Here is a 72,089-nt window from a genome sequence, read left to right on the forward strand (position 1 = left end):
TAGAAGCTCTTTAGTTGGTCTGTTTTGTTTTATTTGGATGCTAGAATTGGTCTGCATGCTGTTGTTACTTTCAGTCACCTTTTCAATGTTGTATTTTGCTCCTGTTGTTGCAGATAAGCAGAGATTGTCAAGAATTAGAACCCTCTGTTGGTGAGCAGTTGGCTTCTTTGCTTTATCTTGAACCAGATAGCGAACTTATGGTACTTCTTTTACTTCTTTTGAATGTTGTCTTCAATAGAGTTTTCTTTTTCTAGATGGTAATGCTTCCGTTCCTGGAGCTTTCGGGGCACTTCAGCATGTCACTTGTCTCGGTATAATATGTATAAGACCAAATTGATAATATGTTCTTGGAAAGACTGCATTAGCTATGAATATTGACAATATGCATAAAACCACTGCTGATATATACAATGAAACACTTTGTTACTGCTTTCATGGCTATCTCCGTGAAAGCATGGTATAGTTTCTGCTTTTGGTTTCAAAAAGAATTTCTGGTTTTGGTTGCAAGAATTTCTTGGGCAGTCGCTAGCTTAAACGTTTTGAAGTTTTTAGCATTATTAATTTGGATGATAAGCGAGAATACTTTGTGCCGTTTGTGAATATGGTTTGCTGCCTGATCTTAATCAGATGTTCCTGACAATTATAATGCAGTTTATTGTAGCAAGTCTGATTTACTTTTTGTTTGGTTGCAAAAATGACAGAAAATGTTGTTGGCTTCAAATGGACTAATTATTCCTGAAACTCAGTCAATTCCTTTTGTAAGACAATTAAGAATCTATGCCATTTTCCGTCTCTAGGTTTAACCTATAATATCATACTTTAGGAAAAGTAGTTGAAGTATGAATGCCCAAGTACCAAAAAGAATTTCCACACACTTGGGCCAAGAAAAAAAGGTCAGTCTCACGCGTATTGCAGTCCTAATATGAATAAATAACGTGCTCCCTCTCTAATAGCTTAAACTCTCAATGTGGTTGTCACACAATTCAAAACTTACCTATTTTCTGCAAGTCATCCTTGGTAAGTGTTCTTCCCATGTTGCTCTCTGAACAAACTTTGCTATCTTTGGTGGAGTTTTTATTTTCACATTGCTTTTAGTGGAAAAGGATCTGCTTTGGCCCGTTAATAATCAAAATGTCACATCAAGAGCACAACATGTGATGCGTGGATTAGGTGCACGACATAAGTTCGAACCTTGCCGTAGACAAAAGCCTGGTATCTAAGTGGGGAAGCATAGATGTAGAAGAGCGGAGCCATTATCTATCGACTAGTATTTAAGTGGAAAAGGTTAGGACCGAACTAGTACTGGAAATCTCTTTGTTCTATTGTCTGACTACCAAGGCTCTCCACTGTCCTCACATGGGGCTGTCCAAGATTTTGTTGTGATCTGATTCTCTAGTTTCTTCAGTTCTCCCCTAATTTTCCACAAAGCACCAATCTCTATTGGGACTGGGTTAATTTCATTTAGATTATGACATAGCTTGGTTTGGACATGTTACACACAGTTGTCTATTTTTATTTTGCTCGATTTGATAATGACTCGATTTTATCCAATCATGCTTCAAGTTCAACCCAGTGTTTCAGAGTCCTCAAACTCAAATTTGGCTTCAATCATTCCCTTTGGTTGTAATGTGCTGATTGTCATTAAGCATCTAATGCTTGAAGTATCCACGATGAAAAAGCACATGGTGGCTATAGGAACATTAGAAACTATGTCGTATTGCAGTTGGAATTCGGGTAGACTCTATTCTAATGGGATATTAACTGTATTTCAGGCAATCTCACTTGCAGCAGAATCCAAGAGACAGGAAGAAAAGGCGAAGGGAGTGAACCCTGACAATGGGAATGATAATCCAGATATTGTACCATTTGAAGACAATGAAGAAGAGGAAGATGAAGAAAGTGAGGACGAGGATGAAAGCTTTGATCAAGGTTTCGGACCAGCTGCTCTTGGCAGAGGAAGGGGGAGGGGAATTGTGTGGCCTCCAATAATGCCTTTAGGACATGGGCCCAGGCCTCTTCCTGGGATGCGGGGCTTCCCTCCGGGCATGATGGGTGATGGATTTTCTTATGGAGCTATGACACCTGATGGTTTTCCAATGCCTGATCATTTTGGAATGGGTCCCAGACCTTTTGGTCCATATGGCCCACGATTTTCAAATGATATGATGTTTCATGGCCGCCCTCCAGCTGGTGGATTTGGGATGATGATGGGTCCCGGAAGGCCCCCTTTCATGGGCGGGATGGGTCCCGGAGCGACAGGCCCACCCAGAGCTGGTCGAGCAGTTGGTATGCATCCATCATTTGTTCCACCCTCATCTCAGCCTTCTCAAAATCCTTATAGGCCTAAAAGAGAACAGAGAGCTCCAGTTCATGACAGGAATGATAGATTCAGCTCCGGTTCAGATCAAGGTAAGGGTCAGGAGATGGCGGGCTCAGTTGGTGGACCAGATGGAGTAAATTATCCCCAAAGAGGGAAAACCGAACAAGATGCCCAGTTTGGTGCTGGAAACGGCTTCAAAAATGATGAAAGCGAAAGTGAGGATGAAGCACCAAGAAGATCAAGACATGGGGATGGAAAGAAGAAGAGGCGGGATACTGATGATGATGCTGCAACTGCTTCAGAAAAATAGGTGTCATTCTAAACTAAATATAGAAGTCATCTTGTCTTTGCAGCTGTTTGTAACACATGCTTCCACAGGGGCAAATGTGACTAGTTTTAAATTATAAACCCATCTGCCAACTGTTTTTGCAGATTAAGAAAGAGAAGTCATCTTACATTCCGGCTGGGAGACATACTAAATGTCGCCTCCTGCCAGAATATTCGGCCTGACTGAGAAATTAACAGAACTTTTAGTTAGCAAAGAACTGTACAAGTAATTTCGTCGAGATTCTTTGAGTTATATTATATGTCCTTTGGTGTGTAAAACAATTACATATACACGCATAGATTAGATACAATTTGTGGAACATTCCTGTTAGCTCTATTTTTCTCGTCATGCTGGCATAGTTGTGACATACTGAAGCATGAAATTTGGTTGAAGGTCGTGTCATGAAACATTAGAAGTTGATGGACTTGATTTGTGTCTATGAATTAGTTTTGTTGCTGATCTTTGGAAAACAAGTTTAGCAGGTTTGTACTCAGCCCCTTTCCTTTTAGATTACAATCTATTTTGAAGGTGAAAATGGTTGCTCAGGTTTGCCATTTGACTATATTGCAGTGCATAACCTTCATGTAGTTGACAAATCTAAAATAATTCCCCTCCTTATTTGATGGCTTAAAAGTTATCTTAAGTAATTAGATATGTAATGTGCTTGATAAAGAAAATAAAAGGCCAATTAATCCAGTAAACACCTTATAAAATCTAAGTAAAAAAGACTTGCATTAGAAAAGGAAGAAGCTCAAAATACGTTGGAGTTTAAGCTCTTAAACTAGTGACATGACTTTGTTTTATGCTGTGAATATACACATTCTTTGTTTTATGCTGTGAATAAACAATACTAGTATGTGTGTCGATGGATATTTAAAAACTGACCAAATCGTACTATATCAAGTCGATTTTTAGGTTTCTTTTAATAAAATCATAGTTTTTTTTATAAATTTATAACTGTACCGATAATTAGGTAGCTTTTTGAATTTATGAAAATAAACCAAAAGATACCGAACCATACCGAATAAATTTATATTGAAAAATATATTTATATATTAAATTTTAAAAATAATAAAGTATTACATTTTTCTTGGAATAATGACAATGTTTACGAGCCAACAAGTATTTAAAACTCAGAATCCTCCAAACCTATTACGCTACTCATATTGAAACTAAATTACTTCCAGCATATTCACTAGCAAGACACAACGTATTCTAGAGATTATGAGTAGCAAACTACAATGTATCGAATATGTTTCCTTTCATATGATTTAGATTTATCTTTTTGATATTTAATAATCTTCTATAGATTTTATTCTTGAGTCTCAGCTTGGTTAATATCTATGTTTTCGTGATATATATATATATATATATATATATATATATTGTCTTTGCTTGATTTCTTTTACATTGTTGTAGAATAATTGATTGATATATATACGCTGGTCATCTTTCATGTTTTCTTAATTCACCACTCTTTAAACAATAAAATTTTCTAGAGAGTTTTGCTAAGTCAAGTACGTATATTATTGCATTCTACTTCTACTAGTGACTTTTACATGACATTTAAAAACAATACCGAAAATTAACTGAACCGTATTGATACCGAAGAGAAATCGATATGATTGGGATGGTTTTGAAAAGTGTAATTTTGGTTATACATAATAGAATAACCGAAAAATTGGTATGGTATAAAATTTATAAAATAATCGGTCAAACCGAACCATTGACACCCCTATATAAAATAACCGGCTGAACCAAACCATTCACGCCCCTAAATACTAGGATTATGTATATTCGTTTGAGACAAAAGTGCTTTGAAGGACCAGATCTATTGTCATTAGTATTGCACGAATTTGGGGTTCATTTTCTTATTTTGTAGTAGCTTTACAAATTGTAGAAAGTCTTCGAGATATAGTTGAACATAAAATTGGGATACTTATATTTTACATGTAGAAGATTAAGGTTGAACAATAGAATGTCTTCCAGCATATTTGAATTCCCTGTACACGTGAAGAGGTTTAAATTTGGGGGAGAAAGAAGAAGGAGAGAAAATGGAAAAGATTGGAATTTAATACATTACATTTTTATATGAATGGTAAACATGTATATGAAATTTAATTAAGTGATAATCTCTCTAAGAGAGGTAAATAAGTTTATAATATAGCGCTGATCGGTAAAAGTTTCTCAATGAAATTATTATATATAAAAAATGTTTGATATTTAATTAGTCGTCATCCGGTATATAGAAGCATTTATAATATGTAGTTTAGCAGAAATTTTCTAACATTAATATATATATAGTCAAATCTCTCTATAACAACCTCGTTTGTTTCAGATATTTTTGGATGTTATAACGAATTGCTGTTATAGAAAATATATACTCCCTCCATTTCAAATTAGATGAGATACTTTCCTTTTTAGTTTGTTCCAAAATAAATGACACATTTCTAAATTTGGAAATAATTCAACTTTAAACTATTTATTTTATCCATTTTACCTAGGGGTATCAATGGATATTTAAAAACCAACTAAATCTTCCGAATCGTACCGTACTGAACCGTTTTTTAGGTTTCTCTTAATAAAACTATAGGTTTTTCTATATATCTATAATTGTACCGATAATTAGGGTAAGTTTTTTTATTTTATGAAAATAAACTGAAAAAATACCAAACTGTACCGAATAAATTTACAATGTGAAAGATATATTTATATATTAAGTTTAAAAATAACAAAGTATTAAATCTTTTCTTTGGGCCTTGGATTATGAAACAGTTACAAACCAACAAGTAATTAAACTCAAAATCCTAATTCCCAAACCTATTATGCTACTTCTATTAAAATTAAATTATTTCTAGCATATTCAATTGCAAGACGCAAGGTATTGTAGCGACTATGTGTAGCAAACTACAATGTATTGAATATGTTTCCTTTCGTATGATTTAGATTGATCTTTTTGAATGTTTAATCTTCTATAGACATTATTATTGAATCCAACTTTGTTAATATCTTTTCACTTGTATGATTTATATTTTCTTTCTTTTACGCTGTTGTAGAATAATTGATGGATCTATACTCTAGCCATCTTTCATATTTTTTTAGTTTATCACCTTTTAAACAATAAAAATATCTAGAAAGTTTTGCTAAGTCCGATAAAAATACGTATGCCATTGCATTCTACTTCTACTAGTGACTTTTGCATAACATTTTAAAAAAAAATATCGAAAATTAACCGAACCGTACCGATACCGAAGAAAAACCGACATGATGGGGACGGTTTTGAAAAGTCTAATTTTGGTTATACATAATAGAATAACTGAACGAATTGGTAAGGTACAAATTTTATAAAATAACCGGCCGAACCGAACCATTGACACCCCTAACACCCCCTAGTTTTATCCTTAATGAGAAGCTTTTATAACCACAAAAATGTCATGGCCCCACAAAGCTTTTACCCCTTAAGCTTTTGAGATCACAAATTTCAAATGTCTTCTTTTTTTCTTCTTCTTAAATTCCGTACCGAGTCAAACTACTTCATCTAAATTGAAACGGAGGGAGTATTATAATAGAACATGAGATTTGGTTTCGGAAAAAATTTGGCTTTTATAGATAAGTGTTGTTATATAAGGATGTTGCTATAGAGAGGTGTATACCTTGAAAATGGTAATTACAATTAAATTTGATTTTGTGGTTCTAAAAATATGTGATATGTTTTTATGCTAGTGGTAAGGCAGTAGATGCTAAGCGTGAGACTAGAAAATAAGATAAGAACTTGAAAATAGTGTATTTAGGCAAACCGAGCGGCCGAGAATCGGGGCCTCGAGGTCGAGCCCGACACTAAGCTATGGACAGCCGATGAAGAGCTAACAATATTGAGAGCTTTAATGAAGGATCTTTATGATCAATGATGAGCAATAAATGAAGAACAACAAATAGAACACAACAAATATAAGCAATAAATGTAAGTAGTGAAGCCAAGAGAATATGTTTAAGTCAGAGAGCAGAGAATGTTTCTTGTATTGAATGTTGTGAATAATGTATTCCTCCTACAAAATGACAAGGGTTCCTTTTATATACCAGGGGAAATTCCAATATAGTATAAGTGCATTTATTACAAAGATATGTGGTTGGTACAACCCTTTAATATCACGGTACGAGCTTGAACTAGCCTAGTAGACTTGATCAGCTTTAGTCATGTGCCTTGGGAACTTCCCGTTAGTCCATCATAGCTGCTGATTTGCATTGCCTCGAGATCGATCATTGGGAACCCTCGGGGTCGATCCCCGAGCTGAACTTCGAGCCTTCTGGGGGCGGTATTTACGAGGTGCCTTAGCGGTCACAAAATCGGACCCTCTGATTTTTGCCGTATACAGATAGTCCCCGCATTTCTTAGATTAAAATGATAAGAAACGGTCTTGAATTCTCGCCTACTCGATACTTACTACCATGACATCAGTCCATCAGAGCATTAAATGCCATGACTTAAAAGTCGCGCAGGAGTCGCTGTTAACACGACTATCGAGAAGCCCACAAACCGCAGCTGGTTCGGCCCTTCCGCTTCCCAAACCCTGCCCATACACCCTCTATAAATACCTCAATTGCTTTTTTATTCACACTTCTACAACATCTTCAATCCCATAGAGCTAAGTTCACCATCTCCTACATTTTTCTCATTTCTGCGTTTGCCTCCTTGTTTCTCAGAAACCTTTCTATTGCCATGGCTAGGACCTCTAAAACAGTGCTTCAGAGAGAGGGAACTGCTTCTTCGTCTCGACCATCCAGGGGTAAACCAAAAGTACCCCAACTGTCGAACAATGTACCCCTACTAAATTCAATTTTGTATCCGATTTTTCCATCGAGAATCCTTCTAATACACCAGGCTGATGCGAGCATGTATCTCGGTACATCAGTGTGGTGACCAATATAGATAGAGTGAAGGAAGACTGCCAATGGGGGCCCAGCAGTGTCAGTTGAGATTCCCAGACCTGCTGAAAGCATAGTAGACCATAAGGCTGGCTTTCTCAGTGTATATACATACCCCTTTACTTTAGGTCCCGTAGATTCTTCGGACCCTTCTTCTCCTTCGATAGACCTGGTGATCCTCGACTTCTATTGTGGGTATCGGGTGAAGCTTGGCCAAATTTATCCTTCATTCTGGAGGATAGTCTATATGCTCCAATATTTTTCTAACCAAGTCGAGGGTATGTCCTTCACTCTCAATCACTTGATCAGACTATATAGCCCCCATATCTTTCGCGGTTTGATCAAGCTTTATCCTCGATCTACGTGGACGTTCTTCTCGAGCATTAATGAGGACAAGAATTGGGGGTAGATGAGCCGGTTCCTCCGAGTGAAGACCTCGGACATAATCCCGGCTAATATGATGCCATTCCCGGAGGAATGGAATACGCAGCGTAAGTGCTCCCACCTCGAGCATGTTTTATTGCCTTTTCATCCCCTTTTGAAAAATGATCTTCTTTTGATTGTGCAGCCACTGTTTGGTACCCTAGCATGGTTTAGAACCTATCGGGGTGGATTAGACAGTTGGACTCCAAATTTCCTTATGTTGAGCGCTCTTGGCGCGATTTGGCCAGAACGCGGTGGCAGGCCAAGAGCCACAGTATGCTTTTTACCGTTATTATTACTATGTTCCATTGTGAGTATCCTATTGTTTGATGCATCATACTTCGACTGCTAGTAAAGAGGACACCTCAAAACCCGGCAAGGGTAAGAAGAGGAAGAAGGACGCCACGGTCTCGACTTCGACTGATGTAGCAAGTCATCGTTCCGAGGATGAAGGTGATAATGATGGTGCATGCCCTTTGGTACAAAGGGAAAGACAAGGCGAAGATGCTCTGTAAGCTACCGGGCGAGAGGACGCCAAATCGGGGGTGGCCGATTTGGACCAAACCAGAGCTTAAGAGACCCTCGAGGAGGGCTCGGGGACAGTCCTCGAGTCTCAAGTCAGACATGGCACAGTCCGCGCTGATGAACCCACTGATGGTGACTCCGAAGGGCCCGAACCCGAAGCTTCTCGCGGGCAAAATAAGTCCCTTAAGGAAATTAATGCCCAGAGTGACCTTAATTTGGGCCCTCCATAATCGCCGGGGGAGATTAGGGATGCTCAGGATCAGGATATCGCTGGTTCGGGGGCCTTTCATGGAGGGGGAGATGTGCTCGAAGACCTCCTCGCCGGTATCGACGATGATATTAATCTCGACTCTCCCGGTGCTCTCGAGGATGCGGAGAGGCTTCAGCAGCAGGTGATACTCTCGACATATCACTTATGCTTTAAATCTTTATACTTGACTTTCTGATTTTTTTGTGTTGTTGCAGGTTAAGAATATGTACGAACATGCCTTCTCTAGGCTCCAAGGTGAGCTTTCATACTGTGGGAAGGAGGTCGATAAACTTGCGTCGGAGTTAAAAGAGTCGAGGACCTCCTCTGCCCGAAAGGGGGAAGAGTTGAGCAGGCTTCAGGCCAGTTTGGAGGGAGTGTGCCAGGAGAGGGTTGGCCTTGCTGAGCAGGTAACACGATATCCATGAGTTCATTCTTTATTCTCGTAGCTTGATACTTACAAACTTTGTTCTATCTTTGTAGATAGGGCAAAAGGATGCCATTGTGGGGCGACTTCAGGAAGAGGCGGCAACCAAGGATGCGGAGATCCTCGAGCTGAGGGGGCAAAATGAGTGTGACGACCCGGCCAATCGTCTCATGAGTTGCCACTCTGTTTTCCCCATTTCTGCTTCTTATTGCTTTGTCTATCGGTTCTATATGTGATCGGGTTTGTTGGCTCGGGTTCAGAAAGGATTTGGTAAGGTTTGAGACACTTTGTCTCTTTTGAGGAAGCTTAAGTTGGAAAAACTCAACTGGATGTTGACTTATGTGTTAGAGGGCTCTGATGTGAATTCCGATGGTTCAGATAGCTTCGGGAGGTTATTTGGGACTTAGGAGTGTGATTTGAATGTGTTTTGGAGGTCCGGAGTAGATTTAGGCTTAAATTGGCGAAACTGGATTTTTGGCGTTTTCTGGTTGATAGGTGAGATTTTGATATAGGGGTCAGAATGGAATTCCGAGAATTGTAGTAGTTCTGTTGTATCATTTGGGATGTGTGTGCAAAATTTCAGGTCATTCGGATGTGGTTTGATTTGGTTTTTGATCAAAAGCGTAATTTAGAAGATTTTGGAATTCTTAGGCTTGAATCTGATGCGAATTTGGTGTTTTGATGTTGCTTTGAGCGTTCCGAAGATTGGAACAAGTTTGAATGATGTTATGGGATATGTTGACATGTTTGGTTGAGGTCCCGAGGGCCTCGAGTGAGTTTCGGGTGGTCAATCGGATCATTTCTAGATGTTGAGAGTTGCAGAAAATTGTTGTTTAGTGTTGCAGAGAAATGGCCTTCGCGTTCGCGAGTAGGCCCTCGCTTTCGCGAAGGGTTAGTTGAGAAGGCTGAGGATTTAGCCTCCGCGTTCGCGAGGGAGGCTCCACGTTCGTAAAGGGCTAGGAGGTTATGCATCGCATTCGCGAGAAGGGGAGCGCGTTCGCGTAGAGGAAGTTGGGCAACTGGGTTTCAGGGTGTTTTGTTCATCGCATTCGCGAGAGAGGGAGCGCGTTCGCGAAGGGTTAGGCTGAGGAACCATCGCGTTCGCGAGGGTCAGGTCGCGTTCGCATAAGAGGATTTTTGGTCAAAGATAATTTGTGCTTCACGAACGGGAGGCATTGACCGCATTCGTGAAGAAGGAATTGAGGTCTGAGTAGAATGTTTAAATAGTCATCTTGTCCGCGATTTTGGGGTTAACTTCCACCATTTTTGAGCGATTTTGGAGCTTTTGAAGAGGATTGAAGAGGGATTCAAGGGGAAACACTTGGAGGTAAGATTCATGGACTTAATACTCGATTCTAATGTGAATTCCACCTAATTAATCATGGAAATTTAGCCTAATATTGAAGAACTAGGGTTTGAAATTGGAGACCTAGAATTTGGGATTTGAGGGGTCATTTGTGGTTGGATTTTGATGCTTTTGGTATGAATGAACTCGGGGAGTGATAACGAGTCCATTGATGTAATTTTTATCGGAATCCGAGACGTGGGCCCGGGGGTCGAGTTTGGCCAATTTCGGGATTTGTGTTGTAATTTGATTTCTTTCGAGTGAGCTTTGTTCCCTTAGCATATTTTGATGATTTTGCACTGATTTTGGTTAGATTTGGAGTATCCGGAGGTCGATTCGAGGGGCAAAGGCATTGCGAGCTAGAGATTTGGACCAGGTAGAGGTGAGTAATGATTGTATATTGTCCTGAGGGTATGAAACCCCGGATTGCACATCGTTGTGCTATATCGAGGTGACGCACACGCTAGATGACGGGCGTAAGGTCATGCACTGTTGGGGATTGTGACTTAGTCCGTCCCGAATGACTATTTTACCGCGTATTTGACTGAAAACTATTTGTTATCATCATGTTTTAGGCTGAATGCCATATTTGGGTCTCGTGCCAACTATTTGAACCCTTAGGGGATTTGTACTGATATTTTCTCACTATTTTGACTTTATACTTGTACTAAGTCATGATATATTCTACTGTTTTCATAACTCAGCCATGTCTACTCTACTTTAACACTTAAAATAATATTTTAAATAATATTTTGGGTTGAACATCATGTTTTACTGTTGCCCGAGTGGCTTGTGAGAATTTTGACCGAGTAAGGCCGAGGGCCTATGTTGTAAGAAAATATCTGATTATGGTTATGAGGCCGAGGGCCTAAGATTTGTACGCCACGAAGTGGCTTGTTGATATGAGGCCGAGAGCCTAGTAATGATGCCACGAGATGACTTGATATTGCGTTTGGGCCATAAGGGGCCCCACCAGGAGTCTGCACACCCCCAGTGAGCGCGGGTACCCATTGTGATGTGAGATATAGCCCTAGGGGCTGGTTATTATTCCATGTGTTGCCTAAGGAGCTGATTCTGTTGGTTCTGTGCCCGAGGGGCGTTTCTTTATGTGTTTACCTTTTCTAGTTGCCTGTCTTTTACTTGCTTAACTGTTAAAAAAGGGATTTTAAGAAGTTTAAACTGAACTAAAGTGACTTTGCATAATTTCACTATTTCATGACTTTCTACTGGGTTTTTTTACTGCTTTCTTTATAGCCTGTGATGTGCCTTACGTGATTTCTTACTTTTCAGTCTTTATTTATGATTATTACTCACTGAATTGGAGTACTCACTTTACTCCATGCACCCCGTTTGCAGATTCAGGCACATCAGGTCCTACTAGCGAGGGTTGAGAGCTGTCCAACAGATTTTTGGAGATTCACTAGGTAGCTGCCCGGTGATTCGCAGCCCAGTGCTTCTCCATCTATCTTATTTTCCTCTGTTCTAGTTATGTATTAGATGTGTAGACTCTTTTCAGACTTGTAGTTTTCATGATAGATGCTCATGACTGGTGACACCCCGATGTCGGGTTATGTTGGTTTTAATTCCGCAAATTGTACTGTCACTACTTATTTTGGGATTTTATCATGTTTAAGACTTAATACTTATTATCTTAATTTCTTAAAAATGAATTGGGAGCGTGTCGGCTGGCCGTGTTTTCACGAGAGGTGCCATCACGACCGGATCTGGGTTTAGGGCCGTGACACAGAGGCAGTGGCCTCAGAGAGGGACATTTTGCGGTCGAAGCTGGCATCGACCCGTGATCTTCTTCAAAGTGCCCAAAAGGAGGTTGTTGCACTATCTGCGGCCAAGTCTGATGCCGAAGAGGATGCGTCTTCATACAAGAAAGATGTCGCTACTGCGAATGAATGAGCCCGAGAAATATTAAGGAAAGCCAAGTAGAAGCTGGATAAGGTCGTCGCTTACACTCATGCAGAGGCAAGGAGGCAAGCTTTTGAGGAAGCAAGTGCTAAATACGCCGATCTCTCAGCTAAAATTGAGGAAGCCCGAGACTTGGAGGAAGAATTGGCATTCTCGGCTACTTCGGATGAGGGTTCCAGAGATGACTCGAAGAGCAGTGATGACGAAGAATAGGCCCACGTCGTCTTCCATTCGTTTTTGTGTATGAACTTCTCAGGGGAAAAGGTCTTGCAAAGACGCCCCTTGTAAATATATGTTTGGCTATATAAGAAAATTTTTCTGCTTCAAGTCTTTGAATTTATTCCCAATGCTTATGTAAAGTTAGTATGCTGAATTTTGACGTTGGCTCTTCGGAGACCATATTTGGAGTAGTCGGGACCTTTGAGATCGGGCACCATCTCAATATTAGGTCGATAGCCTTTTAGAATCGATGCTTGTAACAACAGAAATCTTCGGGGTCTCAATGGCCCCCGAGTGCTGTGTGACAGTATCATTTATGTTCCACGGTTGTGAAGCGACTGGGGTGGTACCACCGGTACACTTCCGCAAAAAATGACACTGACATGGTCAAAATTAATTGGCCTTCAGGATAGGTGAACAGTCGATGTTTGCTCTATATATATGCATTTGCTTATCTCTTGTCTGAGGACTCCGCTACTTTGAGTAACTATCCCTTTTATAGAGCTCTTTTCTGTGCTAGTTATCTTATCATTCCAAAAGCTTTCGCCCAAGTCTTTACCGTCCATGGCTGCTACGTCAAAACCCGTTCACCAAGGAGAGGAGAGTTCCGCCTCTGCTTCGCGCTCGATCGGTGGTGCATTGTCGGTATCTGGTGAGCTACCCTCGAGGTGCTTTGTCACGAGGAGGGACTTTGCGTTAGAGTGACCTCCCAATGTTTAGGGTCATCGGAGCATGCGTCGAGGTCTATTTCCTCAATAGAGGAGGAACACCTCGAGGTAGTTAGAAAAGACTGCGGATGGGGAGAAAAAGTGGTATTGCAAGTGCTTTCCCCGGAAGAGAGCATCATGGCTCATGTCGAGGGGTTTGAACGTGTATACGTACCCCTTTACATTGGGCCCCCTCGATAGAGTCGTGCTCTAATTTTGTAGGAGATGCCGGGTTACCCTAGCACAGGTTCACCCGTCATTTTGGAGGATAGTGCTGATGGTAAGGTATTTTGCAGATAAAGCTGGGCTCGAGTTCACCCTCAATCATCTTCTTAGACTATACCGGCCCTTGCATCATCGAGGCCTGATTACTCTGCGACGTCGATCCACTCGGCCCTTTATTGTTAGCAATGAAAAAGATGGGGGACTAAGGGTGGATGAGTTGTTTCGTCCGAGTGCGTATTGTCGATATTATCCCCGCAGAGTTCCTTCAATTTCCTGAGAAATGGAATTTCACACGTAAGTGGTACACTTGTGTTCTTATTATTTTTGCCCATGGTGAAGACAGATTCTGTAAAGATGCTTTCCTTTCACTTTCTTTTTGTAGCAATCCCATGGATGCCATATGAGGTTCCCGACCTGGCGGATTGGTCTAGGAAACTGGCAGCTTGTTCGACTTACGATGAGCGTAAGTGGCATGATCTGGCCAAGGGTAGATGGGAGGCAAAATATCACGGTACGTGGTGTGTGGCTTGATTCCTTTGAAAGGTACTTTCTTTTATATGTACTAACTCCGTTACCGCAGGCATTGGAGATTTTTCTGAGATGAGGTCGTGCCCCTTCGGGGAAGAGGAAGAATCATCGGCTTTGGGGTCGAGTACCGACAACAAACGGAAGGGATCCTCAGAGGATGAGAGTGCTTATAGCAAGGCAAGCCCTGCTCGAAGGCTCAAAGAAGACGTATTTGCTGATCCTGTGGCATCTGAGGCTTCTAGCCTTGGAAAAGTGGTTTCTCTCTTGCCGCCGTCTTCATTTCCTGCCGAAGGTACTTCGAGTGATACATGTGTTCAACTGCCATCCTCGCCCTCCGTCGAAGGTACTTCGGGGGGTGTTCGAGACCAGGGGTTGCCTAAATCAAGCGGGGTCTCGAGCGACTGTGCCCCCACCGAGATTGGTTCAACTGGGGCCGGTGAGACTAGGCCAGCAGGCGCACGCTTGACCTTTGAGGAGTCTCAATGGCTTTGTTCTATGGTGAGTTTTGGTTGACTTCGTTGATCTTCTGATTTTACGTTTTTGTTTTCTGATCGAGCTTCTTTTTCACAGGCCTTTGACAAGATCAAGTCCGAGCTTCTCCGCTGTGAAGACCAGTTAAGGAAAGCCTTGGATAGGGAGAAATCCCTTAGGCTTCTTTGTGATAAAAGGGGAAAAGAATTTAGGCACCTTCAGTACGAGGCAAATCGAAGCCTGAACTACGAGAGCCACCTTGAGAATCAGGTAACCTTTGTTCTGAGGGAGTGCATTATCAGTTTTCTATCCTTAGAGATTAATATTTTGATACCTCAGTTTCATAGCAAGACAGAGGATCTAGAACGCCTTTGGGGCGAGGTCGGCCAAGCCAAGCATGAGTGTAATGAGCTAAGGGCTCAGATAGATGTCCATGTTGCGACCAAGAAGAATGCTCTGGCCAAGGTTTCTGCACTCGAGGTATAGCTCCGAAATGCACGTGAAAACAGCTCGGTTCAGACAAGCAAGATTTCAAGGCTCGAGTCTGACCTTTTGGGGATGAAGGTCGAGGTCGTGGACCCCCGGACTGAAGCTGAAGAAATTCGGGCTAAGGACGACAAGAAAGTGGTCGTCTATTTAAAAGACGCTGCTGAGGTTTGAGCAAAGTCGAGAGGTGCTTCCGATCGAGAGAGCAAAAGTAATGAATATGCCTGGTGCAAATCTCGGAGGGAAACCCTCAAAGAGATTCACGGGGCTTCGATCTCTCAGAAGAGATAGTGCAGGCCAGGGCAGATGAATATGACGCCAAATTCCTCTTGTCTGATGCCGAAGATAGTGGAGAAGAGGCCGATGGGGCCGTAGTCCCCGAGGGAAAAATAGACTTGGCTTATTTCTATTTGATTCTTTGTACAGTGTTCTTAGAGAACTTTGCAAATGCAGCCTCGCACTGTTTCATACATACGTATATATAAAGAAACCTTTCGGTTTGTATTCGGCCCTGAGGCTTGTTGGGATGGCTCGTAGGCTCGTATGCGTTGGGTCGGTACGACCTCTTAGTATAGGCTGGCGTCTGGGCTCTTACGCATTTGCCCTTGGGCATTTTTAGTTAGTTGTTTTGGGCTCGGTCTCCGAGTTAGATTTTGACTCGAGCTCATTAACCCTTAAGTTCTTAAGCTGGCCCTTAGGCTCTTACGCATTGGGTCAGTACGACCTCTTAATATAGGCTGGCGATAGTGGCTCTTACATATTGGGTCGGTACGACCTTTAATTTTAAGTTGGCGACAGTGGATCTTACGCATTGGGTCGGTACGACCTCATATGTAGGCTTTATTTTCCCTCATTAAAGACTTTTTGTGTTCGCCCGACTCTTTGACGGCTCGATAAGAACCTCGATTGTGAGCTGTTAACTAGCGATAAATGAGCGCCTCGAGAGGTTTCGCTCGACGGTTGAGTTGTTTCGAAGCCCATTGTTTGGAGCTGATATGATCGAAACTCTTTTGCTTTAACTAGGGTAGCCTGATTAATCGGTTCTTTTCGAAGTTTTTTCGAAGTAATTGGAGGCTTGTGATTTTGTAGCGACGGTCGGGTGTCCCTGAGTCGCGTGAGTTTGGCCGGAGCCTTGTGACCGGAGTCATTGTGTTTGGCTGGAGCCTCAGTCCCCGAGTGAAGTAGTTTCAGCGTCTATATCGAGGATATGCCTTTTTAGGGGTCTTACAAGTTCGAATATGTAGCCTTAACTTTAAGATCGTGATTATGCCTTCTGTAAGGTCTTATAAATATAAACATGCCTTACTTGAGGTCTTACAGACTTGGTTACTTGGTACAAGTATGATTCATGCCTTGCTTGAGGTCTTACAGATTTGGTTACTTGGTACAAGTGTGATTCATGACTTGTTTGAGGTCTTACAGATTTGGGCACTTGGTACAAGTGTGATTCATGCCTTGCTTGAGGTCTTATAGGTTTGGTATTGCCTTATGAAGGCCTTATGAGCTTGGGGTTGCCCGCATGGGGTCTTATAGCCTCGACTTTTCAAATCGATGAGGTGACAATCGGCGACAATCCCCGAGACATCGAAAGTCATTTCGGTTCTAGAGCCACTTTTTATAAACTTGGTGTTGCCTCATTGAGGGCTTATGAGTTCAAAGTTTTCTGACCCGGAGGTCGAGTTCCTAACGCCAGTCCCCGAGTGTTCGGGAAATTTTTGGCTTTGGAGCCATTTCTTGCGAAAGCATCAGACTTCTTTGAAGCGTAAAGCGTTTTGATGGAGGAGGAAATATTCTTTGATTACTTGGCACAGGTATACACGTTTTTGCCATCAAGGGCTCAATTATTCTATGCGGACACGGTTCATTCGACCGCTTGGCCCGATAGATCATTTTCCTATTGAGACCCTTTTTGGCTCATCTTGGCTTCTTCGAGAAGGTGATCTTTCGGGGGTATGCCCCCCAGTGTTCGAGGTTGATTGAAGAGAAGCCTTGAACACTTTGTGAAATTCTCCTTAGGTAGCACATGGATGTTGCCTCGTTAAAACCTTGTCAGTATAACCCTTCTTGGGATAAAACTCAAACGAAGGAAAAGAGTGCAACGTATGCTTTGAAACCTTTAGGTCTTCGAGTTGGACATCGCTTCGACTGTTTTGATCGGACATATGCACAAAGGTTAGTGTAAGATGTAAATATAAAGGGAGATGGTTATACCTTAGTGGCGATGGCGCTTCGAGCCTCGATATGTTTACAACGTTTGCTTAGGGGACGCAGTACGGTCCTTTGTTTGTTTTATTTGGGTGATGCCGAGGATGTGTCTCGTGATCGCTACTTTAGTGATTGCTTATCCTTTGACTCCTTCGATGTTGAAGGCATTGATGTTGGTGCCACATCGTGCACCGCGAACATCTCCTTTGCTGCATGTTGTTCCCCGTACAGGGTTTTTATTCTGTCTTTTGTTGGAAACTTCATCATTTGATGAAGGGTTGATGGTACTGCTCTCATGTAGTGTATCCACGGCCTCCCGAGCAAAGCGTTGTACCTCATATCTCCTTCGATGACATGAAACTCGGCATTTTGTGTTGTTCTGGCCACGTTGACCGAGAGGGTGATTTCCCCTTTGGTTGTCTCACTCGCCATATTGAATCCGTTGAGGACTTCAGAAGCGGGCACGATCTGGTCGAGCAGTCCGAGCTGCTCCACGACCCTTGACCTAATAATGTTGGCCGAGCTGCCTGGATCCACAAGTACATGTTTAATATGAAATGTATTTACAAGAAAAGATATTACCAGTGCGTCGTTATGAGGCTGAGACAGGGTCCCGATGTCCTCGTCGCTGAATGTGAAAGCGTCCTCGGGTATGTAACCTCGAGTTCGCTTTTCCCTGGTGGTGGATATTTTTGTTCTTCTGATAGTGGGTTCTTGTGGGACGTCGATTCCTCCCATGATCATGTGGATGACATGTTGCGCCTCATCTGCTTCATTTTTCCTGTTTTCCTCTCTTTCCCGGAACTGATTTTTGGCTCGGTCGCTAAGGAACTCTCAAAGGTGCCCTTTGCTGAGTGGCCGGGCCACTTCTTCTCGGAGCTGTCTGCAATCTTTGGTCTTATGACCGTGTGTGCCGTGAAATTTGCACACCAAGTTGGGGTTCCTCTGCGACGGATCTGATAGTACTGGTCTTGTCCACCTGGTGTCTTTGATTTTACTGATGGCGGATACAATGTCTAAAACTTCAACGTTGAAGTTGTATTCCGACAGGCCGGGTGCCTCCGTCGGTCCTGCATACCTATTGAATTCGACTCTGCTTACGAGTCCTCGAGGATTCTGACCTCGGTCCGTTCCTCGATCATTTTGGGGTATGTTACGCCTTGGGGCGTTTCTCCTATCTTCGGTGTACGGTTGATACCTTTCTTTGTTTGGCTTTGGCTCCTTTGCCAGGAGTTTGCTCGGATATACTGAGCCCGAGGGGGCTCCCAATTGGTCGTCCTCGACCCTGATCTTTGATTGGTATCGGTTGTGAACATCCGATCAGGTCACGACAGGATATTCAACCAAATTCTGCTTCAGTTGCTGTGAAGGCCTGCACTGCCCAGTCGTTAGAGACCGGTGGCAGTTCATTCGCGCTATTTGAAAGCGAGATACAAACTTCAGTAGCATCTCGTTTTCCCTTTGTTTGATTTTGAAGACGTCGGATTTTCTAGTAGCCATCTTGATGGAACTGGCATGCGCCTTTATGAAAGAGTCTGCCAACATGGCAAATGAGTCTATTGAATTCGGAGATAGGTTGTGATACCACATCATGGCCCATTTCGAGAGTGTTTCTCCAAAAAATTTTAGCAAGACGGATTCGATCTCGTTGTCCTTCAGGCTGTTGCCCTTTACCGCACAAGTGTAAGCTGTGACGTGCTCTTTGGGGTCCGAGGTCCCATTGAACTTCGAGAGATAGGGCATTCTGAACTTCTTTGGGATGGGCTTTGGAGCGGCATCTGATGGAAATGGTTTTCGTACGAACTTCTTTGAATCAACACCCATCAGGATCGGGGGTGCGCCCCGGATCTGGTCGACCCTCGAGTTGTAGGTCTCTACCATTTTGTCGTTGGCTTTTATTATCTTTTCGCCCGACTCAATCCTTTTTGTGAGATCTTCGAGCACCTTCATGATAGCAGAGTCGACTGCTGACCCGTTATTGCTCGACTTTTCAGGTACCTGTTCGGCTCGAGGAGTCATTTCCGGTGCTGCTGTGCTTGGAGTTTTTTGATGGCTTTGCAGTTGAGCAATCGCCAGCTGTTGTGCCTGTAACATTTCAAAAATAACGTGAAGGCTAACCTCTTGTTCCTCCCGAGCTAGGGTTTTCAGGGCTTTTTGTTGGTCTCCTTGTCGTATGCTCCTGTTTGTGTGGGAGCTTATATCGACGTATTGGGCATCGTGTGAGACCACATCCGCAGGGATTGGCTCTGGCGCGTCCTCAGAGTTCACGATGGTACACCAATACCTGGAATGGCTACACCATTCTCTCCATGGTCTTCAAGACCGTTGTTTTCATATGCATTCACTGAGTTAGACATTTTGACCTGAAATTAAAGATTCTTGGACAAGAAAAAAGTGTGAAAGATAACTTGCGTTATATGGTAAACCAGCAAGAAAACAATCATTGTTATTTTTAGCCCCACGGTGGGCGCCAAACTATTTACCTTGAAAATGGTAATTACAATTAAATTTGATTTTGTGGTTCTAAAAATACGTGATCTGTTTTTATGCTAGTTGTAAGGCAGTATATGTTAAGCGTGAGACTAGAAAATAAGATAAGAACTTGAAAATAGTGTGTTTAGGCAAACCAGGCGGCCGAGAATCGAGGCCTCGAGGTCGAGCTCGACACTAAGCTATAGACAGCCGATGAAGGGCTAATAGTATTAAGAGCTTTAATGAAGGCTCTTTATGATCAATGATGAGCAATAAATGATGAACAACAAATAGAACACAACAAATATAAGCAATAAATGTAAGTAGTGAAGCCAAAAGAATATGTTTAAGTCAGAGAGCAGAGAATGTTTCTTGTATTGAATGTTGTGAATAATGTATCTCTCCTACAAAATGACAAGGGTTCCCTTTATATATCAGGGGGAATCCCAATATAGTACAACTATATTTATTACAAAGATATGTGGCTGGTATAGCCATTTAATGTCACGGTACGGGCTTGAACTAGCCTAGTAGACTTGGTCAGCTTTAGTCATGTGTCTTGGAAACTTCCCGTTAGTCCATCATAGATGTTGATTTGCATTGCCTCGAGATCGATCATTGGGATCCCTCGGGGTCAAGCCCAGAGCTAAACTTCGAGCCTTCTAGGAGCGGTATTTACGAGGTGCCTTAGCGGTCACAAAGTCAGACCCTCTGATTTTTGCCGTATACAAGAGGCCTCTAATAATAATAAAATCCTTCTCTGCGATTAATTGTATTAATAAATATTCGAAGTATTTTATAATCTAATTGTACAAGACGCTTCAGCCAGTTATCACATCATAAATTGCGAAATAAGGTCTTCAAGATGTTTAAGGCAAAATGGCAATTAACACTTTCTTTCTTTTGTATACACACTTTATTAGCTTTAAGTGCCTGTACCTTGGTCAAATTTCAGGTTTATTATTTTTTCATCCTTCAACTTGAATTGCATAAGCAAACCAGTTTCTTTTTTCTTTGGGTCTTTTAACCATACAAGAAGAGCAGAATACATTGATACAAAAGCGGTTGCATAAATAATTCAACATAAGAAGTAACCTACAATAAGCTAAAGTACACAACAAATCTCTTCACTATCAATGTATATAACTTATATCCAAAAGCAATAACATAACATTGACAGAACTCGCATACATGTGACCTAAAAACAATAACCTATGAATTACTTCATCCAAAGTTAGTAAAACCACACAACACCAATGTGATATTCATCATCTGATGATAGCAGGTCTATTAGTTGTCCGTTTAGGTCTAGGTTTATTACCTTGCCTTGGCATCTCAGTAGTCAATGCATACATCTTCACAGCAAATAATTCATCTGGAAATCCTTTTTGATCCTGACAAAGAAAAGTCTATTGTTAGAGCAAAAATGAATTGTACCCTTCAGGGAGACAAAACATATTACAAGTAGCGGTACACACTTCCAACTACAATTTAGCTAATATTATTATTGAGGATACTCGAGAGAAAAGAAGACACCAAGTTGGTCATAAATAAGAAGTAAATCTAAAATATCGCCATGCTTCTGTCATGGGAAAAGATGCAGCTTCACAAGAAGAAGGGCTAAAGGGGAATGCAATACTTGCTAAAAGCGCAGAGAAAATGAAAATGTTTGCTGCTAATGGGAACCAGCAGAGACGAAACAAAATTATGCTCCCATCTGAAGAAATTTATCATCTTGTGATAAGGTTAAAATGTGATGCACTACTAAAACCAAGTAATAAAGTTAGTGACCATGGAAGAAAATTCATGATTTTCATATGGCACATGAGATGGAAGTAATGCTATGTTTGTCACCTCCGTCTTATAGAAAGAGGGACAAAATGATTAAGGAACAAAATGATGCACCGAAACCATTAGAAGAAAACATTCTTTTCCTAAAAGTTACAACCTAAGCACTGTACAAGCTAAGTAATAAAAAATTGGAATGACATGGAAAATCGAACACATAAACTTTCCCTTTTCTCTGAAGACTTCCCCTATGGCACATGAACTAGAAGTAAAGGCTTCATCTTTACCTTCATCTTGTAGATGTATAGTCCACATTGATTGAACAGCTCCTTAAAATATGAATCTGATCTTGTGATGCTCTTATCTTCTTTGTCCAATACAAATCCTTAAAATAGGTTACAAACTTCAGTTAATTTGCATATCATTACAACTCAATCATTATATATACGTTCCATAACATCAGAAAACTGGAGTCAAGAACTTACTCATCTCTAACAAGAAATTCATCAAATCAAGAAACAAAAAGTAAAGCCCAGCACAGTAAAACAAATGGAAACTGTATGATGCCCAACCAAACAACAATATGGACCAGACATCAAAGAAACATCAGAAAACTGGAGTCAAGAACTTACTCAGCTCTAACTAGAAATTCATCAAATCAAGAAACAAAAACTAAAGCTCAGCACAGTAAACAAATGGAAACTGTATGATGCCCAACCAAACAATAATATGGACCAGACATTATGGAAAGCAGGGATTTTCTGAACAATCACCTTACGTCCTTTGACTGTAGGATCAATTTCCCTGCAATTGCTGTTTTAAACTACAATACATTTACGACCAATTCTCTATTTTTGTAAAGTAACTGATATACCTGCAGACAAGATGTATTTTAAAACATGGAATCTTAAACAATATGCTTCTTTTCTTAAATTGCTAAAGGACATGGGTTTCGGCAATAAATGTATCAAATGGATTTGTTGGTGCATTCCATAGTCAGATTATCTGTGATTATCAATAATTTTCCTCATGGTTCTCACAGATTATTGCCCACAAAAAGGGCCCTGAGACAAGGTGATTCTCTATCACCCTTTCTAGGTTTCTCTTTATACTTGTAATGGAAGGTTTCAATAAGATGATGGTCTCAGCAATGCAAAATAGCTGGATTACGGGATTTTCAGTAGGGTATAGAGCGCTACACGTACTCTGCACATCTCCCATATTCTCTAAGTAGACAACACTTTAATCTCATGTGACGCAGAGGTAGATCAAGTCCTTTATCTGAGACTGAGTCTTGTGAATTTTGAGGCTGTTTCAGGGTTTCACATTTAACTTATTAAAGAGTCATATGCATGCTGTCACCAATATGCATTTGCTGGCAGATATTATGAGCTGCAACATTGGTTCACTCCCTACGAAATATTTGTGGCTTCACTAGGTGGGAAATCAAACTGTACAGCTATCTGGGATGATATTTTGGAGAAATGCAAAAAGTTGTCAAATTGGACAAGACCATATCTTTCATTGGGAGGTAGATTGGTTCTCATCAACAGTATGTTGGATTCAACCATATCTTTTCATTGGGAGATGGATTGGTTCTCATCAACAGTATGTCGGATTCTTTACCCAAATACATCATAGCTCTTTTCCCCATGCTCGTACAGGCGTCTAAGAGTTTGGAGAAAATCCGTGCAGACTTCCATGGCAAGGGAATAAAGAGAAGTCTTAAAATTTGGTCAATTCGAAGACTGACATGAAAATCAAGAAACTAGAAGGTTTGGGACTCTGAGATTTGAAGACTCACAACACCATCTTGTTGAGCAAATGGATCCGGAGGTTCAACCAAGAAGTAAAAACCGCAGTAAGGAGAGGTGTAATCAGCACAAAGTACGGGCTTCTCAATCCTTGGATGACCAAACCAACTCCTTCCTTCTCAGTCTCTGTTTATGGAAACACATTAGGGCTCACTGGGATTTCCTCAATATGAGTTCCGCTATCAAGGTGGGTGAAGATTTTGGCACATATGATATTTAGTATTGTTACTATAGCAGTTAAATATGATCTCAATATTGCAGATTGATCTTTTATAGCCTATTAATTAAAATTGGGGTTAAAGTGATCTATTTTTTTGAAAGGGTAAGTACTGGGATTGAAGTTAATCTTCATGGAATATTTTAAATCAAATTGCTAATTGTAGTTGTCGGGATTGATATTATCACTATTTTGGATTTTTTGATTAGTAATGCTAATGGCAAATGTTATGATATAATTACTCTATTTCTATATGTTAGAGAGTTTTTCTACTTGTGTGCTTTACTTTTAACGAGTGTCTCCTTCACTTGTTGGTTAAAATCCCAAGAGTCTTATCGCTGTTTTACACTTATCATTTTAAAAACATAAGAGTTCCCTTTCAAGTTTACTTTTATAAAATGTGCAACAGAACCGAAAAGTGTGCTCAACTTGATGAAATAACATAACACGAGAAGGAAGTAGGTGATACTAATTTCCACATAACAGAGAAGTCAAAGAGATGATACCTGTTTTTGCAATGTTCTCTTTTAGAACAAAAAGTCCACCAGGTTTCAAGCCAGCCTAGATGAAAAATAGAATAAAACAAACTGTTTAACTGCTTTATCGGAGAAAAGAAAAAATCAGAAGTGGTTTAATTGAGAACAAGTAAACATGTCAGGTATTCTATTACAAAACTAAAGTTCAGAAAATCCATGCCCCACACACAGGTGACAATCCTTGATAAAAGCAACCAAAACAGAAAACAGATAAAGATAAAAAAAATATAACAAGTATAACTCTTTAGCATTACACTTATTTTTGATAAGGGAACTCTTTCGGATTACAAATTTTGGGCGTTATAAAGGAATAAGTATTAGTACCTGAGATAAGCATCTTTAAGATGATGTTCGCCGAGACCATTATAGTGGACAAACTTATGGGCAATGAGTTATCAGGTATCCGATATGATCAAGCAGCTCTTTCATATTAGATAACAAATAGATTTGGGTTTACTTAAAAAAGTGGTAGAGGGAGGAGCACGAGCTTTCCTTAATCAAAAGTGTAAGTTATATCAAAAGAATAGTGTTTTTTTCATTTCGATCTTGATGCAGGTCAATTATGCCAGTCATAAGAGAGATCTATGGCCTTTGCAACACAGAGAGCAGAAGTACTTTGTTCTCTATCCCGGTGCATAACTTAAAGAGATCTGATAACAGAATGATTCAGGTCTCATATTCCAACTAAATACCCCAGGTAAACAACTAAATCTCTTTAGAATTTACCTGTTTTTCTAAACAAGTAGAACAAAAAAAGCTTATAAAATGTACAAGAATATGTTTCATGACCCGACTATGGGTATACATCCCAAGCGTAAGGACAACAAAGAAGAAGATGCAAAATCTCTAACTATAAGGCTAAAAAACATGCACAATGGCAGCACAAGTTTGGCAGATGTTTTAAAACATATCAGGGCTGCAATGGGCTATGTCAAGTCTGCCTCAGTTTGGCTAAAATATTGGAGCAGGAAGGGCATGTCTAAAACAGCAAAATAGAATGGTGGAGCCAATGGAAAGAAAGAAACAGAACATGCTTTGAAGGTTAGCTATATCCTGAAAATTATATCAGAATATATTTTTTTGATTTCCTATTGTTATACATTTGAAATTGTAAATGAATTTGAAACCCTGTTAGACTTTCTACATTCACTACATAGCCAGAAATGGTTTTACTTTCTTTCTTGTCTTTTTTGCTGGGATGTAACCACAGCACAATACTTGTGCTGCTTTACCTTTCAAAAAAAAAAAGTCATGCCACGAAAGTAAGTATAGATTGTTCACAAGCTGGCATTCTACTGATAGCGATAGGGACTGCAATCAAGTAGGATATATTGTTGAGAAGGTTGTTACAAATTGTTGAATGAAGAGGATATCGAGATTGTGGTGGATGTGAAAATCCTAGCAGCTAAAAAAGCCAGTCACATTCTCTCAATCTCACTGGATATAAGGATGGAGAGCTAAGTGATCCAAAAGTTCATATTGTAGAGAATAGCAGCAAACAAAGTACTAAGGTCCTGTCTGACCACGGATCACTTGCTATGCCACGCGGTGGAAAAACAAGTACTTGGAAGCATTCTCCCTGACACTCTAGCATAAAATGAATCCTAGCTTTTAGCTTCAGAAATGGTCGAATAAATGGTTGTTGTTTGCCTACAGTGGAAGTTGCAGTAACCTGCAGAAACAAAGCTACAGCAGAAACTAAATCTACTACATGGCACAGCCTGTTGGCTTGGGATAAAAAGTTGTTGCAAGCTCAATCAATCACAGTTTTAAAAAGATTTTGTTGATCAGGAAAATAGATTTTTATAAAGAATAAAACTATGATGTTTTAGTGTTATTAAAAGCAATTGCTTTGTCAGTTAAAGCGATGTGCGAATCACTTCATGGGTGAAGCTATGCGCTTCATAGAAGTGCATGCTTCAAAAATACGCGCAAAATGATCAAAACAAGATCTATGTTCTTTCAGTTTCAACTTTAAAGAGTTAGATTTATTTATGGATGCTGAGATCAGTTATTTTAATTGTAATATGATCATTTTATAGTAATAGATTTAAATATGTTCTGTATATTTTTAATTTTCTCTAAATTGTTATTTTCAATTCAAAAGGAGCTTGTGTTTCGCTTCAGGTTTTTGCTTCGCCGTGTAGACCTTGTTGCTTTTTGGCACTACTGCCCATGTTTCATAAGCTAATGTAGCTTGCAAAATATTCACATCATACTGGATCATGAACATAATGAATAGTGCAATAGCTACTTATTACAATCGAGCCCTAATAGAACTTCATTTTAGAAGATCACTTCACCTGTGCTCTCTTGAAGAATGAAATAAAGTCATCATCTGCAAGATGCCCAATACACCACTGAACCCAAATAACATCATATCTTTCAGCATCAGGAGTAAATTCCTTGAAGAAAAAATAAAAGGGAAAACAATGAGTAAGCAACAGCCTAAAAGTGAATCAAGACACTAACCAAAACCACGGTAATCTTTCTAATTCAAATATGTGGAAACAAAGTGCAAGCACGAGTCAGATAAACACACTAGACTTACCTTTAAAACACCCAAACTATAAGCATGTGACAGATACTATGAATTGCAATAAGCTAATGTTTCAGTTTAAGTTTCAAATTTATATGCATATACATTTTGTGTGTGTGCGCGCGCTGCATATTTATTTCCCGTGAAAAATGTTTCAATCAATATACATACTGTTTCGAATGAAATCATTCGAAGCTAAGAAAAAGTGATATAACCAGAGGTTGATATGGTGAGCTAGTGAGATTCGTTCTTAAGCTCAATGGATCAGCAATGAATTTTGAATGCCTCATGATGACACACTATGACTAGAAATAACTGAATTTTGAGATATGTATGGAAAAAGCCTAAAGGAATCTCTTTAAAAACGTAATTTCCTGAAATCTCTGTCTAGCAGCAAATGGTTCCGTGGAGAACAAGACAGAAGAAACAGTTTAAAAAGGAAAATATCTCTTTATTTCTTCACACTGCAAAATGGGGAATCATTTTTGTTCTCAGCAGAAGTTACAACACAGCATACTATTGTCTTTTTCTTTTTTTTAATATGAATAGCATACTGTTGTCTCTGTTCTCTGTTCTCTGCTTCCAGAAATCATAGTATCAAATGCCAAGGGATAGCTACCGCAATAAGGACTTCATTACTTGAAATGACCATGTCTCAAGAGATACTGACTGATCATAGGACCTCCTACCACTAATTCTTCCTTCTTTTCACCTGATTTCGAGACAGATTACATGGAGAAACAAACAGCTGCATTGTTAAAGTAAATCACCTGCTGCCTATGCACTACCTAGGGAAAAGAAAAAAATAAATGTAGAAAGCAACATGTTTCCACTTTGATGACTCAAGAGGTGAATGAAAAAAAAACTTAAATTAGATATATGTCCTATTTCCCACAAACGCGGAGGTTAGGGTGACGGGTCAGTGATTGCATGATCCATAAGGGCTGTGTTTTGCTTGAACTTTTAAGCAAGATAAGGTCTATGTTGTGGATATTGGTCCTAATGGTTTCACTTTAAGCTATCTACCAGAGGTGTCAAAGCTAGGTCAAACGAAATGCTATGGAGACCGTCCGTTCTTTTCAAGCCACTGGAAAAGTTTAAAAGAGGGCCAATGCTTCCTTCAAACAATCATATCAAGGAAGGATGAGTTACAAGCATTAAGAATTTTGAACTTATGACGGTAGCAAGAAGCATCTATATGAGTTTGCACTGTTGCTAAGGTGTTCTTTATCAGATTTACCAAATTATGGGATGTGATGGTCTTAACCTCCCCAATTGCATTCACTGAAGAAAGACAAATTCTGAATGTCGAAATAGTTATTAACGCACTAGTACACTTGGATTAAGATGGGTGTAAAGGCTCAAGCCCAACTGCCAAGGTATTGTCCCTTCAGGCCCAACTTTGAGGCCTCACTATTTTGTCCCTCTGGCTAAATGCGCCTCAACAGTTGAATCATGAACTCACCCTCATATGGCCCCTAGCTTTCGCCTCCCATCCTGATATGAGATCTGTCTAAAGGCAAGCTTCACCCTGAACCTTCTTTCAATTTCAACCGCCAATGGTTCATGGGCTGTTACACCGACTCCCCCTCCCTTGGAGACTCAGCTCCTCGCTGAGGTTTTTCCAACCATCATACTAAGGGAGGTACTAGCTCTAACACCAATTGTAACGACCTTGGTCCAACTGCAAAGGTATTGTTAGCTCTGGTAGGTCTTTGGAACGACACGGTTTTGTCCCCATGGACTTTAACCTAAAAGGTTCCCTCTACAATTGAATCCTAAACTTGCCTTTATATGGCCCCTAACTCTCCTGTCTAGATGAGGCCACCAAGACATTATTGATATTGTTATCTGATGAAAACTGGAAATCCTAAAAGCAATGTACTAAATCTTGTACTACCATATTTATTTTGTTGTTTGGACCAATGATAATGTTGACAATACTTCAATGTTTGAAACGTACTCATATAAGTGAAAACAACACCAGCCATGCCATTACTGAAATCTCAAATTCAACAATCCAGCAAAAACGTCAAAATATCGTTCTCTCCCAGATAAAGAAACAATTACGGGATAAAATTTCTTTTATCACCTGATTCTGATGAGGTTGCAGCTTGGTGATATCTTTGCACACTAAAATCATAAGAGAACAGTAGAAGGATAGTTTCTATTCGGAGATCATGATATAAAACACAGCAGGCAGATCCACGAGAATCTACCGAATTAAATAGGAACCGAGCAAACAGTAAATGATTCTTTTACTTGCCAACTTTTTTTGTATAAATCCAAACTGTTAAATTGTGTGACCACTTCTTTAAAAATTAAATTGTTAAAGAGGAGAAATTCATTGTATATGCCTACAACATGCCGCCTCATGTTGAGGTCTGATTATTCTTAATGAGATATGCACGTAGAAATATTTTTGTTGACAGGTAGCTGTAAGTTCGAACCTAGGACCTTTACTGACTCTAGCACCATGTTTAATTGTGTAACCATCACATCTAAAATCTTAATATGTTAGAGGGGACACTTTTATTTATGTATTATATGTATACAACGGATACTTATTTTATTCATCTCTTGTTTTTAGAAATTCCTTATTTTTTTAGTGGAACCGGTATTGTTTTAATAATATTTTGGTTTATTTATACTCCTATGTTTTGCACTTTTTTTTTTTTTTTGAGAAGGTAACATATTTATATATTAATAAAAAGACTTCACTAAAAAGGTGAAGTCACCCATATTTACAAGGAAAGTGCCCAGAAATAAAAATAAACATTAAATATCCTTGGTCATCTCACAAGGAATCTAGAACATCGAAAATGGATTCATGATCCTCCAACAACTTTCCTTTACACCAAGTTATTATTTTAATAATATTTTGGTTTATTTATACTCCTATGTTTTGCACTTTTATCATCACCAAGTTATTGACTTAATATAAATCTACCTAACTTTAATGCAATAATTAATGTTAGTCAAATATAAAATATAAAATATTATGCTTTCATAAATGAAGTACTATAAGCAGATAATAGCGAAAAGGGAATAATTTTTTAGTGAAAAGGAAGCAACTTAAGCTTGTACCTGGAGTGGAACACAATAAAAATTGGCAGCTTTGTGCAACTCTGACACCATTAAATTTTCAGGAGCCAAATTTACCCGGGCTGATTCCAAAAAATGTGATACAGGCTCTAGTAGGTCGACCTGATGAAAAAACGAACATGTCAAATTTTTGTCGAAGGAATATTAACTGCAGGTAAATCTGAGGAATAAAAGTTTCTTAAGTAGATGAAGCCATTTACCATGTTTGTGAAGAAACCACAGCCATTTAGACGAGATGGCAGCAGTAAATTATGGTGCAAAATGGTGGGCAGAATATATGTTGCATATATATGCCATGTGACTATAGGGTGGGTGTGGAAAAGCGCCTTTGTATTCAAGAAAAGAATACATGCTAGGAAACTAAATATTACAGAATCATCCTTGGGACCAGGACAAAGCAATCAAGTGTGAAGAGCTTAAACTAAAAACATCAATCAAGAATTATTGCAAATGCACACTGCATCCCACAGTAATTATTGCATTTACCAAATTTATCTCCAAAAGAAGTACAAGAAGAGGAGAAGGATGCCCACCTTGAGCAACCCAGTTTCTGATAAGTCCCTCAATTAGAAACGCGATGTGCAAATCCATTATAAGTTTACACACAATTTGAGTGACATGGCAATGATTCTGTTTAATAACAAATAGTCGGATGGTCCAATCACCTAGCCGTTGCAGCCAAATCAACTTCGGGTAGAGGTTGTTTTAAATTCCCCAATGCAGGAGGGCAAAAGTAATAATTCAAGCAGCAGCAGTGTGACTGTCTAGTATGCCTACATAATGATCATGCCGAAACTCCACCAAAGGGATGCTTAAAATTTTCAAAATTGTCAACATCAATAACAAATGATGGACAGGATGTTCTTGATGCGAGACACTAAATATATGGGGTCAACAAGATGGGTAGTACCGGAATGCATGAGAAAGACAAAGAATCTTATTTTGGCAGAAGAAAAGAAGCCTTGGGTCTAAAAGGGGTGGCAACCAATGCATTTGCTTCTTTAAAACTCATGTTCTTCAATTTGATATGTCCATATATGAGCTGAGCCAGTGCAGACAGGGAATATGGCTTTGACTAGCAAAGCTTATACTTACTGCCTAACCAACATGGTAGGAAATGCAAGATCTTGAAGGAACTCACTCTCTTAAAGCTGAACACTACCACTATGTCTACATCAGCCATAATATTTATAGCCCGTTTGGCCAAGCTACAAAAATCAGCTTATTTTGAGAAGTGCTTTTCTCAAAAGTATTTTTGGTGAGAAGCAGTTTGTGTTTGGCGAATTAATTTGAAAAGCACTTCTGAGTAGCAATTAGTGTTTGACCAAGCTTTAAAAAACTGCTTCTAAGTCTATTTTTCTCAAAATTGCTTTTGGAGAGAAGCTACTTTTTTCTGCTTCTCCAAAACTGTTTCTGCTTTTCCCCAAAAATACTTTTTTCCTTTCAAAAGCTTGACCAAACACCTTAATTTTTCAGTTTTGGAGGCAAAAGATGTCAAGTCTCTGTAGTGGAGGCCAAACATTAGCCAAACATTTATGAAAATAAACTAGATCTGCTTCCTCTTTCATGGAATTTTGATCAGTTTTTTCATGATCCCCATCACCTCTCCCCAGCCTTTGGCTGTGGGAGAGCAAAACCATCAAAATGATAATACAAACAACATCAATCTGAAACAGGCATATGCTTCTCTAGTTGCAAATGAAGAAGCACGCAAGAACCAGAACCAAGTGTTGCTGCCAGTCAGATTTGAACATGGAGAACCATTGATTGAATTCACCACTGAAGAGGTGAAAGAGTTTGTTATCGAAGAAGGTTTACACCAAGCAGTCATCGTTAAATTCTCTTATGGAAAGCCAGAATTACATGAGCTCAGAAGAAACTTTTCAAAACAGTTCGATGTCAAAGGCAATTGTAACATTGGTCATCTGGAATATAGGCACATATTGGTAAGGCTCGATCTATATGATGATTATGTCCAGTTTGTTTCAAGATCTACTGGGCACTTTAACTCAAGAGGGGATGAGTTCTTCTTCAGAACATTCCCATGGACGATTGGATTCGATCCAAAAGAGGAAACATCGAAGGCTGTGGTTTGGATCTCGTTCCCAGATCTGCCACCAAACTATTTTGCTCGAAAATCATTATTATCTATCGCATCAGCAGTTGGGAAACCTCTAGATGTAGACAAGGAGACAAAAGATCGAACAAGGCCAAGCGCTGCAAGGGTTAAGGTTCTCTTGGATCTATTGGACAAGCATCCAACAAAAATTAAAATTGTCGTCATTGACAAACTCTCTGGTAAATCTACTGATTTCCATCAAAAAATTGTTTATGATACCCTCCCAAAATACTGCACTTGCTGTAAGCATCAAGGACATGATGAAAATTCATGTCGAAGGATAAAGAGACAAAATCCAGATTCAAATGAACACACAGAACAGTTGGGTCGAAATGATATGTACGCTGGAGCAGCTGCAGGGTGATGGTAGGCAACTCTTGAATGCAAAAAGGGATGCCAACAAAGTAATAGAAACTGAGAAAGAAAATCTAATGCATGATGATGTAAGGGCCACTGTGACGACGCAGATCATGAACAAGGACAATGTTTCTGATAAAGGAACTCATATAAGTTCGACAGGACAAAAAGGAGCACAATGGAAGGAGGTGAAGGATAATCGTGTGAAGCTGGTAAAAAGTCAGAACATTGATCAAAGAAAAAATGGGCATGAGATGATTACAATTTCTGAAGCAGTTCAGCAGAACAAGAATGAACGTCAATTGGCACTGGTGGAGGTAGAAGAAGTTCAGGCAAACCAAATTCAATCATTGAACAGATTTGCAGTGCTAGAAATGGAACACAGTGATTGCAACGAAGGAAATAAATTGATTTTGATGGGTGAAAGCTCTGTTCCAAAGAATATAGCTAATCTGGAGCTAAATGAGAATGTAGATGCAGCTGCAAATGTAGTTCCAAATGCTTCTGTTTTTAATCTACTTGATAAAGAGACTATGCCCCAAACTCAGTCACATAAAGAATCCACTGCACACTGGGTACACAAGACTTTTGGAGACAAACTTGTTACCACTAATCAATCATGTCAAGATATCCCTTCTCAATTGATAGATACATTTAGTATATCTGAACTAGTGACTGAGAAGGATAGATTAGCTTTGACTAGTGGCAAACTTTGGGAGGATCAAGCAGAGGAAGACTCTGACGAAGGAGAAATTCCAGAAGGAACAAATGGAGAAGCTGAAGCTAATCAGGAGGCTATAGAGGAGGAAGATCAAAGTGTAAATGACAATGTTGTTAACACGGATCCAATGGCAAAAATGGAGAATGTCACTCAGTCTCAAATTGAAAGCAGGAGAGAGGAATATGTACCAGTTGAAGGTCATGAACCAGTGGAGAAATCAGCTGCAGCAGGTACAACTGCTACAAATTTAGCACCAAGGCAGGAAAATACAAGTGTTCTATGAAAGGACACTGACACTGTGCCCGGCTCAAACGTTTTTGAGATTCTTGCAACTGATGAGGGTGGTGGAACTGATGCAATAAGCCTAAATGAAGATGTGATGAACAAGCAACTTGTTCCATGCTCTACCCGTGGAAAAAATCATCAAGGAAGTGATACTTTAGTCAACAATTTCGATTGCCGCCTAAATGCCTCATTGAATACAGGCCAAGCACATAGTGCAACTACTCCAACCTTGCACTTCTCCAGTCCACAAGTGGAACAGACTATTAAAGAGACCCAGGCACCTATGGGAATGCAACCCAACATGGTTAAACAACCACTAGTGACTTTGAACAAATCAGTTTTTGAAGTTCCTACACAATCTATGGAGTCTTATGGTGAGTATGGACGAGATTCTGAGCAACTCATGATATCACTGGAAATAACAACGAAATTGTAAGAGCAAATGTAAAGGAAATGGCCATCAAATTCAAAGCTCCTGATTTCATTCCCAACACTAAGCAACAACATAGAGGGACAAATAACAACAAAGGTAGGTCGATGGGTGAGGCAGCAGCAATGCAATCTGGGCAGCAGCAGCAGCATACAACAACTGCAGCTGATGTTAATACTAATCCTGGGCAGCAGCAGTCCAATGCAAACACGACTGGGCAGAAGCAGTCCAATGCAAACACGACTGGGCAGCAACAGTCTAATGCAAACATGACTGGAGCTGTAGTAATGGTAACTGATATACCTACTATTTCGTTGGAGGACAGAAAGTTGCTGGATGCTTTGGGCAATCCAAAACCACACAAAAGTGCATACTCATCATGCTCAAAAATGACCGGACTGAAGCTGAAATTTTCAGTGACAAACAGACATGAACCATGTAGTGCAAGAACTCACAAGTTTGATAAATGAGGGGCAAGATTCTAATTTCTACATTGTCTTAGTTTATCATTTTCAAAGCATCATCACTTGTAATAGCGTCATAGAGTGTGTTATAAACTCTATGGCGATCATAGAGTACTTGGTACTTTCAAGTTCCTATTTTTTACATGCTTGCTAGAAGATGAGGCTTTCTCTTTGCCTCAATAGGATTGGTAAGGTAAGGTTTAGCACGGTTAGTGTTGCCTTGGTCCTATGCCTTTGGAAAAATATCCACACGGCTATGAGATTATATGCCCTCGTGAGACTTTGCTGGCAGCTACACCATGAATCCTCTACATGAGGCTGCCATCATAAGGCAATGTGAGGCGCAGAGGAGTGATTATATAGCCAAGGCATATGGGTAACAATACCGGTGCTATTGTCCCCCTTATTTATACTTTTCCTAATTGTTGTATTTTTGTTTTTCTTTTATTAATAAAAAACTAGCCCTAGGCGCTTGCCTAGCGGATTGCCAAAAAAAAAACACCTTAATTTTAGAAAAAAAAAAAGCACTTTAACCCCAAAAAAGTCCTTTTTCCTCAAAAGAAGCTTGGCCAAACAGGCTATTAGCCTATTAAGTTACTCTGCAAGAATAGCTTCTCAACACGCTTTGAATTGGGCCAAATTGGTATTAACATTGACGAATACATGTTTGATGAAAAATATATTTTGTCGAGACGTCAATTTCACACCCAAAAAGGGGATCCCTAATCATCAATGTGCTCGTATACTGATAACAATTTTTGCGAGCCTTTCTCTTGGGAAGCAATTGCGCATGTCCTCTACTAAACATGATCGTATTTCCTTTCCGAAAAAAGAAATCACCTAGACTCTTTTTTCTCCCATCAAGAAGCAACGAGGCAGCTTACTGTGCCAATGATTCGCAATTAGATACCTCGATCCTATAAGTGGGTAGGTTTCATCTCACTCCTCATGCAAGGTTAAAGAATCGAACTTGAAAAAAATACATGTGTAATCCAGAGCTAGAGCAATCAAAGAGTCTACTAATTGTTTTAGAACGACGCAAGGAAAGAAGCAAAAGGGCAAGGGGTAAAAGAGTCTTGTAGTCAAGTATGACAGCCATGGAATTCATACAAACATAGTACTTCAGAGCCTGTGGAAGAGGAAGTTCTAATGCTCATCGCCACTGAGCATGTCCAAAATGTCTTGCTTGTTATTCGAGAACAAGTAATGAGAAAAGGCCGGTTTAGAAATTTGGCAACTAATATCCTTGTAATGTAATGATAGATGAAGATGTTACACATAATCAAAATCGAATTGCTAAAATGGAGAAGTGCTACTGGGATATTATGTAATAAAAGGATGCCTGTGAAAGTCAGAGGTAAGTTCTATAGAATAATTATAAGATCAGCAATGTTTATGTGAGTGAATGTTGGGCCACTAAGGTGTTGCATATCCACAAGATGAGTATTGAAGAGATGCGAATGTCAAGATGATGTGCAGTCATACAAGATTTGACAAGATTAGAAATGATCGAAATGAGACGAAGTCACTTGAGATGGTTTGGTCATGTCTTGCGTTGACCGCCAGATGCACCAATGCGTAGATGTGACACCATGGTGAGTAAAGGTGTTATAAAAGGACAAGGTTAACCTAAAATCACTTGGAAGAAAGTTGTCTCGAAAGACTTACAATCTTTTGAGATGCATGCAAAAATAGCGAAAGATACAGCAAAGTGGAAGAAAAATATATAAGAGAGACCTACTAATTGAGAATATGTTTTAGACTTAGATCATGTTAGCACTTTTACTTTACGTATTATGCTTTTATAGGAGAGTTGTGTAGTCTTTCAGAGATTTACACATCGGTAGAAAATATAAAGAACTTAGTACTTTTTACTATTTCTTATATCAAGGTTCTAGTACTTTTTAGTTTTTATTCTAATTATTATTTTATATTGTATATTATTGGCCTGAGATAATTTATATGCAGTAATATAACATATAGCCGACCCCAACTTGTCTGGGACTAAGGCTTAGTTGTTGTTGTTGTTCGAAACTAATATCCTCAGACTTAATTGCATAAAGCTAGAGCCTCATCTCCATGTGCTAAGAGCCAAATAATGGCTATAACATTCTCTACAGTAGGTCCCATCATTCCAAAACAAGCAGTATGTTGCTGGTTGAAATAAAGTCAAAAATCCAAAAGAAAACACAAGATTGGTTTCATATCCATAAGGATGTCATAACGGGAGAACTGTACCATGTCGTAAATTTCTTGTTTCTTTCAATCATTGCCTTGGCCTTCTCACCATGAATAAGCCAATCCCCACGGTCACTAGAATTCTTGCAAAAGTACAGAATCATTGAGATGTATATGGAAGTGATTTATGGTGAACCATTGAGATGTTATAGGGCAAGCAGGACATAGAGATGGTCTGTCTGAAGATCCCTTCTCAAAATCATCTACTATGAGGGGACCCAACATATAAGCTTTTCTGTTTGTGGAAAAGAAACTAAAGCGTTGGAGGCTACAGGTTCTTGAAAGGTTTAGAAAGGAGATTATCTGGTAGCCATTGACGTGGATGATTTGAAAGTTAGATAGAAAGGGAAGATAATTAAGGCATTGATGAGGGCGATCAAAGGTTAGTTAGAAGGGGAAAACAATGAAGCAAAGACTACATAAAGGGGTGAGAATGTGTCTTAACAATTGCAAAAGTTTATAGAGAGTTTCAAAAGGTAATCGCTGGAGCAAATATTCCTAGGAAGAGCAGACTCCGAAAAGACCAGTCATAACCTTTGGTAATTGCCAATGATATCCAAATTTAGGTGTTAAACACGGCAGAACTCTTCCAATTTTTTAAATTCTCAAGCGGTTACGGGGACAAAGTGTTAATGCCAAAATTCCAAAAAATAAAAATGTGCAGCCAGCCTTGCCATCGCAAAGTTGGATGATCAAGAGGTTGACCTTAGCTGCCTAGCCGAATGGTTGACAAATGAGCTTTCATGGAGTACAGGTTAGGTGAAGACTCAACAATTTGGATTGTACGTGGTTGTACAATTATGGATCAAAATAGAACACCCACCTCCGGGCATGGGAAGAATTGAAATTACTAATAAAACTACTTTTAATCAATGATCGAATCAACAATCAATAACTGCTCTCCACAAAAATAGGATAGATTATTGCTGACTGAACATACGACACAGACAATTAGGCAACATCGCCCATAGACATAGAATGAACAGTTGATCAAGCCAATAGCCACTAGCACATTATTCATGATGCGCTAAACTTTCACAAGAATCCGGAGGACAACAAAGAAAGAGGCTGAGACCCAAAACATAATAGCTACAAATAGACATACTTTTGTGCATAGACACATCATCTCAACCTATCAACACAACATCAAATCTATCTTTACTTCTCGTACATAGATACATCATCTCAACCTAACAACCAACATCAAATCTATCCTTACCTCTTGTCACTTCCTTTCCTTTACTACAACAACAACTACGCCTCAGTTCCAAACAAATTAGTATGTCCTTTCCTTTATCGAATATATTTAGCTTATTCACAAGTTTCCTCCAGCTGCCAGTACATTGCTTTCTTTACATACAGGCCTATTCTAGCTAGATTATTTAACCAAATATCTATATTTATTTCTATGCCAATAATCATAACACGTTCTTCTTCTTTGTTTGGGAAAGGTAACACTAGTTGTAACACTCTCAAAACTAGGACAGCCTGTGAAGAATTCCAATGAATCTATAGTTGAGAATCACGCCCTCAGAATCACAGTGGTGAATTCGACTCCATAGCTACCCAGCTTAGATGACTCAAAATTATTTGCTAACATATTGTTACTTAACCAAGTCACTAACATATTTTCTCTCATCTTTACAATGGCAAATGTCATGTAGATATTAGGTAATGGGACAATGCCTATATAATATGCACAACTGAATTCTAAGTCCAAACATTTGCATTCACAAAAAGTTAGATGCAAAGACATACCGAGAAAGGAAAAAAGATTATTTGAAATATAATTTGTCTTGGTTCATGTTTTACAACTTTAAGCTGAACGAAAGGCAATTTTTTCATATCATCCAACTGATTCAATCCATTTACTCATTTAGTAGTGACTGACCGGTGAAACATGATCTCCCCCCCCCCCCCCAACCCCCAAATTTCCATAGATATCAAATGCAGTAATCATTATAGAAACTCGCCTCAAGGATAATCGTTAGGACCTCTTGAGGGGAATCATGGAGTCCTCCTCCCCCACTTCTAGTTTTCTGCTTAATCAAGGATTCTTTACTATCTTCTTAGGAATATAAGTACCGTGAAATCTATCATTCAAGGCAAAGTCCAATCTGGTTGTCTGCTGTTTTTAGCCTAGATAGCCATTTTAGAGGGATTAAACAGAATGTCTTGTCAAAAAGATCAAATTGTATGAATATCTTATTTGATGATAAATCAGATATACTTTATTCAGATTGAAAGTACATACCTCATTGAAATATCGTATAAGAAGATTCTTGGTAACCCTTCCAATGCCAGATCCACAATCTGCACCAATTGGAGAAAACTGTCCACGCGTTATAAACCAAGAAACTAGACAATATGGTACACAATTGCTGTCAATTCTGCAACTTGAAGCAAACAAAGAGTTCCAATAGGTATTAAAGTTCAATCACAAGTCAAAAATGATACACTGCACTTAAAATCAGCATTTAGGAGGTCATTGCTTTTTGGTAAGTCATTCAGGAAAATAGTAATGCTCAAGTTCTTCGGAAACTGTGTATTAAGGTGTAGACAGGCTGCACAAGTTAGAGAAGATGTGGTGTATGCGCCCTCTGTAAGTCTTGAATTAATTAAAAGACGTTCAGTTTCTTTTTTCTTTCTCTTCGCGGAAGTTTAAAATTAAGGGAATGCCCTTAATCGACCAAGAAGGAGGTCGATTATCGACCATAGGTTGATGTCCCTGCTACTTAGCCATTTTTTTCACCAAGGAGGTGGCAACAGAAGGGGGTTGAGTAGCAACAACGAGTTGATAGACAACCAAGAAGGTTGATTATCAACAATAGTTTGATGATCGACCACTAAGGAGGTCGTTTTATTGACTATAGGTTAATGATTAACCACGAAGGTGATACCAAAAGGAGGGTCGATTATCGACAATAGGTTGATAATCAACCAAGAAGGAGGTTGATAAACTAAACCACCAATAAAGAGGGTTGAATATAGACAATAGGGGATAATCGACTAAAGAAGGAGGTTGATTAACAATGACAGCTCAATTTAATTGAAACAGCAACAGAAGAAAAATTGATATTCTTTTAATTCTTTAATGTAATAAAAGGGTCATCTGTTAGCAGCTGCTACTAGCTCATAATCAACCTAACAACAATACAACTTCGATTGATCAAATTCACTGAATAATTACAGTAATCTTAGGGAGTGAAAGTACAATAAACGGAGTTACAACTTAGAAAGTAGAACCAGAAGAACAGTCAGAGTAGAGAGGAAGAAGAAGAAGAGAATAGGCAGAGAAGAAGAAAGACAGAGAAGAAGCAGATAAGGGAGGAAGGAGGTTCACAATCAGCATAATCCATAATGGTCCCATCACACAAACTTTAAAACTCTCAGGCACACCCTGACCTCTAATAGAATTCTCAAGGAGAGTCCCATGAATAATCCCTTAACATTCTGTTAGTTGTACGCAGCCTCAAGCTTTTCTTTGTGCCACCTGAAATATCCAACTCATCAACCACCGTGGCAATTTCAATAGACTGGGCTGCCCTATCCTTCATAACATTACCCCTTCGGCAAAAGGAACCTTGTCCTCAAGGTTCGTTGAGGTATCAAGCAATTGAAGAGAAGCAATCTGGTTCTCCGGCTTGCCAATACATCGCTTAAGCATGGATATGTGGAAAACAGGGTGAATGCGTGCACTGGCAGGGAGGTCCAATTTATAAGCGACCTGACCAACTCGCTTTAGTACTTGGAAGGGGCCAAAGAATCGATGACCCAATTTGTGATGAAGTTGTTGACGAGCTGAGTATTGTCTATAAGGTTTCAACTTAACAAATACCCAATTACACTCGGAAAAGTGATCATCTCGCCTCTTGCAATCTACTACCTCTTTCATCCTCGTTTGTGCCTCCTGAGTTAAGTTTCAAAATGCCCAAGACCTCATCTCTGCGGGTCATATATTTCTCCACCAAATCATCTGAGCTGCCACCCAAGACATATTGAACCATACCAGGAGGTTCTCTACCATATAGAGCTTGGAAAGGAGTCATACCAGCTGATTGATAGGAGGTGTTGTACCAAAATTCTGCCCATGGTAACATGGAAATCCAATCATGGGGTGTATCCGCAACAAAGCAACGAAGGTACATTTTGACGCATTTATTCAAAGCTTCTGACTGGCCGTCGGTTTGAGGGTGACAAGCATACTGGTAGCAAGAGTGGTACCCTGAAGTCTGTGAATCTCTTTCCAAAAGGAATGTAGGAACCTTGGATCACGATCAGAGATAATCACTCTAAGCAGTAGCCACTGGTTGTGCTGAAAAACTAGAAGGTAAGCCACAAAGTGTCCATATTTGGTCAAGCGGTCAATTACCGTCATGATGGTCGCCTTGCCTTTCGAAGAAGGAAAGTAATGAAGTTCATGGCTACTTCTTCGAATACCATAGCTGGGATTGGAAGGGGCTGCAACAAGCCCGCAGGTAATTGAGACGAGTCCTTCATCGGGTGACAAATTTGGCAAGAGGCAACGCAAGTCTTGACATCTTTTCTCATTCCTTTCCAAAAGAAATTAGAAGACAACCTATGAAATGTTCTTGCCTCCCCAGCATAACCACCCAATAATGATGAATGGAACTCTCGGACCAAGTGCAGAATCATATGGGATCACCAGTCTATTCTTGTGGAACAGTAAACCGTCACGAAAGGAAAACTCTGCAACAGTAGCTAAAGCTTGCTGCAGTGCTGCTTGCCAATCTAATAATACCGCATGGGACAGATTAGCCTCTTGTAGTGTAGTGATGAAATCAAAGGTCCTAGTGGATAAAGCTAAAAAGGAAGCCGGGTGCGAGACAGAACATCTGCTGCTAAATTTTGACGGCCTGGACAGTAGAGAATAGTGAAATCATACCCCACAGGTTTACACAGACAGTTCTGTTGCTCCGGAGTTTGAATGACATGCTCAGTTAAGTTCTCGAGAGACTGCTGATCCGTCAAAATGGTAAAACGATGTCCTAACAAATCATGACATAATTTGCTGACTGCTTGAGTGATAGCATACATCTCACGGTGGTAAGTTGAGGCCTTTTGCATACGAGGACACAGTTTTTGGCTATAGAAAGTAATGGGGTTGCCGGCGTGTGTTAAAACAGCCCCAATACCAGTATCCAAAGCGTCTGTTTCAACCTGGAATGGTAGGGAAAAATCACGTAACACAAGAACAGGTGTAGAACTCAATAGTTCCTTCAATTTATCAAAGGCAGCTTGGACATCAGAGGTCCAAGCAAAGAAGTCCTTTCGCAACAAATATGTCAGGGGGCTAGACACTTGAGCATAGTGGCAAATAAAACACTTATAGTAGCCAGTTAATCCAAGGAAGCTCCGGAGTTCCTTTACATTCCGAGGGGGCAGCCATCGCTGAATTACAAGTACCTTGTCTGGATCCACAGAGAATCCTTGTGGAGATAAAACATGCCCCAAGTAGTCGACATGAGACTGGCCAAGATATACTTGGATAGTTTAGCCACCAACTTGTGGTGACAAAGCAACTGCAACACCAAAGAAAGATGCTCCAAATGACGCTCCCATGACGGACTATATACCAGGATATCATCAAAAACACCAAAACGAACTTGCGAAGATAAGGCCAGAATACTTTATTCCTTAAGGCCTGTAAGGTTGAAGGGGCATTCGACAGACCACAAGGCATTACCAAAAATTCATAGTGATCATCATGTGTGCGGAAGGCTATCTTTTCCGCATCGGTAGCCTTGATACGGATTTGGTAGTAACCTGCCAACTTAGAGAAGAACTGCAAGCCATGAAGTTCATCAAATAATTTATCTATAGTAGGAAATGGGAAAACGATCTCGGACTGTAATAGCATTGACAGCCCGATAATCCACACAAAAATGCCCAAGTGCCATCATTTTTGCGAAACAACAAGACAGGTGAAGAATACGGACTGGTACTAGGATGGATTATACCATCCTTCAACATCTCATCCACTAAGCGCTCTATTTCACGCTTCTGAAAATACGGGTACCTGTAAGGTTTGACAGTAATAGGCCCCGAGTTTGGAAACAAATGGATAGAGTGATCCTGTGGGCGTGAACATAGATTTTGAAAAATGTCAGAAAATCCATCGAGAAGCTCCTTAGGATCTCATGGATAAGCAAGCAGACTATCTGGGTCATGAGACACCAAAGCAAGGTGAGCATAAGATGCCACGGAATCAGAGTTATACAAACAGCGAAGACTTTGAAGTTGTACTGGTTGAAGGACAGGGGAGGCTTCCCTGTCCAAGTGGATGCATGGACCATCATGGTGAAATTTGAATATGTGCTGCGCATAGTCGTCAGAACGGGGCCTATAGTAGCCAACGATGATACACACAAGACCAAATCAACTCTGTGCATAGGCAAAACATAGAAATCGAGGAGGAGCTCAAGGCCTTGAATGGTCAGAGGAATAGATCGAACAATACCCTCAGAGCGAAGGCGTTGTCCGTTGCCGACTACAACTGAAAAACTCTTTGTTGACTCCACTGGTAATTGAAGAAATTTAGCAACTCGAGTCTGCACAAAATTATGGGTACTAGCCCCATCCAAGAGAACCTGTACAGGAGATCCTTGAATATGGCCCCAGAAGCGTACCGTGGTCGCGGAATAAGCACCAACAAGGGTATGAAAGGAAATGGTGGAGTGAACTTCCATTTCTAAGGCTTGAAGATGCTCGGCCAGAGCCTCATCAAAAATAGTTGGGGTGAAAACGCCTGATGTCTCCAAATGCTCATTGGATATCAATAAAAGATGAGAAAAAGGTTTGCATTTGTGGCCAGGGTAAACTTTTTGTCACGGGAAAAACACAAGCCCTTCTCGCAGCGTTCACGAAGCTCTAATGTAGAGAGTCGTTTGATAAGAAATTTAGGCATGGCTAAAGCAGGACTAGAGACGGTTGAAAAGGGGGAAGATGAAGTGGATAATGCGGATATAGGAGTAGGCAAAAGGGGTTGTGATTTGGGCCAACTGGATCGAGAAGGCCCATGGTCACGTTGCAGCTTATGTTCATACAATTGGGCAAAGTGGACCGACTCATCTAATATTTTGGGCTTTGCAATTAGCACATCATCCTTCATCTCAGGTTTAAGGCCCAACGTGAACCTATGCACAATCATAGCATTTGGAAGGGCTACAACTTCAGTAACGATTGCCTCAAACTCGCCCGATAAGCGGCCATCGTCATCACTTGTTGGAGTTTGGCCAAATGTCCTTCCGGTTCCTATAGGTACCGCTTTTTGAAGCGAGAGATTAATTTCTCAAAGAAAACCGACCAGTCACTTAACTACTTATTACGAAAACGCCAGCAATACCACGCAATAGCCTCACCGTCCAAATAAAATGAAGCAATGGTGAGTCGATGGTCAGCTTCAATACTGTAGAAATCGAAATAGCAATTAGCTTGAAAGACCTAAGCCTCTGGATTATCCCCGAAAAACGACCAAATTCCACTGATGCCGGTTTATAGCGCAGAGTTGGGTGGTCGACCGCCGCCACAGCGGAATCACATCAACCTGAATAGGATGAGAACGACTAGATTCAGCAAAGAAAGAAGTGATCTGATTACCCAAGGCAGTGATATGAGTGATGATCTCCTGAACTTTCCATTGATGGCCATCGACCTTAGCATCAAGATTGGCCATCAAAGCAGTAACTTCACGAATCTCGTGCTTGAATTCGAGCTGAGTTTCCCTAACCTCCTTCATGGAGTCATCTAACTTCTGTAAACGAGTGTCACATTGTGAGGCTAAATCAAAGAAAGTACCAATGTTAGCAGTTGCTACTAATTCACAATCAACCCAACAACAATACGACTTCTATTGATCAAATTCACTGAACAATTACAGTAATCTTAGGGAATGAAAATACAATAAACGAAGTTAAACTTAGAAATAGAACCAGAAGAACAGTCAGAGTAGAGAGGAGGAGGAAGAAGAGGAGAATAGGCAGAGAAGAAGAAAGATAGAGAAGAAGCAGATAAGGGAGGAAGGAGGTTCACAATAGCATAATCCATAATGGTCCCATCACACACAATTTAAAACTCTCACGCACACTCTGACCTCTAACAGAATTCCCAGGGAAGGTCCCACAAATAATCCCTTAACATTCTATTAGTTGTACGCAGCTTCGAGCTTTTCCTTGTGCCACCTGTAATATCCAACTCATCAACCACCATGGCAATTTCAACAAAGTGGGCTGCCCTATCCTTCATAACATCATCACCTATTTGAAAAGTATTTACTCAATTGAAGACTTAAAAGGGGTCATCCACCCAAGTAACCCGTTAGTTTAAGAGTTGCCTCTAGTAAATAAATTTGTCTAATACTCCTCCATTTCATTATTATATTGCAATGTTTACTTGGACTCGGAGTTTAAAAAAAAAAAAATTGGCACATATCAAAAGTACCCTTAGAACTTGTAGTCATAAACATACCATGGCAATTTACTATAAGAACATGTCACTAAGGGTAAAATGAGATATTGAAAGCTAAAGAGTTTTCAAATATAGAAAGGTGTTATTCTTTTTTAAACGGTCTGAAAAGTAAACAACTACATATAAAATGAAACAAATGGAGTAAGAAATTTGTCAAAACATTTTAACTCACAGAGGCAGCTTCACCTTAGCCCTGTAGCAAATAGTGTAAAGATAGCAATGGTATAAAGTTCTAGTCTTGGGTGGCGTTTAGGGTGGAGGAAAATGTCTTCCATGGAAAAAAAATCTATGAAATTTTTTATCCCTTATGAAATAATTTTTTGAATCATTTTTAAATGTTATATTGGATACAAAAGTACCTCATGTGTGGTCATTGTAGAAGGTGTATAAAGGGTATGAGAGCAATGTTTTGATAATATTTCTAGATATTAAATGTTGACGACATCATCCAAATGCTGATTAAAACGAGTAAGATTGAATAGGACAATAGCGCACTGGTGGAACTCGGCGGATAATAGGGTCGCCTTCTACCCTTCTCCACTTAAATATCATACTTCTATCTGCATTTGAGTTCGAACGCATGACTTGCGCTAAACCCACATATCATGTGTTGCATAAACACTAAAAACCATATTCCTAGAAAATATTTTACTAAAAATCCAAATAATTTGGGGAGCTTTTTTTAAGGAATACATTTAATCTTGTATGCTAACATGTAATACTGAGTTACCAATATGTTCCATTGTTTCAGAAAAAGATCCAAGGATAAAAGCGAATGGATGGACTACCCAGAGCTACAAGATGGCGGCCTCTTCCAGCATCAGGGAACCTTTCTGGCAAAATGGTGTTGAGAAATTCCTCACTTGCCTTTATATCAGCCTCATTCACATGCCCATATCCGCCCAGCACACCATCCACTGTGGCTTCCACACCCTTCACATACCAACAGAGATAAATCAAGTAAACACATAGAAATTACATACAATAATACTTTTGCCTCAATTCCAAGCTAGTCAGGTTTAGCCGCATAAATCCTCAATATCCATTTAGTTCCAATATTCAATATTTTGTGTTCTATGCCCTATAGTTATTTTTTTTATGATGCTAGTGTCGGTGTCCGGATCACCTTGCGCGTAACTCAACTATTTCATCAGGTACCTGCTACTCCCACAGGCACGCACGTCGCGTAACTCACAAACACTTAGGCAGACCGGGAGAAATCACCTAATGTGTTTTATCTCCACTTGGATGAACCTCACACTTCATGGTTCTACTTCATTGACCATTAGGCACCACCGTCATGTGCTAGTTCTTTATATTTTCTACTAACATACAAATCTCTATACAGACAAAAACCAACAACAGAACGCGTATAAATTACATAAAGCAAAAAAAGGGAACTTACTTCCCAGTAATTGATGCCTTTGTTATACCATTGAGACTTCTTTTGGTGGTCACCATCTCCTACTTCTTCTCTCCACATCTCGTCCGCGTTTCTAAATTCACGGCCATCGGAGTCTAATCCGCCGATTTCCATTTGGGTCAGTGGCCGAACGGCTAATGGTGTCCTTGCTCTGCGTGCTGGTAATTTCGGCGCTAGAAAGAGGTCGGGAATTTGAAAGTGAGAGCCAAGGCTAGGAAGGGAAGGGGCTTTTCCTGAAAGTATCATATGGGACATTAACTTACTTTTGTTTTTAGTTTTCATTTCTTTTTCCTTCGGAAAAGCGCCGAATATCTTTTAGTATCGTAAACTATTTAAACTTACCATTTATATCAAATTTAGACTGAGTGTCACGTCACAGCTCTAGATTAAATAGAATCAACCCAATTTAAATTACATAAATCCATTAAAACTCACTCTTAATCTACCCAATTTAAATTACATAAATCCATTAAAGAATGAAACTCTCATTTGACCCTCACGACCTAAAATTCAGAGTAATTGTAAGCACACCCAGCAAACAAAACTGAACCTATTGTAAAACATAATTAAATGCATTCAAGTATGTAGATGTTCACAGTGGATCTATTGCAGGTGCGTAACTGCGAATGAAAGAAGAAAACTTCTTATATCATACAATTGTGTAGTATTCCAATTATTCTGAATTTCTCTTCATTACCATTACCCACTTCTACCCAAATAAACTAAAATTACGACTCTGATTTTTATGACTATCTATCTATGTTACAGTGTCCCATTGGAATGGAAGGAATATTGTATATGATGAATATGTTGACAATGTTTGACCGGAGGAGGATGTTGAAAAGGGTGAGGTTGAAATGAGGGTTTCATTCGTTTAGGGCTTATTTGAGAAACTACCGATTATGTCGGCCCATAAGCAAATTAGTATAAAAATTAGTTTCATAAAATATTACCAATATTAGTTAATTGCTAACAATATTAGCCAAATAGCTATTTATAGCAAAAAAATATCAAATTTTCACTTTTTTTGAGTGGGTATTGTCGGAATAGATTGGGTACGTCTTAAGAAGTTTGTCTAAGTTTGGGATGATTTGATAGAGTTTTGAGGTAGTTGAAATTGAAAATTCGAAATAGAAGATGAACATGAAAAAGATTATATGTGTATCAAATATGTATCACATGTATATTCATATATACTTGTGTGTGAGATACACGCGTGATACATGTGTCGCAGAAGACTTTTTAAACTCAATTTCAATTACGAATTTTGACTCAAAACTAGTCGAAATCACCTCCAATCTTTCTTAATTTTTGTATATTGAAACTTCTATATGTTTTCAATGAACTTCAATCATACTCATTTTTATCTTTGTGTTTCATCACTTTGTTTGCTACCTCATCCATAAAATTTCCTTTCCGTCTTGCATCTAATGTTGCTGATCACACTTAAAAATATAGAAGGAGATCTTTGTGTGTGATTCTTGGAGAGAAAAAATTCGTATTTATCTGGATTATTAATTTTTATATGTGTTTGGCTAGTTTTGATAAGTCTATAATTAATGGCAAGAGGTTGGTAAGTTTAAATTTATTTTGGACATTTTTGTAAGATTCTCCTTATTTTAAGGGTGAGAGGAAGCTGGGTCTGGTTATGGGTGAGTTTTAAAGGATTCGAGTAATTTAAAATAGGGGTGGATCTATTTAATCCAGAGTTATCACATTTCCTTTCGTCCAAATTAAGGCCAATTCTGAACGAATGTGTAATGCTAAGTTTAAACAATTTTCGATAATAGAAAGGTATATTTGGCCCTTTTATTTTTTATTTTTGCTTTTTTATATTGTGTGTCAAAACAGTAAAAAACATTTGCTAAAAATACCCATTTTAAGAAATATTACATCACATAACTATATAGAAAAAAATATTTAAAAATCTACACAATATATTAGCCTCAAAATAATTGTCGGTAAATATTTTTTTATATATATTAGTTTTACAAACATCAAATATATATATATATATATATATATATATATATATATATATATATATTAGATACAACGTACTGAATTGAATACTTCAATTCACATATTATATACCATGATGATATACACTAGTGTGATCTAACTATTCTCATTATTGTATGCCATCACATTGTTGTATACCATTATGTAACCACTCGGCCGGTTGTTTTGAGTGTTGTAGCTCTGTCCCCCAATTACTACTTATTTTATGCTCAATTGTTGTTACATTACTTGTCGGGGTAGTTGGTTTGGTTCCGGAAATATTTCGGAAAGAATTGGGATACTTAGTCCCAAGGTTAGAAGCTTAAGTTGGAAAGAGTTGACCGGATGTTTACTTATGTGTAAACGATTCCGGAATGGAGTTTTAATGGTTCTGATAGCTTCGTACGATAATTTTGGACTTAAGAATGTGTCCAGATATTGATTTGGAGGTCCGTAGGTGAGTTTGGCTTGAAATGGCGAAAGTTGAAAAATTAGAAGTTTGGAGAGTTGAGAAGTTTGACTGAGAGTTGATTCTATAGTTACCGGGCTCGAATTTTGGTTTCGGAATTAGGATAGGTCTGTTGTGTCATTTAAGACTTGTGTGCAAATTTTGAGGTCAATCGGAGTTGATTTGATAGGTTCGGCATCAATTGTAGAAGTTGGAATTCATTAGTTTTCATTAGGCTTGAATTGGGGTGCGATTCATATTTTTGATGTTGTTTGATGTGATTTGAGGCCTCGACTAATTTCATATCGTATTTTTGTACTTGTTGATATATTTGGTGGAGGTCTCGGGGGCCTCAGGAATGATTCGGACGGGAATCAGATTGAATTTTGGGCTTGGGAGAAATTTCTAGGCTGCTGATGTCTGGTGTCATCGCACTTGCGGAGTTTTGGTCGCAGGTGCGTAACCGCAGAAGCGAAGAAATGGTTGCAGGTACGGTTTGGGCGAAGTTGGGCAGTAGTCGTAGGGTGAGGGTTTGTCCACACCTGCGAGGTCGCAGATATGGAGAAAGGTCGCAGGTACGAAGTCTGGAAAAGGAGCTTGGGGAGCATGTGCAGAAGGATATCCGCAAATGCGGATGCGCATCTGCGCATGAGCGATCGCAGATGTGGAAGTGGGCTGGAGGCTGTGGATCGCAGAAGCGATGAGGAATCCACAAAAGCGAGACCGCAGATGCGGTTAAGTGGAGCGCATGTACGAAAGGCCATGGGCAGATTATATTCGAAGGGTTTTCGGGATTTTTATCATTTTTAGACTTTGCAAGGTCGGTTGGGGAAGTTTTCTGAGAGGGGTTTCACGATAATTCTTGAGGTAAGCCACTTTTGATCATTTTTGTTTAATAATATTGATGACCCATTGATTTTTCCACCTAGTTTATATGTTTTTAAGGTAGAATTTTCGGAGTTTTGGGCTAGGCATTGAAGAGTAAGATTTGGGGATATAAGTGACGATTTGTGTTGGAATTTAGTAAATTTGGTATGGTTGGACTCGTAGTTGAATGGGTGTCCGAATTTTGTAACTTTTGTTGGATTCCGAGATGTGGGCTCGGAATTGACTTTTTGAGTTGACTTTACAAACTTAGCAGTTTCATATGGAATTGATTTATATAGCTTGAGTTGATTATATCGAATTGTTTATGGCTAGATTCGAGGCATTCGGAGGCCAATTCGCGAGGCAAGGGCTTTCTGGAGTAGAGATTTGCACGGTTTGAGGTAAGTAACACTTCTAAACTTGGTTCTAAGGGTATGAATCCCTGAAATTACTACAGTAACAAAGTCTGAAAATACTGTCTAAAAGAGTAGAACAGTACAAATAGAACTAGATGATAAAGGAGGAGAGTCAAGGAATGCAGACGCCAAAGCAGCTACCTCGAGGATCTCCGAACTGAATAATGGCTCCAAAGTCAGCAACCACCGTTCCTAGAAGCACTTGGATCTACACACAAAAGTGAAGGGTGTAGCGTGAGTACAACCAACTCAATAAGTAACAAGTCTAGCCTTTGAGCTGAAAGCAGTGACGAACCTCACAGGCACAATTCAATTACAGGAAATACAGTACAAAAAAGTAGACATGCTTTCAAGTTTAACAGTAAAGCTCAAACAGATAAGATAAGCCAAGTACAACTGAAATACGAAAATGATACATCTCGATGTCTACATGTCAGTTATGTATGCTAACTGAAAATACAAAACAACGATGAAATCATATGCATACTCTTAGAGTATCAATCACTCAGTCATCCCATACACTACATCCTCACAGTCACTCATTCCTCGCAGTCACTCCATCCTTACAATTACTCGATTTGCCCAATCGCTCGACACTCGCGCTCAATAGGTACCTGCGCTCACTATGGGTGTGCAGACTTTAGAGGGGCAGATCCAGCCCAAGCGCTATAATAAGCCAATCATGGCATGAATCAATAAAGTCTGCTGCGGCGTGCAACCCGATCCCATAGATATCCTCACAATCAGGCTCTCGGCCTCACTTAGTCACTAATCTCTCCAGTTTCTCGGGCTCACAATATCATGAAAAATTAGCCCAAACAATGATAATATGAAGTATCAATAAATGGCAACAGAGACTGAGATATTATATGCAGATGATAGATGTGACTGAGTACATAATTGCAAATTAAGCAAGTAATTTAACCGCAAAACGACCTCTGTGGATCCCAACAGTACCAGCATATAGCCTAAGCAATCGCAACAGCAAGCAACTGCGTTGTCAAAAACATCACGGAGGATCGAAATCAACATGACAAAGTTTTCAGAAGGATACACTTGCGTGTGGAGAACCTTTCGTAACATGTCATAATCAGGAATGGCGACATTTACCTTAAAACAAGCTATTTTCAAAAAAATTCTAAAAAAAAATATACATATACGGTAATTTGTTCCATCTACCGAACTTCGCAGCGTAATCATGTCCAAGGCCGAGGCAAACCAATATTGTGGTCAACACAAACCAACTTCCCCCCCCCCCCATCCCAAGAAGTTTTCTTTGTGTGCAGGGTCGACAGGGAGTAAGGAAGCACTAAGACCACACTGGGGCAAATGACGAACCCGCCACTTGCCTAAGATTATCTCTCTTCCTCCATTGAATTTTTCCAGTACAGCTAAAGCTAACTTTTGAATCCTTTGCAGGTACTTCAGAATCAGAAAGCTGATACAGAAAAACTTGTACATAGCAAATCGCCTGCTCAATCAATCGGAGCATCTTGTACAAAACGAACTGTTGACTTTACCAATTGAAGTCCTATATATAGAAAACCGTCTGCTCAACCAATCAGAGCACCTTGTACGAAATGATTCGTCGGCTTCACCAATTGAAGCCTTGTATATTACAAATTGAAAACCTCTAACAAAGCAATTCGCATTGCCGCTCCATCGCAACGGATGCCAGAATAGACAGTCGCAAACCTCCTCAGCGATGTTCCACCAATCGATTGCTCTCTTGGGCATGCTTTCATTTCGTTTGTAGTTATTTTGAATGTTTTAACGTTTTGCTCATGCAACTTTAGGCATGATTACAATTTAGCCAATCACTCCCAAGCGGAGATTACTTTACATTTCAATGCAAAGCTCTCCCAACAAGCGGAGACGCACTTTACAAATCAAGCTCTCCCGACAAGTGGAGACATTTCTCAGTGTAAAGCTTTTCCAACAAGCAGAAATGCACTCTACCAATCAAGCTCTCCCAACAAGTGGAGACATTTTTTTCAAATGCTGCGAGAGCTGCGGAATAGTACACAGCGCGGCTAACAAATCGAGTCAAGATCAAGTATCAGATCATCCCGATCCTAAATAATGGCTCGCCGGCAGCCAGACATCATCATTCCTGCATCATTCACATCACACCTTAATATATTCTGTATTACAATATATTGGTATGTGTGTGTTTCATTTGTTTTGCAGGAACAAACACTGCAACATGGAATGTTTTCTTAGCAGCAGACCAAACTACAACGCTATGGAGACAGCCAACCCATTAGCGAGCCTAAGATCCAAGCTCATGACGATCAGGGAAACTCAAAAATTTAAAATCATTCAAATCAGGCCGCAAAATTCAAGCTATCATGAGTGCCCAATCTTCCATCTCGTCGTATCGTCATAATACAATACTGGGGCAATTCCTGTGAGCGTCGCTTCCTCAAAGTCTTCACTCTAGAACTACATGAGGCCTGTAAGCACGTGATTTTTGCCCTATATGAGAATTACTCCCAAAAAATTCAAAAATAAAGTAATTTTTCTTGGTGTGCAATTTTGTGATATTTTGTGATATTTTTGAATAATTATTTATATTTATCTGTGCTTGTTTATTTGCTAAATTAATAAAAAATACAAAAATATGTCGCATTTTGCATATAGGATTTAATTCTACAATTGTTAGTAATTAAATTTGTTTTACAAAAATTAAAAATTACAAAAATAGGCATCGTTTGCATTTTTAGCATTTAATGTCCAAATATACAATTTTATGCTTAATTAATACTTAATTGTGCGTTAATTGTTATTGGGAATTAATTTGCGCTTTTATAACTTAATTTAGTTCTTAATAATAGTTTAAGTATTTTTATAATTTAGTTTTAGAAAAATAAAAGAAGAAAAGAGAGCGAAAATATAAAGAAAGTCGGAATTGGACCTCTTCTTCAATTTCAAGCCACAGGCCCAAAAAATGGCCCAATCTTCTCTACGACCCAGTCCATTTCGAACTGGGTCGACCCAGTCCATAACCCAAAAGACCCAAACCCCTTTTGTCTTACATTTTACAACACAAAACAAAAGAAAAAAGAAGAAAAAACCCTAAAAACTAAGGAAAGCATCCGCCCCCCCCTATTCTCCTTCTTCTTCCTCACAACTCCAAAGCACAACCATGGCTGCCTTTTACCCCACCCCCTCTCATCCAAACACCATCAACAAATAGTTCGTCATGACCAAACGACCCCAAGAACCATAGCTACTGCTGTCCGCGTAGCTATCTCTGCGTCGTCACTTCATCTTCTTCGTCTTTCGTCAAGCTCGAGCTTGAGCTCGACATCCATGGCTGCCTAGTCGTGGTAGTTTGTTTCCGTCCCCTCCATCATGCTGCTGCTGCTCGTAACCATGGCTACTGTCTCGTCTTCTCCGGCGTCGAGTTTGAAGCTCGACACCCATGATAGTTGTTGCCTTAGTTTCGACCTCCATCGCACATGGCTGCTGCTGTCCGTTCTCTGAAACCATGTCGTCGACCATCGCTGCTCCGGCTTGCTTCAGCTTCTCGTCGTGTTTAGCTACCCCCGACGCTGTCACTGCTGCTTCTCTTCTCCGTCCAGCTCCCCGCCGCTGCTGCTCCACTGCAGCTTCTTCGTCATTACCATTCCCGTCCAGCTCGAGCTGGTTTCAGCTGGGTTGAAGCTGCGGACTGCTGCTCCTTTCCTTCCGTCTTCTTCGTTTTGGTCGAGAGTTCGTTGTTTGTTTGGTCGTTGTTCGTCGTTCGTTTCAATCCGGTTAGTAGATTTTTGAATTTTATTTTTTGTCCGCATTTCGTTTTGATATTTTCGAATCTAAAATCGACAAAGGTTTGTTTTGTTTATCGTTTGAATTAATTTTTAGTTCATGTTCATGTGTTGTTTGTTAAATTAATTTTCAGATTTTAAAATGGAAGTTTAATTAGTTGTTTTCATGTTTATTTCATGTTTGTATTATTGTTTAAGTATTTGTTAGTTTGATGTTTGTTAGATTCAAATTGAAATTTAATCAACTATTTCTTCAATTTGTTTCATGTGTTTATGTATTGTTAGAAATTGTTAATATTGTTAAGTTCAAGTTTAAGTTCATAATTGTTTCTTCGTCGATCTTGTTATTTGTTTAAAGAATTTAGTTGTATTAAAGGAATATATTGTTTTAATCGTTTAATCCGTCATGTTTGTTGTCTTAAAATAGATTCATTCATGTTCATACTTTGTTTGGATGATCTTGAATCCGAATTTTGTATAGTTTGATTTCTTGTTTACCATTTATGATTATTGCTTGAATTGTTCTCATAATCTTGTTTTAAGTTTAATATAAGAATTGTTTGTTATAATGTTGTTAGAGTTGATTTTAAGTTCAATATGATTGAATTTAGAAATGTTCATACTTTGTTTGTTGTTGTTGTTAAATCCGAAAATAGGATTGTTGTTGCTAAAATATTGTTCAATCAAATTTTAGTTGTTCTTTGTTGTTCAATTCGTGTTCATGTGATTTGTTGTTGAAATGTTGTTAAAATCGTGTTCATGTGATATTGTTGTTATGATGTTCATCCATGTTCATATTGTTGTTTGAACATTGTTAGAAATTGATCATATTGTCTATATTTTGGTTATGTTTGATTAAATGATGTGTTATAGCTGATGGGTAATTTGGTAAATTTGTAGTACGTTCAGGGGTAGTTTGGTAATTTCAGTAAGGTCGGAAGGGGTAGTTTAGGAATTGTACATTTTGAAATTGTTTATTTGAAGCATGGGGGACAAAATGAAATGGGGTGGGTTGTGATATGATTATTTAATATAAAGGGGGGACAAGATTTAATTTAAAGGGGAATCTTGCATTATTTTAAATGAAGCATGGGGGACAAAATATAATGGGGTGGTGTGATATGTTTATTTAATGTAATGGGGATGAGTGGAAAGATAATGGGTTGGGTAGAGAAAAAGTATTGATTTAATTGATTAAAAGATTTATGGGATGAGATTATATATATGTGAAGTCTTGAAGACAAATGGAGGAAAACAAGAATACAGATAGAGAGAAAAAAAACGGACAGAGAATAGAAGAGAGAAAAATTCCGAAAAATATTTAAGCTTTCAAAATAAAAATAAAAGCTAAAAAAAATCTACTGCTTTCTTTCTTTGTTTGAAATTAGTATTAATGGTTGTTGTTACATTTAAAGCTTAAAGCTTTTGTTTTTGGGATTACTACTCCACCGGTCTGTTACTGGGTTGTTACTGTTGCTGGGCAGTTGTTGCTATTGCACTGTTATTACTGTTGCTGATTTTCATCTTCATTTTCTTTTGCTTCCAATATCAGGTACATATCTTTGAAACTCATGTTGTGAAGAGCTTCAACATGGCAAGTAAATGAAGTTTGGAATTATAAGGATGTCTTCTACTCATTTAAATTTTATTAGTTTAAATTTCAGTTTTGTTTTAGTTGGTTAATATAGTATTAAATCAATTAGTAGATTAGTTCTCTTTCTTAATAACTAATGGCTTAGTTATTTTAGGAACGCGATCAACTCATTTCTTTTAATATATGAAATAATGTCAATGATTTTTTTTACAAAATATAGAGTTAAGTGTTTGCAAATAGTCGCATAGGCAGAGAATAAGAATTGGTTTATTTATCTCAAACTCAATCTTTGTAAACAAATTAACCAAACAATTATAACTTTGGACTAAAAACAAGTATATGAGAAGGATATGGGATTTACAAGCACGAATTGCAACATTTTATGTCAAGGATATGTAGAAATAGAATTCGCATTAAATGTAACAATAAAAATTCTTCAGAAACTATTAATTTGTTTATCAAATTAATTCTTTTTCCAGTTTTATATGCGATTCAATTTTTGGATATGTTAATGTTGTATCCACGATAAAAATGGTAGTATTTTTAGTTACATGTTGTTTGTTTCTTTTTCATATCATTAATTCTTTAAAATTTGAATAGTTTTGAGGTATATAATTCATATGCGTAAAATAAGACTTGTAGCAACGCCTAATAAATTTTGAATTCTTTGTCAAGAAATTTGGTGGCATCCCAACCGGTAATTCTCCACGATTCTTACATTTAAAAATAGATAGATGCAATAAACATTTATGGAAAATCTATACTACTATTAAGAATCTTTTGCGTGATTAGGGATGCGTTCGCGTAACCTGATTATATTTCTAAAAGCAATTCGGATTATGCGTTCGCGCAACTTCGAACGAACATTTAATAAAAAGGGGGCTCTTCGGAGAATATCAATATTAATTTCATATAACTCGAGATGTGCGGTTCAATATTTAATTATACAAGAGCGACGAACGTTCTTAATTTTATTTTTAGCACAATTTCGAACTTAAGTCTTTTTTTATAATAAAAAAAAAAATTCGAAAAAAAAATAAATAATAATTATTATATTGTGTATATGTACGCGTGACACGATTTTCACGTTAAAAAATATATAATATATAAAACGGATACACGTATGCGTGATTCGATTCGAAGAAGGGTCCTTAATTACAAGCAGTCTAAATAGAAGCGGTAACAATAAAATTGGGCAATAAATATGCATTTAATAAATCAAAGTCAAATATAATAACAGTTAAGCGACCGTGCTAGAACCACGGAATTCGGAAATGCCTAACACCTTCTTCCGGATTAACAGAATTCCTTATTCAGGATTTCTGGTTCGCAGAATAACAAACAGAGTCATATTCTCCTCGATTCAGGGATTAAAATTGGTGACTTGGGACGCCTTAAAATTCCCAGTGGCGACTCTGAAACAAAACAAATAAATCCCGTTTCGACTGTCCTTTAATTGGAAAAACTCCCACGCACCCTCGCGGGCGCGGAAAAAGGAGGTGTGACAAGGCCTGATCCTCGTTAAGCCTGAGCTATGTAAACAATTCAAAGCCAATACCCCCAATATTCCTAAATCTTCCTAGATTATCCTTTAACTCAATCTTGCAATCTAAATGCCACTCCTGCAATACATGCCTAAATTCGGGACAAAATTGGCTTTGGTTCAATTTCTTTGCCCAAAAACTCTTTCATCGCCTCCGGTCAAAGAGGGACAGCTGTTGACGACCAATTTTGACCCTTCCTTTTTAGATTAATTTATTTATACTTAACAATTTACAAAAATTATTTTTAAAGTATTTTCTAGTAACAAATACTTATTTTTACAAATTAATTAAGTATTAGCTTTTAAAATTAATCACATAATATTAACATTATGTAATTACAAATATATTTACTATTTTTAAGATTATTAAAATAATTCTCATATATACATTACATAGGTTCTATAATTAATTTGATGAATTACTCTTTAATTTCTAGTTAATTAGACTACTACGTTAAAAATTCGAAATTTGTTTGTAATTTAGGAAAATAAAGTGTTTTTATAAATAAATAATTAAAGTAATTAATAGTATATATAATAATTATAATTTTACCACATTTATTGAAAATTATTAAGTTTACTTAAATTAAATTCAAAAGGGGTTAAAAGACAAAAAGGACCACAATTGCAATTCTCAAATCAAAGGCAAAATAACCATTCTTTAAGTTATTCTTGGTCCTATTACTCAAGCCCAAACGGAAATTCACCCAACATAAACACCAATCTCTTTCCTTGTTGGCGATCCAAGCCACCCTATTTGCACCAATCACGCCACGCCACGTCACTCTCCCTCACCATTCACACAAGAATCACAACGCATCTGAGCCGTTGATACATCTAATCAATGACTCACGTTTATTCTCTGATTTTCCCTTTTGATCTAAATACCCCCCCAAGACCTAATCTCAACCGTCTAAAAACCAATCATCCAACGACCACCAAAATTTCCCTCTAAAATCCTAATTAACCAAATTATCAGGACCGTTGATCTCTATCTCTCATTGTTTAACCTAGAGACCAACCCCTAATTACCCAGAAACTCTAATCATTCTCACCCAGCCCAGCCGCCTTCATTTCCCCTTTCTATCTCTTTTCTCTCATCCCTTCCAACCCGTCAATCAGAGAATGCTTGCACAAATCGGTGCATGGTCACAAGAACTTCACCAAATCGTCCTTCACTGTCCCTCAATCCCCTGAATCCCGCTAATTTCACGTTTTTTCTCTCTAAATATGAGAGATTAGACACGGCTTATAAGGCCGAAACATCATTCCTTTGTTCTTTCAAATCAACTTGCATATTCGTCTCCTTTTGTCCCTAGGAGATGAAGCTAGTAAATCCAGTTTCCATTCTCGTTATTAGAATTCAGAAACCCCAATTCGAAACGCTATACCTAATTGATGAACTTTCATTTCATCTGGTTTCGTCACTTGTTCTACCTAATCGGAGCATGCATGTACATGTTTCAAAGCTTCATCATGAATATTATGTACCCAGAGGTCAAAAGTAGAGACCTTTGGGTTTTGGGACTTTATCCGATGGGTTTTCCTTCGGTGGCCAACTGCTCTCCACTCAGGTAAAAACTATCATGAACTCCCCTTTGTCTTTGAGATTTTTCACTCGATTTGCTATCATCATCTACCATGCATCACTTTCCACATTGATTTGAACCTATGAAACCCTAGGAGCCTTAAATGGCAATATAATTAGAGCTCTTTAATGTTCTCACCAACACACGACCTAACTCTGAAAAAACTTCTACACAGTAGTCTAAGGGCAATTCTGAGATTAAAAAACCTAGGGTTCCTTATTGTTTTCTTCTTTTCATTTCTGAGTACTATCACTGCTTCGAGCTTGAAGCTTCTGAGGTCTTAAGCAATCTAAAAATATCTTTGTTTGGTCTAATTCCCTCAAAAAGGTCGGTACATTCCTCATTTCTCTCTTTTGGTCATCTTATCTGAATGCTAAAATGTGCTAGTTATCTTCTAAGAAGTATACATTGTTTTTTATGTTTGTAACTAGTATGGAAATGCTTATGTTCTGTTTATGATAGTATATTGTCTGTTTTTGATCATTTGTCATGTCTCTTGAGCCTTTAATTGATGATTGATCAAGTTATTATGTGACTCCTGATGGTTTTCGTATATGAGTTTCAACAGTCTACATGTTTAAGTTGTAATGTGCCTTAAGTGACTACTCATGTCTTACTTAAACTTCATAATCTTTCATTGATGATTCTACTATGATCTTTACCTCTACATATCGTTTTCCTTGTGTTCTATTTGTCATGTGATCGAGTCTATGATTTAATAGTCCTAATTGAGATAAACTTGAAGGTTCCTAAGTTCATATTATCTACCATTTAACTTAATCATGAAAATCTAAGTGTTTATATGCTCTTTTTCTTTATACTTGTATCTGTTAACTTTGGAAGCAACTTCTGGGTTGTCACTATGGCATTCTCATGATTTCATCTAATTATTGGTTGCATCTGTTGACCTAATCTTGTTTGAATTGAACTTTCTTCTTTTCAAGAATACCAATAGCTCTATTGTATACATTTTGTTAAGATGAAGTTATCCTTTTCTTCATAAAACAAGTCACGATCCTATTTTGTTATAAGTAATGGATAATTGCTGTTTAGCTGAACTTGGTTGTCTCATGATTAGTTAAGATCTTCAGTTACATGTTTAATTCAAAACTTACTTGGTGTAGTACTTCCTTGTCTTTAATCTCTATAAACTGTTGTTGGTTTTGTGAAACTTACATGCATCTGTCATTGAGTTATCTTCCATAAAAGTAGGGCTTAGTTATTCTATTATAATCAAGTGATAATTTTAAAAAGCTCAAGCATGACTACTTCACACTTAGATACTAAGCTAGACATATGTCTGGGTTAAACTTGCTTTTGATACAATGCTTCCTTTGCCTATAATTCCCCCTCTTCATTGACATGTTTGACTTGATCCTGTAATGTGCAACGCTTCTCTGTCTGTATGAAGTCATAATTTCACTTGAAATGTCTGTGTGTAATCGATTGAATACTATATGGTTGTTGTTTAAGTTCATGTTCATGTCTTAACTTGTACTCAATCCTCTCCCTATTTTTAATCTAAAGCTGAACTTGATCCTTAAACCTTCTGAGGTCTTTTGTTGATACTGTCTGAACATGATGGCTTGTTTAAGGTTAATATTGTCAGGAATATGACTCCGTTGAGTCCTTAGATATCCCATGTTTAAATTTGTGAACTTGTAGTCATGTTGAGAGTTTAATCATGTTCCTGATATCTTTGATAACCTTTGTAGAAATAGTTAGCCATAACTGTTTTGTCTGAATCTTTACTGATGACCTTTAAAGTTCTAAGTAGTGCTACTAATTCCTACACGTGTTAGTAACAATCTAAGCAGTCCACAGTTAGTTTGCCAAGGTAGGAGTATTTGCATCTCTTGTGTTGTCTATATGAATCATGTATTCCCCACTTTCTCTTTGATTTTTTTTCTTAATGATTTGCCCCTGTAACAGTATGTTATGGGACTTCTGTTTCTCTTCTATATGTGTTTTAAAGTCAGACCTCTAGGTTTACCTGATATGTATTCTTTATTTGGTATCAAAGTTAGTCTGTGTCCTCTTATGTTATTCTATTAGAAGGGAAAGCATATTTTGTGGTAAGGGATACTATAGCACTTAGTTTACATTGAAGTGTCTCATTGGTATTTAAACCCTTAAGGAAAATATGTTGTTAGTGGTTAAGGGTATTTGGGAGTGGAGTTTAACTCTAGATTGGGCTGCCCTCTCCGGCACAAGCATTGCGCTGGGCCTTGAGTCCCTTGGGAACCTTGAAGTGTCGGGGAATTCAAAGGGGCCTCAACCTTGAGTAGAAATTCCTCCTTAGTCTTTAATTCATTGACACTTTCGGTTCTTTAGGGGTTTAGTGTTTAATAACAACGAAATATTTTCAATGCAAATTATTTATCATGTATGACTACCACATTACTATAATTTTCCATAGTGTTTGAATATTGATAATTTCTTGTTCCATTCGTTTGTTTATATACATTTCATACATGGTTGAATATGTTGAATATATGGAGTGTGTGTCTAATGACTTTCTCTCTTTTGGGTATGTATATCATTTGGGCCTGCTGAGTTCCTAAGGAACTCAGGCCCAAGTCCCAACCTTGTCGCATGTTTCGGAGAGTCCAGAGTTAGCTGTAGCCGTATCCCTCTGCTACTGGACCTGCCTTCTTGAGGCCCAATTTACCAGAGTCCAGTTCTCTTTCCCTCAATTCTATTTTTTCGTATTTATCTATTGCTTCGTTTATCTAGTTTACTGCTTTCATTACCTTTTTATCTATTACCTTGTTGACTTTGTCGCATCCTTGTTATCATGTATATAACACTCACATATTCGATTACATATTTTATTTTTATTCTTTAATATCTATGAAACATAGGCAAGCTTTAAGTAATATATAAGATTTAAAAGGAATTAGTAGTAACTAATCCTCATTCGCTAATTATAATCTGGCCGTATCATTATAATGTTTTTGTTCACTTGCCTTTTCTTAAAAGATTTTTAAGCCCAGAACTTAGCAAAAATAGCAGCCCGTTTTCACAAAGAAAAATCAGAAAAGAATCGCCAGCTTTACTATCAAGAGGTAAAATCAGATTTACATAAAAAGTGCAATACTATCGCCCAAATGGATTTTCAAAAAATCGCTCCTCTTCAGATTTTAAAAGCAAGGTACATTTATGTGCGCTTTCTTACAAATATCTTTTAGAGTTATATAAACACTCATTCCTTAAATCGGCTATTTTCACAACTTTACCTCTTTCTATAAGCCTAGTAAAATATATAGACCACTTTTATACCTATTTCAAAACTCTTTTAACATATCTCTGAGCTCCTTTATAAATTCACATTCCTCTTAAGTCTCACATCCCTTTTTACATACCTCCCTTAGGTATATATAGTAAGCCGTACTTTTAATAGTAATTAAGCATAGTATAAATAACTGATCCCTTAAAATTAGTCTAAGTCCTATGGAGTTATCTCAGATAGATTTTAAGGGGTGCCTAACACCTTCCCCTTAGAAGAACAAGAACTCTTACCCGTAATCTCACCGGTTTGCAGACCTATAAGGCAACATGACTTAGTAATTAAATAGGTACCCTAATATACCTTTAAATATTAGGTGGCGACTCTCTTTCATCAATAATAGAAAAATCACAAGTTAAATCTTGTTTTGACTAGTGCAAAATAAGGTGCAACAACAACATAGACGTATCGATGGGATCTAAGTAGTTCATTAATATGAGATAATAAATTCTTACATCTTATGGGCAAGTGTATACTTTGATAGATTAGTCGATCGCATAGAGTTTGTGGCCATAGTTAGGTTACAACAAGATGGGCATAAGGACAAAAATATATAAGATTATCTCTGATTTTGGAGATCCAAGGTTTGTATAACTCTTTATGATATATTTTCTCATGTCCATCATAATGGATGTGAGACTGTGAGAGTTCGTAAGCTTGAGCAAGATGCCATGATTTCCATATAGATAAGTGTATATTCGATAGATGTTGCAAGATGTTCTATACTTAGCACCATATGAGCTTCTGAAAAATTTAGTTGAGTAATAGTGCAAGGTCTTTGTAGCTAAGGAGGAAAAGTTATTGCAGGTTCTTGAATGATGTGAGTATGGATTTAAGCCAAATGGGGAGTCTACTATCGAAGAACGGATCAATGGGAATGTGTGCTTATAGTTCCTAGACTAAGATACACTTTTGGGTTAGTTATGACTTGTGAAGAGTGACATCAAGTATGACTTAGGCAAGAAACTTTTCGGATATATGATGTACTACACCTGGTTGATATATTGAGATTCTTGAATGACTTAGGTTTGTTATTTTTTGTGGATATAGCATGGAATGAGAAAGTATTCATACTGTTGCCTAAGGTCAAGGTTTCTTATTCTAAAAGGAATGATGTGTAATGAACACAAGTTGTTCGACATGTTTGGTAGTGCATCAGGGGCTAGAGTATAGTGGTTAACTCTGGAAAATAATTCTATTGGGTTCAAGTTCCAAAATGTGATACTTAAGAAATTACCGGATGCTTTACTTGTTTGGGATTTTGAGTTTGGCATTAGATTTTGCTGGGGACTTGACGTATTTCTATATCATTGTTGAATGACCTTGCGGAATTGGAGGTATAAACTAATAGTTTTGAATTCAGTTGAGGCCTTTTAAGAGTGAACTTCTCAGCTTGAGATACTTTAGTATACATGAAGAGGAAGGCCTATAGATATTATAGGCGTAGTTTCATGTTGGGATCTTTTAGTGTGAGTTCGGTTGAAGACCGCAATGTTTTGGGAATGACAACTGATGCCTTGAAAGCGGATCAAGAGAAAGTTTAAAGGATTTAGGTCAGTATAGCAATGGATAGGACCAGTATAGCAATAGATTAATTGAGTTCTCTAGTAAAATTAGATATTAAAGATACTTTTGCTGTTTGACAGTCTATGTGGCTTGGTTGACTAGGAGAGATTCAACAATGGCTTGAGTATGTATAAGATACTTTTTAAGAGCGTAAGATGGTTTTGACCTTGGCTTTAAATTTAATGTGCCTATAGGCTTGGAGAGTTTGTTCCATGTTTACGATTGTCTCCCGAGCTGAGCTAAGTTATATGCTTCTAGGAAACAAAGTGCTTATGAGAGGAATTATCCTACTTGTAATTTAGTGCGGACAACAAAGTTCTTATTAATATGGCGAATCATGTGAAATTGGGATTGAATGGTAAAATTTGCGGTTCACCTTCGAACAAAAGATCTTGAGTTAGAGACAACACGAGAGATTTAGGTTACTTAAGAGTTTGGTGGTACTATCTTATATCACCGAGAAGGGTGTGGATATAAGATTCATGTCAATGAAGTCTATGGACGATTTGGCTAGGTTCTATGGAAATTATGTGAGTAGTAGCTATTAAGATTCAGATTTTTTATTCTTGGACATGAAAAGGTTAATGGAAGTATTCCTTAAAATGTGATTGTATATGTGGCACTACAGTCTTTGAATAGGCAAGTTAGTGATCACAAGTATGAAGGTTCTTGCATTCTTGAGGTTTAGAAATCGGATTTCCTAGAGGTAGAAATATATCTTTTGATGTGGGCAGTGATAGGGTGATAATAACTATATAGTGAGGTATGTGTATATGATGTGAGTGACTTAAGGAAAATTGGTTCTTAATAAGACACATAGTCAGTAGTATTTGAAGTGGCCAGAATATGCCTGTATAGTAAATACATCTTATAGAGGTTTTTTTGTTAAGAAGTACAGTTCAAGAGGTTCTATGTGTTATTTCTTTGTGTTAAAATGCAATCAGGTTAAGTACAAGCACTTCATAAAATTACAAATTTGGATATCCAATTCTTTTGAGTTCCATGAGGTTGTATTAAACATGTGTGACTTGTGCAAATTAAGGAACATGAAGAAAATGATACAATATGTTGCTTCTTAGTATTTGAGTTGATATTGATTAGATATCATATATCAAGATAGCCTGTTAGAAACTTACTAGGATATGCATGAGTGGAAGTTAGAATGAGTCACTATAAACTTTAGGAAGGCTTACTAACTACTTTGGAAGAATATGGGATCAATTTGGGTGACAAATGGTAGGCTATTGAAACCGTGTGTTCTACGTCAAGTCAGATTTTCCTAGACAACATAAGGTTTTATACGGATATATTCTCTAGAAGGTTCACATTTATCAAAGATGCTTATTTACATCAGATTTGATGAGAGGGCCAATTTGTATTATGATTCCGGTAGATATGCTAAGTGTTTTTGGGTACACTAACTAGTATTTGACTCAAAAGATATTGGAATCTTTTCGAACAAATCAATTAAAGAAAATGAAGGGGTAAATCTTAATTAAACATAATAAATTCTAGATCAATAAGCTAACTGAATAAATAGTGCAAAAGATAAAATAGAGGTAACCAATCTTATTGGAACTTTCATTGTATCTCCCATTAATCAATGAGGGAGGTTCTTTTACATATTCTTCCGTGGGGGTTGCTAAAGTGTTCCTTTTGTTTTTAGGAAGATTGCAGAAGAGGGAAGTCAGAAGAGAGGGAGAAGCCCCAGATCCCCTTTAACTGAAGGTTTTCCCTTATTATATATAGTCATGGGACCTTTTGCTATCTACTTGGCCCGATGTTCTTACATTATGTCTGTCTTGGTCATCCTCTAAATATCATTTCTTCCGGGTCGACGGGTATCGAGAATGCTGGATGTGGAATAGGCCATGTCGTCTTTCACCACCTTGCCACCTGAACGGGACGTTGGTCAGCTTGACAGCAGCTGTCAGATTTTGACCAATACAGTTAGTCCCTCCGTCTGTCAGGGTTGTCCCCTGTCGGGCCAGACAGACGGATCATGATTGCTACGAATTCGAGAGAAATCTGACTGCTTGTTCCTTGGTTATGCTTTTTAGGTTTCAAGTGGGATGACGACGTTCTTTCGATATCCTTGGACCGTTGCGGTTGTTTCAGAACCGAAACGTCATTCGACATTGAAGCGTTGTTTCGTGGCTGCCTCCATTATGATACATGTTCTTGGGGAACCAAAACGTTTCGTGCCCTATCAGATTCGATTGGCAACTCTTGGGTTTCGTGCTTAGGGAATTTATGTCTCTTATAAATAGAAGGAACACGTCATTCGATTGACACACTTTTTTGCTTTTTGCTTAAAAGAATTCTGCAGGTATACTTTCTTCCTAATACTCCAAGTTTTCACTTGCCCTCAGTTAACTGAAACTTTCCTCCTTTCTTTCCGTTGTCTTTTTGCCGCATCATCTTGACAAAATAGCTGGTGATTCCTCTTGCACTGATCTCCCTGTCACAATTCAGCAATTGGAAAATGTTGCTCAGGCTACTGGAGGGGCAAAAGTGGTGGAAGACGAGGAGGTCCCGTCGGTAGTTGAGATTTTGCCTCGTCCTGGGAGAGAATTGACCGACTTCAGCAGTCGCGTCGGGGTGGAGCCGGAACCTGTCCCCTCCATTATGAGAGAAGAAGACATTGCAGAGTTGAAACATAGGTGGGGAATCCCCAGTTACGTTGACATGCGACCGACGATAGGGAATGACATAGTCCATTTTGACTGCCCCGGGTACTGCGTGTTCTATGCCTACCCCTTTTTTATCGGGTACACACTTCCTCTCCCCCTACCGGTGATAGATTTCTGCCATTTTTATGAGGTATGCCCCGCCCAGCTTTCGCCGTACCTGTACAAGTTGTTCCTTTATATTGCTCAAGTTCGCAGAACTCGCCGGTCGTGAGATCACTTTGGATCACATGCTCAATATCTTTGCCCCTCAACTTATCTGCGACATGATGATCCACATGCGTCCTCGAGGGCTGAAGAGTCTAGTGTTGAAAATGGACGACAGGACTAACCGTCGTTTCTACGAGAAATATTTCTATGTGCGGACTGAGCACGTTGTGGCAGATCCAACGGGGATCCCTGAGAAGTGGAACTTTGCACGTAAGTTTCTTATGTTTTTAGTCGGAGATATATTCGACCACTTTCTGTTACAGTACTAAACCCTGTTATATCTCCGCAGCCAAAAAATTGCCTCATCCATCTGTCGAAGGTATCCGCGAGTGGGTGAGCGCTATCCTTCCCCATACGGAGGGGGTTCGCACATAGTCGGCCTTTTATGAAAAATTTGGATGCAGACCCCTTACAGGTGAGATGTCATTTCTGTTTGCTATTTTCCTCTCTTTTTACTTAGTTTCTTATGTGCTGTTTGTCGATGCTAGGGAGAGTGTGGAGAGCGAGGGTTCCTCCATTGGCTTTTCGTCAGTCGACCTCGTCTGCTCGCCCGGTTGCAGCACCTGCCGCTTGGCCTTCATCAAGGGCTGCTTCAGTCGAGTCGGTGGCTATGGTTATTCCTGCGGAGGCCACTTCTCAGACTGAGGTCCCGAATCGTGTTTCTAGTCAGACGGGTGAATCTCCCCGTGCTGAGGAAGAAGAAGGTTGTCCAAGAGGCGGCGAGTGGAATTCGAGGCAACCCCTCCAACTGTAATACACCTGGACAACTCTCCCCTGATAGGATCTAGGGCGGGGATTGATACTACTCTGCCCATTTCTATGGAGACAGCTGTCGTATCTACCCCGTCGACGGAGATTCCTGCCACTGTCGTTGATAAGCAACCTGCCGTGACGGGGGGCTAGATTTCTGAGGTCGCCGTTATGGTTTTGGACGTACCCTCGTCCTCCGTACCGGGTTGTGCTTCCTCCTCACCCACTGAAAGAGGAAAGGGCGTTATGGTCGACGATTATGAATCCGAGTCGGACCTCGATCCTGGTGATGTCAGGATATTTGAGGAAGGTATTACCCACTCGGTGGTTCGTGCGGGAGGCCAGACCCATATTCTTGAGATTTCTTCGGATGTTAATCTTTTGGGGGACACGGAGGATCTGGTGCCACAATTCGATATTTTGTGCTTCGTCGCCGAGAACGAGGCTCTCCAGAATGTTCCTAATATCGATTTGATGAATGAGGTGGCCGCTATGGGCTTGAGAGTATGTCACACTTTTCTTTTATACTTCTCTCATTTTTCTTGTTGATATGACTTTAACCCATCTTCTCGTTTTTCAGACGTACATGTTGGAAGTGGAGAGTATGCGCAGGGCCGACATTCGGGCCAAACTTTTCTTGAAGATGTTGGAAAAGTATCGACGCTGTTGCAACATATGTAGTGAGATGCACGAGCGACTGAGGGAGAATCCTGGTGCTCGATCCCTCGGTGAGGAATTGGAAAAGAGAGACCAGCAGTTGATGGAGGCCATTCGCAGGAACAATGTGCTCGAAGAGCAGCTTTGATAACTAGGGATTTTGACTCATTTTATGCTCCTTATTGCTTGCGCTTTGATTATAAATTCATACAAAATAGTCCCAAAAGGCTCATAAGTTGTGCTTGATTGCAGGTTTGATCGACAAAGTGACAAGATGTCAAAGTTCGGCTCAAAAGGAGTGAAACCTGCACAAGTACCAAAGACAAGACAAACTCAGGACAAACAGGCCTAGTGCGACCGTACTACACTTTGTGCGGTCCGCACTAGGGAGATTCAGAGAACTGGAAAATCAAGTGTTAAAATAGTGCGGCCGCAGTGGAAATTCTGCGGTCTGCACTGAAGGCTCCGCGGTCGCACTACCATTATGTGCGGTCCGCAGAGGCAAAGATCAGAGAGATGAAAATTGCTAAGGCTCAAGCTGCGCGGTCTACGACCATGTTTGTACGGACTGCATTAGAAGACTCTGCGGCCGCGGTCCATTTTGCGCGGTCCGCGGAGCCTGAGTTCAGAGAGATGAAATTGAAGAGTCAAGAGCCTAGTGCGGTCGCAGTCCATTTTGTGCGGTCCGCACTGATCCCGCAGGGGCATTTTTGTCTAGTTTTTCTAGCTTAGTATAAATAGAATCTTTGTCCAATTTTAGGTCATCAGATATTATCAGACATTAGCTGCGCCCGTGAGAAGACCATCTGTAGCCATTTTGGGCATTTTTAGTTAGCTTTTATCATTGAATCTTTGTATTTACTTTAGCAATTAATTAATATGTCTTTATCTTCATCTATTTTTCTGTTTTTCTCTTCAAGCATGAGTAGCTAGACCCATTAGCTAGGGTTGTGCCTCAACCCTAGTATGGGTAACTGATGGGTATTGTGATTTAGGGCTAGATTGACTATGGGTGTTTGTTATTTGGGTCAATTTTATGGTTTAAATTATGAATTGGTGGTTGCAAACACTGGTTTGTGCTAAGCTGACTTGGCTCTTCTTGAGAAAGAGAGCCTAAGTCTCCAAAATTGACCCAACAAGGAATTGAGACGGACTCAAGAGAATTGATAGTCCCAATTAAAGGATTAAACCTCAAGATAGTAATTACCCGACTTGAACCCTAGTTGCTTGAGCAAATTTGCCTACCCATTTGGTCTTGAGAAAGTCAATTGGGCAAAATCACTCTCTCTACCGAGAGGTGTGAGAGTGGGTAAAATCGTGCAGCGGTTATAGCATATTTCCCCAATCATGTCAATCATGCCTTATAAGCAATTACCCGTCAATTGGGCACCTAGGTGAAAGTCACTACCCTAGTCCCTTTTTATCTATTAGATACAACTTTTAGCAATTCTCATTTAGCATAATCTAGTTGCATTTATAATTAGTAGTTGATAATAGTAGTTTGTTAAAAAAAAATCAAAAATGATTGGAAGTGATATTTGGAACAATTACACAATCCCAATCTAAATAGATACTCGACTCCATTTCTAGCTCCCTGTGGAAATCGATCCTGACCCACAATTCGGGTAAAAGCTATTGCGACCCTCTCTTCCTACTTTTTAGTAGTGCGGAGTAGGCTGCGATCACTTTTTGGCGCCGTTGCCGGGGAGCTAACGGTTTTGGCTATCTATTTAGTTAGTTTTGTGTATTGTTCTTCTTTCCTTCTTTGTTACTTGCTTATTTGTGTCATTACTCAGGTACCAACATGGCTTTAAACAACGCTAATGACCCTCTTGGAAACATGATAGAGGGGGAGGAGATAGATGATCTTGAGCAAGATGAGGTGCCTCTTGCACCTCAAGGTCAACGGAGAGGTCGGAATGCCAATGCTAATCCAAATGACAATATTCCAGACTTTCCCCCAGTTCCTCCAAGAGTGGCTCCCAGAGTATTACCGAACCAGGGATACACAAGTGTTATTGTCCCACCTCGAATCCAGGTGGGTAACTTTCAGATAAACAATGTGATGTTGACCTTACTTGAGCAGTGTGGGCACTTCACGGGCGTTGCAAATCAAAATGCCTACAAACATCTCAAGGGGTTCGTAGATATATGTTGGGGGAGCAAGCAGACGAATATATCCGAGGATGCACTGAGATTGAGACTTTTCCCATTCTCACTTCGGGGAAAAGCATTAGATTTGCTCGAGAGACTCCCCAACCATTCCATCACAACTTGGGATGAGTTTGTGGATAAGTTTATTGCCAAATTATTCTCTCCTAGTCATATGGCGGCACTTCGACATGAAATATTAGCCTCCAATCAAGAGCCAACGGAACCTTTGCATGAAATTTGGGAGCGGTATAGAACGATGGTGAAGGAGTGCCCAAATAATGACATGACCGAGGACATGATCCAACAAACCTTCTACCAGGGCATAAATACTACAAATCAATGCATTATTAACCAATTGCCGGGGGCAATTTTATGAAGCTTTCTTATGAGGAGGCATGTGATGTACTTGATGAAATGGCGGACACTTCTTCAGCATGGCAGAGTAGAGCAAATGTGCCTCAAGGTGACCCTACGATTATCTATTTGCACAAGGAATTACATAATCATGGGCAAGCGATAGCTGAGCTTACTACTACTATGAACCAATTGGCTAAGGCACAGTTGCAACAAGTTCAGAATCCTCGCCAAGTGAATGCCATGGAGGGTGTTAGTATGCTTGTCAACAAGAGAAGGCAAAAGAGGCAACAAAATCAAGGAAATTCTGAGAAATTTGTTGATGAATATGATGGGTGTCAAAATGATGGTTATGATGACCAAAGTGAAGAGGTACAATATGTCAACAACTATCAAGGTAATAGAGTCAACTCTTCAAACCAACAATGGTAACCCCAAGGAAATTGGGGCAATCAACAACAAAGTGGAGGCAATTGGAACAACAACAACCAAAACAACAATTGGGGTAATCAAAACAACAAACAAGGCAATTGGAATGGAAATAACAACTATTGGGGAAATAACAACAATCAAGGCGGGTGGAACAATAATAGAAACCAAGGCAACCGGGGGCAAGGCTTTCAAAGGCCCCCAATGTACCAACAACCGAACAATCCAACCCTTTTCCCTTCTCAAGGTCCTAGTTCTTCTGGTAATGATATGAGCAGAATTGAAATGTTGTTCGAGTAGATGATGAAGAGGAATGCGGATTCAGATGCACAGTTAGCTTCTCACAACACCTATATCCGAAACTTGGAGGTGCAATTAGGCCAAATCTCTCAGTCATTGAATACTCGCCCATAGGGTGCTCTACCAAGTGATATAGTAGTAAACCCAAAGGGTGGGAACAATCATGTTATGATGGTCACAACAAGAAGTGGGAGAGGCGGTGATGTGAATGCCTCTAAGCAAAAGCAAGTTGTGGATGATGATGTTGAGTTGCAAGATGATGAAGTCCCTTTGGTAGTTGAAGATGTGGTTGATGAAAAGTGAACAATGAAGTGAGGATTGATATTCAAGAAGTCGAGGTGGAAACCCAAAATGATAGAACACATAATTGACATGCCAGAGCCGGTTGTGCCAAAAGCCAAGGCTCCTTTGCCAAGACCACCTCCACCTTATCCTCAAAGGCTCGCGAAGTAGAAGAATGATAATCAGTTTAAAAAGTTTATAGACATGATGAAGAGCTTATCTATTAATGTGCCTTTGGTGGAGGTACTTGAACAAATGCTGGGTTATGCAAAATTCATGAAAGACTTGGTTACAAAGAAGCGTTTTATGGATTGTGAAACTATAAAGATGACTCACCAAGTTAGTGCTATAGTGCATTCAATGGCCCCAAAGCTTGAAGATCCCCGTTCTTTCACCATTCCTTGCACCATTAGGAGTGCAGATTTTGCCAAGGCTCTATGTGACTTGGGAGCTAGTATCAGTTTAATGTCCTACTCGGTTTTCAAAACTTCGGGTATCGGTCAACCTAGGCCAACCTCAATGAGACTTCAAATGGCGGATCGATCGATGAAGCGACCTTTGGGCATTATTGATGATGTGCTTGTCCAGGTGGACAAATTTATTTTGCCGGCCAACTTTGTCATTTTGGATTGTGAAGTGGACTATGAAGTCCCTATTATCTTGGGCAGACCTTTCCTTGCGACGGGGAAGGCATTGGTTGATATTGAAGCGGGCGAGCTCACTTTTCGAGTGGGAGATGAAAAGGTCATTTTCCATGTTTGTAAATCTATGAAGCAACCCAATAGCACCGAGGTGTGCTCATTTGTAGACTTTGTCACAGCTGTGATTGTGGATGATACCAGTGCTATATCAACATGGAGGATCCTCTTGAGGCCGTGCTATTAAA

General features: G+C 39.1%; 2 protein-coding genes across 4 annotated transcripts in view; one reads left to right on the plus strand and one right to left on the minus strand.

Moving 5' to 3' along the window:
* LOC107806003 (30-kDa cleavage and polyadenylation specificity factor 30) overlaps nt 1–3,118 on the plus strand; it is an 11,500-nt gene extending 8,382 nt beyond the window's left edge. The window contains 3 exon segments of the mRNA XM_075249360.1: nt 114–200; nt 1,773–2,630; nt 2,753–3,118. Coding sequence (XP_075105461.1) covers nt 114–200; nt 1,773–2,630 — 945 coding nt within the window. The 3' untranslated portion in view covers nt 2,753–3,118.
* Nucleotides 3,119–20,309: 17,191 nt separating this feature from the next.
* On the minus strand, nt 20,310–46,692 carry LOC107806004 (alpha N-terminal protein methyltransferase 1). 3 transcript variants are annotated; one of them, XM_016630117.2, is made up of 9 exons: nt 46,277–46,692; nt 45,660–45,804; nt 38,639–38,697; nt 29,753–29,872; nt 26,430–26,531; nt 24,097–24,151; nt 21,847–21,944; nt 21,093–21,165; nt 20,310–20,531 (listed from the first exon to the last, which is right to left on the minus strand). In XM_016630117.2, exons 1-9 carry the CDS (start codon nt 46,574–46,576, stop codon nt 20,434–20,436), a joined length of 1,050 nt encoding a protein of 349 aa, XP_016485603.1. In that variant the 5' UTR covers nt 46,577–46,692; the 3' UTR covers nt 20,310–20,433. The 3 variants fall into 3 exon arrangements, with proteins under 3 accessions (XP_016485603.1, XP_016485605.1, XP_016485604.1); XM_016630119.2 differs by having other exon boundaries at nt 20,329–20,509; nt 46,277–46,690; XM_016630118.2 differs by lacking the exon at nt 20,310–20,531 and having other exon boundaries at nt 20,878–21,165; nt 46,277–46,685.
* Between the last annotated feature and the right edge of the window lie 25,397 nt (nt 46,693–72,089).

This window comes from Nicotiana tabacum, chromosome 3, assembly GCF_000715075.1.
Source record: "Nicotiana tabacum cultivar K326 chromosome 3, ASM71507v2, whole genome shotgun sequence".
NCBI classification, from domain to species: domain Eukaryota; kingdom Viridiplantae; phylum Streptophyta; class Magnoliopsida; order Solanales; family Solanaceae; genus Nicotiana; species Nicotiana tabacum.

Excerpts from the sequence above, each read along its gene's own strand:
- LOC107806004 (XM_016630117.2), bottom strand. The coding sequence starts at position 46,576 with ATGAAAACTAAAAACAAAAGTAAGTTAATGTCCCATATGATACTTTCA. Across the intron at positions 21,945-24,096 it reads AGAGAACATTGCAAAAACAG|GATTTGTATTGGACAAAGAA; the intron begins GTATCATCTCTT and ends ACCTATTTTAAG. Across the intron at positions 20,532-21,092 it reads TACTGAGATGCCAAGGCAAG|AGAAGGATTTTATTATTATT; the intron begins GTAATAAACCTA and ends AATTAATCGCAG.